This window comes from Pongo abelii, chromosome 11, assembly GCF_028885655.2.
Source record: "Pongo abelii isolate AG06213 chromosome 11, NHGRI_mPonAbe1-v2.0_pri, whole genome shotgun sequence".
Taxonomy (NCBI): Eukaryota; Metazoa; Chordata; class Mammalia; order Primates; family Hominidae; genus Pongo; species Pongo abelii.
The window spans coordinates 96470074-96542162 of NC_071996.2; the positions used below are offsets into that span (position 1 = coordinate 96470074).

Consider the following 72089-nt stretch of genomic DNA (forward strand, 5'->3'; position numbering starts at 1 on the left):
TTTGTAAGAGGTATTTTTCCTATACCTGAAAAAAGAAAAACAGCTCAGAGCAGTCTGTGTTCTGTGAGGTGTAAAAAATGCATGAGGTCCAGAGAGATAAGAGTATGGGACTTCAGCCACACCTCCCACACACAAGCCTGGGATTAACTGTTTAAAGACATTTTGTTCTTGTCTAGTTGCCTCACCCATTTTCTTCATAATCCTGGAATTTGTGATACCAAAAATATGTATAGTCAATCGTTAGCTTATGGTATTGTAATATAAATTCTTGGTAAATAACTTAGGAACTGCCTCTTCTTTTACTGTTAAAACCTACATTCAACTGCTGTAATTAGAGTGTATATTCAGGGCTACTTGAGTTTATGCTCCTGAGTTGCAATTGAGAAATAAAAATAAATTATAAGTCCCCCAACTAACTGGATGGAATGTCTCTTGGTCAAGGAGATCCCAGAAAAACCTTAAAAACAGAGTTCATGGCCATGACAGGATATATTGGTCATACTTCAGTATGCCCCTTTCTTAATAACCTTTAACCAGAGTTCTTTCTTAAGGAGTAAGCAGAAACCACCTTTGGAAAACAAGAAATGGATGACTCATTCCTTCGTCACTTTAAACCAGTCATCTAAGGCTGAGACCAGATCCCCTCTCCTTCTTTGCAGTTTGGATGTGACAGCTCACCAGTTTCACAAGACATCCCTTCCTAAAAACTGACCACCATCTCAGGACTGGCTTTGGCTGGTTCAAAGAGCAAGTACAGTGAGAAATTTTGTGTCCTCTACATCACCTTTTGATGTCAGAGGGCTGAAAATTCCACCCTTGAATTCTGCTAATGCTGCCAGTTTTTGAACATGTAATCCTCGAAGAGGCATGAAGCTCAATTGCCAGCACATGTTTCCACTTTCATAAATATTCATGACTTCTTCTATAGCTTATTGAATATGTATACTTAGCCAACCCATTCAGCATAAATTCCTGTCTTTTCCTTCCCTCTCTTGAAGTGCTTGCTCTTGGTGTCTACCAGAGGCTGTGTTTCCCAGCCAGCTGGATGGCTAGCCTGCAGGCTTCAATCCTTTATGAGAAACAAAACTCTCTTTTCCAGATTTACGGTCCTCATCATTGTTCAGCTGACACAATCTTCAAGCTTGGTCCCAATAAATTCTTTATCGTATTACTTTTGCCTCAGCATTTTTTCTTTTCTTCTCTTTTTTTTTTTTTTTTTTTTTTTTTTTTTTTTGAGACAGAGTTTTGCTCTTGTTTCCCAGGCCGGAGTGCAATGACACGATCTTGGTTCACTGCAACCTCCACCTCCCAGATTCCAGCAATTCTCCTGCCTCAGCCTCCCGAGTAGCTGGGATTACAGGCATGCACCACCACGCCCAGCTAATTTTGTATTTTTGGTAGAGACGGGTTTTCTCCATGTTGGTCAGGTTGGTCTTGAACTCCCAACTTCAGATCATCCTCCCACCTTGCCCTCCTAAAGTGCTGGGATTACAGGCATGAGCCACTGCACCCGGCCAGCTTTTTTTCTTTTAGGTCAACATATCTGATACTATATATAATAAAATTTTAGTAAAGAGAAAGGGTAAAACAACTAATAAAATGAGAATTTTAGCTTAGTTATTTATTTTATAATTGCAGGTCTTTTTTTTTTTTTTCTGAGACTAGGCAAGATCAAGTGAATTCAGGGTGGATGGTCATGGACCAGGTTTTTTTTTTTTTTTTTTTTTTTCCCATCACCATAGATGATAACCTCTCTCTCCATGTCTGATTGAACTTTTATTTATTTTCTTTTTAATAGTAAAGATTCTGTACTAGCTGCAACTAATTTTGACTTTGGTCCTCCTGATGCTGTCCACATATTCTTGAACTATATTATCTTTGAGATGTCCCCATAACTAATCTTCTTTAAAAAGTTCACACTTTATTCAAATAATCTACCAAGTGACTCTTTTATATTTTATTTCCATAGGTATAGTTTATGTCTTTGCCCTTATTATTACCTCTTAGAAACTGCCAGTTTCCAATTTTGCTATAGACTTCCTGTCAATGTGTTCTTTCTTACTACTTGTATGAGCTTGCTGATGCATAGGTTTTTAAAGTCCATTTTCTTGGTTTTTCATTCCCTTCCAAATCATGATCATTATCTCCTAAATTGCTTTCCACTATTACCTTTTCAGCATATGAAATATAGGTAATGAAAAGCATAGCTATAGCATTTGGTCATCTAGTTTGAAATTTAGGGTCTTTAGAAAAGTTTTAAAAGTTGAAAGTAGTATTCTGTTTGTAATTTGACAATTTATTTTAAAACTGTTTCAAAATATGTTCAAATGATTTAAAGGTGATCCATTTATTTGGCAACATGTTTCTCTGGGTGCCTAAACTTGCTGAAATAATCACCTTATTTAAGAATTTTTAGGAAAACTGTTCAATCTAGGTTGGATATTTCAGTATGTTTAAAAAAATGTTTCCATCTATCTGTCCCCATCTATCTGTTTGTTTTGTGTCAATGTTCCTCTTCATTTTTGTTGTTTTCCTATTAGAAATCTTACTGTGTTTATCAATCAGTTATGTCATTTTTTAGTATTTAGATATAAATGTTATTCACTATAACCTCTATGCAGTTTACAGTGTAATAATACTCTAATAAAGTTAATATCAATCTGGATATTGATAATGACAAACTAACAGGTAACAGATGGTGCTCATTTGTGATGTTTTGAAAAGTGAAACCCATTTTCTATGGGTTTGGATTTTAAACCCCCAAAATCTTTCACAAATCACCTACTTAAAAAAACCATCTGCTATACGTACGTTATTTCCTAAGTACTTATATTCTTTCTCATATCTAAAACATGCCTGCACATCAGCATACCTTTATACAGCCAATGACAGACTTTATTTTCAAAAACTGCCATATGTTTGTGAAAGCATTTTGAGTCAAAATACATAATTGCAACAAATTTAGTTTTAAAGAATCTTAATTGGCTTTTATTTGTGATTCCAGAATTGGGCAACATCTCACTTCATAAAATAGAACAAGTATTACAATGAGCTGAACAGAAGTTGGCTTTACAGGTGGAAAATAGCTGAAAAAAAGAGAGACAGAGAACAAAATGCCAATTTGTCTGTTATTGTTACTTTTCTCTTAGCATTAAAACAATGGGGATTTCCTTATTACACTGACTCAGGTTGATTGGAATCTCCTGTTTTAAAAATTGATCCATTTCAAAGTTCAGTTTGATTACTTGGCATGTAGCACAAGTGATAGTCCTCAGGTTCAGTCTAGTCTACTGAAGCCTAGTGTGAGAAGCTAGTCTAAAACAATGGCCTCCCATAAACGTTCTTTAATATGAGGTTAAGAATAGGAATCTTGAAATATGCTTTTAATTATTGTTTTAAGTTAAAAAATAATATTTGTTATGAAAAATATTACTTTGGGTAATGTTGACATAATTACTTGGGTATTTTTGGTTTAAACAAATTATTGGAACTGTGACAATGTTAAACTTAACCCAAGCCATGTGTTTCTGGAAAGTAGCAATAGTTAAGAGAGAAAACTTCTCACCCAAAACTTTTTGTCTTCCATACAATGGCTTACCACAAAGAACCAGCTCTCTTCAAATGACTTAGATAGCATTTACTCATGTCCCTTTTTTATGTATGACAAGGCCGAACACACATCCTGGAAAATACCATTCTTTGTCTTACAAATAATTAGCTGATATGTTTATACCCCTTAACTCAATCTGGACAAAATATCTGTTAACTTGACTTTGACCAAATCTTACTTAGTCTTATCTCCCCCCAGGCCCCTGAACTTGACCACTCTTAATCTAAGCCAGCATCAGAATGTAAAACAACCCCTCCGTAAAGCCCCTCCTAAGAATTGGCTGACTACAAAGACATTTTCTGGTCAATAATTTGATCACACCACCCACCCACTCCCACAGTAGCATTCTTTTTAGTCTGTTTTCTCTGTCTGAACTTTGAAACACTTACTAGTCTCACAGTTGGAGGTTGGGGGGTCCTATTGCAACAGTCCACCTCCCCTAATGCAATAGTTGCCATTCCCTTATTGCTGTAATCCTTTAGAATAAAGTCTCTCCTTACATAAGTCCAAAGTTCAGATTTGTTTTTATTTGATAAATGTAACAACAAGAGGCATAAGAAATTCTCGCTTAAATGGACTCTGAATATGTTTGAGCCCAACATGTGGACATAGATATTTGTTAACTCTCTAAACTAATTTCGTGAGCTAGAGAGACGCTATGTGCATAAGTGTGTTTGGCGGGGGTGGGGCAAGGGGGCGTGTGTGTGTGTGTGTGTGTGTGTGTGGAAAACAGGCAGTTTATTTCTAAATAAATGCTGGAAAAATACATTATATAACATACTGAAGAAAAATAGTTATATAATTACCTAAGATATTGGTTTCTGTTTATATTATTTGCTTAACTTAATTAAAATAATTATTTATGTGATTTGAAGAGAATTTGCAACTTAAGTACAAAGTAAAAAATGGTGAATATTCAATTAAGAAAGGGAAAGGAAAGAAAAAGAAAAGAAAAGCAAAAGATCCAGACTTTCAGAAGCCCATAGAATATTGGAAAGACAAATTAAATAAACAAGTGCTTATAATAACTTACAATTAAATGAGAATATATAATAATTTACTTTTCGTCCATTATAGAGTCAGAGGCTTTGATATTACATAACTCAAGGGAGAGTTAGGACAGGTGGCATTCATATATCAGAAAAGAAAACTAACAAAGTAAGAAAAGGGAAGGAGAGATTTCAGGAAAGGCATTCAAGGCTAACAGAAATCTTGTATAAGATGGCTGACACCTGTAATGCCAGCACTTTGGGAGGCTGAGGCGGGCTGATCATGAAGTCAAGAGTTTGAGACCAGCCTGACCAACATGGTGAAACCCCGTCTCTACTAAAAATACAAAAATTAGCTGGGTGTGATGGCACACACCTGTAATCCCAACTACTCATGAAGCTGAGGTGGGAGAATTGCTTGAACCCAGGAGGCGGAGGTTGCAGGGAGCCACTGCACTCCAGCCTGGGTGACAGAGTGAGACACTGTCTCAAAAAAAGAAATATATATATAATATAGTATATATATATTATATAAACATAATATATAATATATAGTATAAATTATATAAATGATATATAGTATATATAACAATTATAAAACATATTATATATCACACAAATATAAGATAATATATATTATAATATATCATATATAATAATATATGATATATCATATAATATATAATAATATATGATATATCATATAACATATATAATAATAAATATTTATTATAATATATAATATATAAAGTATAATGTATAATATATTATCGATAATATATTATAAATATATTATCGATAATATATTATAAATATATTATAGATATAAATATATATAATTATATAATTATATATAAATATAAAGAATTATATATAAGTATATATTTACATATATTTATATATAATTTATATATAATTATATAAATTATAATTATATAATTATATAAAAAATATATATAAATTATAATATATATACTTTATAGACAATTATAGTAAATATATATAATTTATATAATATATAATTATATGTATATATTATATAAATTATCTATAATTATATATGTAATTATATAAATATATAATTATATATATTTATATAATTACATATATAATTACATATATAATTATATATGTATAATTATATATTTATATATGTAATTATATATGTATAATTATATATTTGTATATATAATTATATATGTATAATTATATATTTGTATATATAATTATATATAAATATTAAATAATGTTATATAATATATATATCTATAATATATTAATTATATATTACATATTTTATATAATTTTATATAATATATAATTTATAAAATTATATAACATATTATATAATTTTATAGAATATATAATATATTATATAATTTTATATAATACATAATATATTATATTATATATATTATATTACAGATAATATATAATATATTATATATTGTACTAATATAATATATTATATATAACATATATTATATATGTTATATTATATATAACAAATATATAGTTGTGTGTATGTGTGTGTATATATATATATATATATATATATTTGTTTGAGGAAAGATAGAGAAGTTGTGCTCCTGTTATCTTCATTATAGTTTCTCTATTCAAGACTAAAATACACAGAAAGTAGTTTCAGCAATTCTAGTCCCTAGCACTATGAAAAGCACCTTTATTGTTTATAATTAAATATGTTTATAGATTACATTTTGTTTAGGTAAAATTTACATTCTGTAAGATACCAAAATCTTGAAACATTCTATTTGATTAATTTAAACAAATGCATACATCTGCACAGCGTGATTCCTATTAATATACAAAACATTCATAAAGTTCTGGAAAGCTTTCTCCTGCCCCTCCCCATTCAATTACCCCCTAGATATAGTATCTTTTTGGGAAATTTTGATCATACATTAGTTTTGTCAGTACTACAACTTCATATAAATGGAATTATACAGTATTACACAGCATGCCCCACTTCTTTTCCTCAATATGATGGTATAATACCTCTGATTTCCATCCATGCTTTTGCATATATCAGTAGTACTTTCTGTCTTCTTGTTGTTAAATAATATTTAATATAATATAGGATATTTAGTATTCTATAGAATGTTATATAATTAAATATGCTTATATATTTTCCTCCTCATGAATATTTGCTTTGTTCCAGTGTGAGGAAGCTATGAATAAATTTGCTGTGATTATGGGTGTACAAGTCATTTTGTGGACATATTTTCTTGATGAATGTCTGGAAGTACAATTGCTAGGTCATATTGAGTCTTATTTAACATTATAGTATACTGCCAGGAGTTTTTCCTAAGTGATTGTACAATTTACACTTCCATTAGCAATGTATGTGAGTGCCAGCTTGTCAGCATTATTAGGAAAATTGGTGTAAACCTGTACAATTATAGCCATTCAAGTGGGTATGAAATTCAATGTTAATAAGTTTTAAATTTTCATTTCCTTGAGAACAGATGACATTGGGCTCTTTTTCTTGTGTTTTTTGGCTTTTCTTGCATTTTTCTTCGTGTAATATCTCCTTCACAATGTTGCCAACTTTTTATTAGTCATATATCTTTTAACTTTTAAGTTGTAATGGTTGTTTATATATTTGGGTACAAGTTCTTTATCAAATGCTTGAAACTATTTTCTCAGTTTGTTGATTGACTATTTTTTAACACTGATTTTCAAAGAGCTATTTTAAAAATTTTGATAAAGCTGAACTTTTTTTTAGATTATTGTTTTCTCTGTTTTAAGAGATCTTTGCTTATTTTGAAAGATCTCATACCACCACATTTTTAAAAAAGATTCTTTTTGAGTTAGGTTTGGCAGAATGTGTCTCTTTTCTATTTCCCTTGTTTAGTTCCTTAGTACGAAAGTAGCAATAGGTAATACGTGAACACAGAGTTATGGTTTATTTCAATAAATACTTTATTTACAAAGTATTTATTTTCTCTTACTGCTTCAAAGATTTTTCTGATAATCATTCATGTTAAAAATTTTGATTATGCATATGAAAAAAGCTCAACATCACTGATCATTAGAGAAATGCAAATCAAAACTACAATGAGATACCATCTCACAACAGAATGGCTATTATTTAAAAGTCAAAAAATAACAGATGCTGGCAAGGTTATGGAGAAAAAGAAACACCTATACACCGTTGGTGGGGTGTAAATTAGTTTAGTCATTGTGGAAGACAGTGTTGTGATTGCTCGAAGATCTAAAAGCAGAAATATCATTTGACCTGGCAATCCTGTTACTGGATATATGCCTAGTGGGATATAAATCATTCTATGCCTTGAATGAGGATGTTCACTGCAGCACTATTCGTAATAGCAAAGACATGGAATCAATCTAAATGCTCAACAATGATAGACTAGAAAAAGAAAATGTGGCACATATGCACCATTAAATACTATGCAGTCCCAAGAAAGAATGAGATCATGTCATCTGCAGCAAAATGGGTGGAGCTGGAGGCCATTATCCTTAGCAGACTAACACCAGAAGAGAGAACCAAATACCACATGTTCTCATCTATAAGTGGGAGCTAAATGATGGTAACACATGGACACAGGAGAATAACACATGCTGGAGCCTTTTGGAGGGTGAAGGGTAGGAGGAGAGAGAGGATCAGGAAAAATAACTAATGGGTACTAGGCTTAATACCTGGGTGATAAGGTAACCTGTTCAACGAACCCCAATGATGCAAGTTTTCCTATGTAACAAACCTGCACTTGTGCCCCTGAACTTAATATAAGTAAAAAAAAAAAAGAAATCAATCCTGATTTCTCTAAAATAAATTGATTCTGATGTACTCCTTATGAAAGAATTTAATCTTGCCCAAAAGAGGTCTGGTCTTCACCTTATAAGAATGTGGTTATTTCCCTGTGGGTCTTGGGTCACCAGACAGTTTAACAATATGATTTAGCACTGAAGCTGGCCGCAGTGTATCTAGGAGTTGGGGAAATGATGGGGGAGGTTGGATGAGTGGGTAACCATTCCAGAAAGAACAACAATAGCTTTAGAATAGGGACAATCAGTCATATTCTATCCATTGATCTAAAGAGTGCCTAGAAACTGAGAGCAACCACGTGGGCAATCAGTCACGACTATATAATGAAGCCCCGATGAAAACTTGAGACACTGAAATTTTGATGAATTTTCCTGGTTGCCATATTCCATGCATATTGCCACACCTTGATGCCAGGAAAGTAATGTGGTTTTGACGTTGTAAGGTGAGGAAAATTGGAAGCTCCACATTTAAAACTCTTCTGGACTCTTTTCTGTGTGCTTCTTTCCCTGGCTAATTTTAGTCTGCATTATTTCCTTTTAATAAGCTATAAACATGAGTATAGCAGCTTTTAGTGAGTTCTGTGATTCCTTCTAGCAGATTATTGAAACTCAGAGTGATTTTGAGAACCCTGCTTAACTTGAAATTGATGTCATAAATGAGGGTGGTCTATAGACTGTCCCCTCTAAGCTATGCAGTTGCTTAACTCTGTTGTATTTTTTTGTGAATTTTTTTTGTATTTCATGTTGTCTGTGTTTATCTTGTTTAGATTTTGTTGAGTTTCCATGGTCTGTTGACTTAGAGATGTGTAGAGTGGCAACTTTAAATCTTTGCTAAGATAAATGTAACTACATATATACATAAGAAGACTCCATGTTTATAGGAATTTGGCTCCCCTCAAATTTTTCTATAGATTTAGCACAATCCCATTAAAACTCAAACAAGCTTCCCTTAAGAATTGACAAGTTGATTCCACAAGTTATATGGAAATGCCAAGGACCTAGAAGATTTAAAACAATATTTAAAAATACAAACTTAAAAGCCAAATAGAGACACATTAATAATGAAAGAAAAACATGGAATAGGTGTAAAGTTATCTAGGATATCAACAAATGTTTGCCAATATATGTAAAATGTCAAATACAATGAGTAAATTTGTAGGAAAATAATTTGCCAAAATTTACTTAAGCACAAATTGAAAATATCAGTCAGCCCTGAAACCATTAACCTGTTTTATTAAGCATTTAAACAGTTGCACACCAAAAAAATGTAATTGTTTTAAGGGTGCTTACTACCAAAAATTCATGAAACAGATCATTGCAATTTTACAGAGTTATTCTAGAGAAAATAAAAAGAGATTATTATTATGCAACTCATTTTATAATTCTGGTACCAAAACTGACAAGGACAATAAGAGAAAAGAAAATTATATAACAATATTATTTATTAACACAGATAAAGATCTTAAAACATTAGCAAATCAAATTTAACCATGGATTAAATAATAAAGAAATGCATCTTAACCATTTCTTCAACCCTTCCCTAACAGTGTTCACCTCTCACATCACAAGATATTGTCACCTGTAGAGAAGAACAAAGGTAGTTTTGAAACATTGATGAGTTTTCTGTTGTTGCATTTATCAATGTAGTGTCTTAGTCATTTCAGTGGATTTTAAAGCTTGATAAAGTCTCTATTACACTAAGAATAGACTGTGAGTGGCACAGACACACATTTATAGATATGTGATAAGGGCAATTTTCTCTATTGCTATTTAAATCATGATCATACATTGAAAACAGTGGTGTTACAAGGTCAACTAGAATTTTTTCTTTTTTCCAGTTGATTGAATCCAGGTCGTCTGTCACAATGTGATCAAACTAATGACTAATGCCAGTGATGGGGAAAGTCTCTGGTTGTGTTTTTTACTTGCAAAGCATGAGTCTCTGGAACCTTTGTCTTAGGAGAGTAAAGCATAGAGCATGGTTTCCTGTGAGCACTGGAAGAACAATAAACACGTGCTCCCCAGAATCTGCTGAATCTGCTATCTAGAGAAAATGAGATATTGCCTAACAATTAAGGTAAATTAAGCAGTTGTTTCTTTCTATATTGAGCTAATGGTGCTCTGAAATTGTAAATTGTTGATGGGAGATCAGAATGAGAAAGAAACAATATCATTTCCCATTTCTTTAGCAGTTCATTTTATGATTATCATAAGAAGCAAGTATTTTTGCAGCTGGTAGTGACTAGAAATAAAATATGACATTCCAAAAAAACTGCTTAAATGAATAAATAGTAAAAAGTAAAATTATTGGAACATGCCAGTTGATAATTCTTTACAGTTAAAACAAAAAGTCAGCTCACCCAAAGCTCACATAGAACTATTGGAAGAGTTAAGTAATACTAATGTTGGGCATGTCTCCTTTCCATTTGAAAGTGAAAAATGTAAAAGAATAAGCTGGAAAATACACAATTCTTTTTAATATTATAGAGACTAATGAGTACTCCAAAAGTAAAAATAAAAATGCCTGAAGAACTCAAATTTTTTTTTAAGGTATGTCAGTTCTTTTTTATTTACCCTACCAAATTCCCCTTCCCTCAATTTTACTCTCATATATACATGTATATGATTAAACTGGCTTTAAATTAACACATTTTTATCACCTATGCTTTAGCAAAAATTGTATTCTACAAGTAAGTTAATTTGGAGAACTCTCAGCTACACCAATAGGCCTCCAACACTCATAGACTCAACTGCATGCATTCATTTTGAGAGTTCTTAACTGCTAGATTCATTCAGACTTACCTCCTTTGCCTAATTTTCAAAAATTAACAGTGTATTGGAGATTATTCCATATCATCCTTTTTTGTCATACAATATCACTATTTTTATTTTTTTTAATACAAGTGCTCACATTGGTTTTAGATACTTATGCATGGTTAGAAGGAGTTGGCTTAGAGCTGATGCTTAAGAAATGGGTATACAATGGGCTGGGCATGGTAGCTCACACCTGTAATCCGAGCATTTTGGGAGGCTGAGGCGGGTGGATTGCTTGAGCTCAGGAGTTCGAGACCAGCCTGGGCAAAATAGTGAAACCCCTGTCTCTATTGAAAAAAAATTAAAAAAAGAAATGGGTATACAATGTAAAATGTCCCATACAGAAAAAAACAGACGCAATTCAGTAGTATATTTTGAGTATTGTGCCGAATCTAAGGCTCAGGCTGTATGAAAGGTAGGAAAGGAAAGAAGCAATAAGATAAAAGGCCAACATCCTGTTTCTTGATCTGACTGGTGATTACATAGTGGTTACTTTGTGATGATTCCTTGACCTATGTGCACTTTTGTGCAATTGTCTCATGCACAAAAAAAGTGATATGCCAGCATATTCTTATAAGAATGGTGCTATTTTGCACTGTCTTCTCTCTCTAGTTAGTCTTAAGGAAGTAGGAGGTGATAAGCAATGGGTGTGATGAAGGAGTCAAGGGAGTTTCAGTTTGAATTGGCCATAGTGGTTCTTATCCAGACTATCAATTTCATAGATTTGGAGAATCTCAGAACTAAAATAAATCTTTCTTTTTCTTTTTTTCTCTGATCCTTTTCCTCCCAATGCACACACATACACTAACTCAAGAACAAAACCAACAGTAAATTGAAGATGCTTCTTACAAAGAATGTATTTTTTCTTTTTTCTTTTTTTTTTTTTTTTTTTTTGAGACAGAGTCTTGCTCTGTCACCTAGGCTGGAGTGCAGTGGCATGATCTTGGCTCACTGCAACCTCCACCTCCCAAATTCAAGCAATTCTCCTGCCTCAGCCTCCCAAGTAGCTGGAATTACAGGATTACAGGTGCACGCCACCACGCCTGGCAAATTTTTGTATTTTTAATAGGGACATGTTTTCACTATGTGGACCAGGCTGGTCTCAAACTCCTGACCTCAGGTGATCCACACCCCTCAGCTTCCCAAAGTACTGGGATTACAGGTGTGAGCTACCACACCTAGCCAGAGAATTATTTACATTGTGATTTTTTTCCTCTATTTTTATTTTTTATTTATGTATTTATTTATTTTTTATTATACTTTAAGTTCTAGGGTACATGTGCACAATGTGCAGGTTTATTACATAGGTATACATGTGCCATGTTGGTTTGCTGCACCCATCAACTTGTCATTTACATTAGGCATTTCTCCTAATTCTATCCCTCCCCCAGCCCCCTACCCCCTGACAGGCCCTGGTGCGTAACGTTCCCCACCCTGTGTCTAAGTGTTCTCATTGTTCCATTCCCACCTATGAGTGAGAACATGCGGCATTTGGTTTTCTGTCCTTGTGGTAGTTTGCTTAGAATGATGGTTTCCAGCTTCATTCATTTCCCTGCAAAGGACATGAACTCATCCTTTTTTATGGCTGCATAGTATTCCATAGTATATATGTGCCACATTTTCTTAATCCAGTCTATCATTGATGGATATTTGGGTTGGTTCCAAGTCTTTGCTATTGTGAATAGTGCCGCAGTAAACATATATGTGCATGTGTCTTTATAGTAGAATGATTTATAATCCTTTGGGTATATACCCAGTAATGCAATTGCTGGGTCAAATGGTATTTCTAGTTCTAGATCCTTGAGGAATCACCACACTGTCTTCCACAATGGTTGAACTAATTTACACTCCCACCAACAGTGTAAAAGTGGTCCTATTTCTCCACATCCTCTCCAGCACCTGTTGTTTCCTGACTTTTTAATGATTGCCATTCTAACTGGTGTGAGATGGTATCTCACTGTGGTTTTGATTTGTATTTCTCTGATGACCAGCGATGATGAACATTTTTTCATGTGTTTGTTGGCTGCATAAATGGCTTCTTTTGAGAAGTATCTATTCTTATCCTTTGCCCACTTTTTGATGGGGTTTTTTTTTTTTTTTCTTGTAAATTTGTTCAAGTTCTTTGTGGATTCTGGATATTAGCCCTTTGTCAGATGGGTAGATTGTAAAAATTTTCTCCCATTCTGTAGGTTGCCTGTTCACTCTGATGGTAATTTCTTTTGCTGTGCAGAAGCTCTTTAGTTTAATTAGATCCCATTTGTCTATTTTGGCTTTTGTTGCCATTGCTTTTGGTGTTTTAGTCATGAAGTCTTTGCCCATGCCTATGTCCTGAATGTATTGCCTAGGTTTTCTTCTAGGGTTTTTATGGTTTTAGGTCTAACATTTAAGTCTTTAATCCATCTTGAATTAATTTTTGTATAAGGTGTAAGGAAGGGATCCAGCTTCAGTTTTCTGCCTATGGCTAGCCAGTTTTCCCAGCACCATTTATTAAATAGGGAATCCTTTCTCCATTTCTTGTTTTTGTTTGTCAAAGATCAGATGGTTGTAGATGTGTGGTGTTATTTCTGAGGACTGTGTTCTGTTCCATTGGTCTATATCTCTGTTTTGGTACCATTACCATGCTGTTTTGGTTACTGTAGCCTTGTAGTATTGTTTGAAGTCAGGTAGCGTGATGCCTCCAGCTTTGTTATTTTTGCTTAGGATTATCTTGGCTATGCAGGCTCTTTTTTGGTTCCATATTTAAAGTAGTTTTTTCCAATTCTGTGAAGAAAGTCATTGGTAGCTTGATGGGGATGGCATTGAACCTATAAATTACCTTGGGCAGTATGGCCAATACTTTAATTGAACAGATATTTTGTTATTACTCCATTAAGCTAGCTTGATTTTTTTTCACATTACTTAAATGCATTTAGAGTTTCTGAAATATTTAAAAACTTTAGAAATTAAGAGAACAAAAATGCTTTGTAGAAAACAAATGTGTTTTCTCACCATTGGCCTACCTCAAATGATCCCTATGTCTTATACCTATGCAATTTATCATTTTCTTTTATTCTGCATTTTTAAAGAAACATATATAAACATGATGTAGACACAATAAAACAAAATTCCATGTTTTCGTTTATGTAAATACTCCTTTGAAAAATTTTTATTTGTGTTTAGGGATAGTAATGAAATTTTATTATACAACATGAATATTTCAGGCATATCATTTTCCACTGTATGGACAATCAATAAACACTAAGTAACAAATCCCATTCATAAAACTTATCACAGTCCATTTTGGAAATTTTTTTAAAACTTGGTAAGAATTTAAAAGTTTTGGTTTACCTTTACTGTCTTTCCTTTACTAAAGTTTTTAAGTGATATTATTTTAGGTGATCACACTTTATTGTGGTTCACACCATCATTCTTTTAAGGAAGTTCTGTGATATGAAGGTATCTGTGTGGTAAATGATACATTACCTTTGCAAAGGGGTATAATTAAGAAAGAAGAAGATGGAAAATTCTTTTTCTTTAGGTTGCAAGGTAACCCATGGACAGAACTCAATATAAATTCTCAAAACTTTGACTTTTATTTCTATGCTAGGCTGCATCCCTTATATTTACTAATTTGGTAGTGGTCATTTTATTTTATTTACTTAGTATTTGTCAAATGCCTTCTAGTCCTTTAGTTATTTTTCCTTTTAATGGATGACCCTTCTGATCTAAAGGTGATGGGTAAGAAAATTGAAACTGCGAAGTCTGGTTGAATGAATTTACCTGACTAAATAAATCTGTATCCATTCATTTTGATAAATGTATTCACAACATCAATAAAAACTCACCAACTTACTGTTTAACCTATTTCAAATTATTACAACCACAATCATTAATTTATAATTTATGGTATTACAGAGATTTTTTAGGAGGGTTTTGTTTTCATTATAGTGCAGCTTTTATTATTTGTATGGTTTTTTAGAACGTAAAACAATTTTAAAAGGCACTTTTGTACTTTAGTCTCACTTCAGTATCGCAGAGTGACGTAACTAGTGTTAATAAAATTTGCCAGTTGACAGATTAGGAGAATTAAGCTTTGAAGGAGTGACTTAATTATGTTTCTCCAGAAGTAAAGTATATAGTTCAATTTTTATCAAGAGAGCTAAATGAGCTTACCTTTTTGGGTATGTTTAGTGCATACCAGAGCATAAAGAAGTACTGCAAATATACACAGAAAACACAAATCAAAAGGGCCTGGAGTTATTTAATTGGCAGTTGGTTTGATTAGAACTGTTAGGTAATGCTGGGTTAAGAAGCATCAGGGATGAAGAGGAAAAAGTAGAAGTCAGGAGTTAGCTCATGTATATTAGTTGGCAAAAGTTAAGAAACAGTTGGAAGACTTGAGAAGGGGCTATTTCTGTGTTCTTTAAAAATATCCTTTATCATTATTTTTTAAGTCAAATATTAACCGTGGTGATTGCAGAATATAGTTTACCTGGAAAACCCTACATACGAATATCAAATTATTAAAACAAAATAAACAAATTTAATACTAAGAAGTATCTAGTGTTTATCACATTTGTACTCCCAAATCATCAATTTTGGATAGAAAGGACAGATGTTATGAATTAAATTTAACACATGACAAAGATAGAACAGATGTTATACTTTGCCCCTTTCCTTTTTAGCAAAAATAATTAGTCTTTATGAAATGTGAGGCACATCCTTTACCCATTGTGCTATAAATATTTTATTCCATTATTTTCAAGAAATACATGCCTCCTAAATTTGTGATTTTCTTGAGTATATAATTATGCTGATGTGTGCTAGATTCAGCTGATCTGATCTTACATGATTTTAGTAATGCCAGTGGGTTGGCTAGAGGCAGCTGTTGGGGTGAGGATGGCTTTATTTCAGACAGCTCTCTTTCCTCTGTATGTCTCTCATATCTTCCCATCAGGGTTGTCTGAACATGTTCTCATGATGGTGGCTCATTGTTCATGAGATGAAGTAGAAATACACAAACATTTTTTCAAGCCTCTTCTCACATCAGGTTTGCTCCTTTTCCATTGAACAAGGCAAGACACAAGACTTGCTACAAAGTGTGGAGAAACATACTTTCCCTTTTTGTTGAATCACAATGCAAAAACCTGACTTCAGAAGGCCTGAAAAATTCAACCCATATACTCAAATGATGTACACAATAATGTTTCTTCTGTAGATAACTATTAAAAATCTGTAGAGTCTCAGGTAAAGGTTATAGAAACGGTTCCTATGGTGCAAGGAAATGGAAGAGAATTTTAGGCTGCTATAGGCTGCAAGACAGAACAGAATAATATTCTGAAGAGTGTAGTCTTGGTTGATTAGGATTATGGAAGATTCTTGAAATTAAATTATATGAATAAATTTACGAGGAAAAAGGGTCTTGATGTTTTCACTCTAATGACAATGTAAAGATAATGTTTGATGTAAAGATAATAAGGTGGAAATTATAAGCTAAAATGTTATCTACTTTGGTGTTTGCCAAAGTTTAAAAGAGATGAACAGTGAGATACAGGAAAGACAACTTGATTTAAGATATTTCTCATTATGGTAATACTTTAACTTTCTATAGTTCAATATTTAGTCTCCTGTTTTAATTGTGCCAGATGTAAATTTACATTTTTTTTCCATTTTGGATTAGAACCAAAGAAATATGTTCAGATAAGGCAAACTTCTATCTATGGAACTGACTTACAAAAAACAGAATGTCACACAATAAAATTACTTATTTCCAGAGTTATAAAGGTTTTTAAATATTTTCCAGGACACTTTTTCTTTATAGAATGGAGAAAACAAAGAAAAAAATATACATACACACACATATAATTTGAGCGTATATAACCTCATCCATTAAATGTTGATTTCAGATACGGAAACATCATTTTGTCTCTCCTGGCTCTTGGTTACTAGCTAATAGCCAATCAGGATCATGTGATAAATATTAAGGTAGTGTAATTTTGGAGTAAAGCAAAGAAGAGTAAAAGTGTGCCTGAATTTTACTCACCCACATCTCACTCTGTGGGGCAGGCCAGCAAGAAAGGAAAAGCTAGAAAAATAAAATATTATTGGACCCCAGAGAGTTCTTGTGGAAATGTAGACAATACAAATTGGTTTTATTTGGCTGCATTTTATTGGTCATTCTTGGGAGAAATAATGCTAAGAAGAAGAAATCCTGTGTGATTTTTTGTGTGTGCTTTTAAAAGCAAATTCAATTTTACTAAGGAACATTACCCTTTGCCCACACATGGAAGCCTCCTGCCCAGACCTCTCATAACAAGCGGTAATAGGAAGTCACCTAAAAACTTTATTTTCCAGTCTTTTTTTCTGATTCTTGTTCTGCCTCCACCTGATCCTTAAAATTCAGCCCTGTTATAGTCCTCAAAACTTACTTACTCATAGAAGCAATTTAAGTGAGCAATGCAGACTTTACCATAGATTCTAATGGGGGTAATCCATTATAGCATATGACTTTAAAAATGCACCTTCAATATTTTGATCTCACTCTCTATTTTTTTTTCTGTCAATGTCATACTGTTGGGTTTTCTTTCTGAAATTTTTCTCACAGAGTTTTCAGTTCACTCACTTTTTTGATCTCTCTTGGATTTCTCCCAACCTGGAAAATAAAAATTCCTCACAACTTTAATATACACTTTAATTTTTGTCTTTATTGCAGCTTCAGCCCTCAACCTTTTATCATATTCTGCTTTATCAGGATGGTCAGGTAAACTAACAGGTCTTTCAATTATTGAGACTCACACTTTTGAAATCCCTTGTCAGCAAACTAAAGCCCTCTCAGCCAAATCTGGCCCTTCATTTGTTTTTGTAAGTAAAGTTTTATTAGAATACAGGTATGGTCATCCATTTACATATAACTAATGGCTGCTTTCGTGTTACATGACAGATTTGAAGAGTAGCAACAGAGATCATACAGACTGCAGAGCTGAAAATATTTACTAACTTGTCCTTCACAAAAAGTGTTTACCAATATCCAAGTAAGAAGATTAAGATTGTAATTAATAATTATTTGTTGTTTTCAGTCAACACTGATACACTATGCAGTTCTATCTTCAATGGACAATGAAAAATACACATACACACTTACATACACACCCTTCTCTCTCTCTCTCTCTTTCATATTTTGGTCTAAGAAGAGTTGATTAAGGTCACTAATGCAAAGGCCCTTCCTATCTATAATAATATAACTTAGTTATCAAACAGACGTACAAACCCAACTTTGAATATTAGTTTGTTTTAAATAACAAAGATATTTTTTCAAAATGAAATTTTATAATAGAGTTTCAAAGTTTAGTACTGTAGGTACAATTCTAAGCATGATATATTAGTTTAATTCATAAAGAGTTCATTGCTTTATCTGTGTATTTTTGGAAGATTTTAATGCCAAACAGAAGTGCTATGGTCAAAATTAAAGTGCTAGCCTAAAATCAGATATCAGATACCAGAGAGGAATCTTTATTTCTATTTTAAGCAATTAGCTGAAATTTATAATTTTTATGTGAGTGAGCATTCATTTATCAGACAAAAACATTTAGCTTATTTAATTACACTTGGTTCTGTATTTTTAGAATAGCGAGGAATAATTTTCCTCTCATGGTTTATGGAAAAAATAATTTTAAAAAGCTAGAAAATGCAAAACTGCTGAACATCATTATTAACGACTCCTGAAATTTTATAATGAAGTGGTAATTGCCCTGATCATTGATTCTTTGATTCTACCTTGCATTGTTAGAGGAAAACTGATAAACATTGAATTAATTGAAACACAGCAGATTAGAATCATTAATGTGTTCACAACTAGACTATTACATGCAGGGACTTGGTATCCAAAAAATAAATACTTCATCATAGAGGCCAAAGATACATTTTTTAATTAGAATGCTGTATTGTAGTTTAACCCTTTGAGAATTGCAATCTATATGTAAAGGATTTCTCCTTTGTATAAAATTTAAATATATATCAAATATACAAATAAGAGAGTAGGTTCATTAACATAGAACATAAAGAACCCACTAAATTTAAATCAGTGATTGGAAAGTTTTATTTTAACGACAACCACTTCATGGCTGCCATGATATACATTGTTAATCATTATTTTCATGAAACTATGGTATTTGTTAATAATACTATTAATATTGTGATTAATACTATTATCTATTGCATAACAATATTACCACAAACTTCACACATTTAGACAAGACACAGTTATGATCTCAGTTTTTATGTGTTTTGGGGCTCCAGCATGGCTTCTCTCTCCTCGGAGCAGTTTCCAGTGACAGAAATTGCAAGGAAGATAAAGACAACCATTTCTGGAAATGAATAATAATAATTATTACAGTGCTCAACCCAAAATGGGATTTAGTAGAAGCCAAGTGATATTTTAAAAATATCACTGGCAGAGTTTTCCTCAAATGGTGACATGATATACAATTTTGGTTACAAAACATTTTTCAAAGTCTTTGAGTCTTCAGAAATATTAGTTGGAGCTTGAAGTTTGCTTTTTCTTGGCTCACATTTATTAATGGCATTTTTCCTAATCTGAGAGCAGTTTCTTATTTGTTTAACAAGGCTTAGTGAATACAAGAAACAGTCGCAAGTATATCCCAATCGATTAAAATTCCTCCATTGATAGTGCAACAAGGAAATGCTCTGAACAGGATTTCCAGATTATTGATAATTTTGATCAATTTTATTCACAAACTGCGATTATCATTTAAATACCCAATCAAACATAGTACCAATGATTGAATAAGAATTACTACAATCATTATGTAGTGAGTCGTAATTGAAGAAAAGATAAATATTTACAGATAGGCTGGTGTGCTCCTTTCTGCCCATTTTTCTGTACTCTGATATTTGCCATGTGACCCCATTAGCTTGGTCACAGCTGATAGAACATAGCAGAACTTTACCCACAGTGGCCCAAATCCATTCATTTTCATGAATTAAGTTGCTAAGAATGCGAGTCACTATGACCAAGTTGTTGCCTAAAACAAAAATGGCAACTGATTTATTTCTGATAAGGCTGTCACAGTTACAGAGACTGAAATCTTATTCTCATAACTGGCAAATTCTCCTTCTCTGGTAAATATAGAAGGTAATCCAAATTATAAACACACTTGTGAAATCTGAGTCAGCATTAGTTAAGTAATTTAAAATATTTATTTTTTTAATTTTTATTTTTATTTGTATAAATTTATGGTGCGCATGTGAGATTTTGTTACATGTATATAATGTATAGTGAGCAAGTGAGGGATTTAGCGTGTCCATCACCCAACAAAAATACATTTTTTTTTAAGCATAGTCACCCTATTCTGCTATCAAACGTTGAATTTATTTCTTCTGTCTTACTGTGTTTTTACCCACTTTTCCTCATCTTCTCTTTTTCATCTCAACTCACCCTTCCCATTTTCTTTTATCTATTTTTCCTCTCTCAACTCTCCATATGTTCAGAGTTTTAGCTTCCAAATGTAAGTGAGAGCATGGAATATTCTTCTATTTGTGCCTGGCTTATTTCACACAAGATAATGACCTCCAGTTCCACCTATGTTGCTTCAAATGACATGATTTCATTTCTTTTTATTACTAAATAATATATAGCATTATATCACATTACTCTATCCATTAATCCATTGATGGACACTTGATTCACATCTTTGCTATTGTGAGTAATGCTGCAATAAACATGTTAGTGCAGGTATCCCTTTGATGTATTATTTTCTTTTCCTTTGGGAAGATAACCCAGTAGTGGGATTTCTAGATGAAATGGTAATTCTAATTTTAGTTTTCTGAGAAATCTCCACACTGTTTTCCATAGCAGCTATACTAGTTTACATTCTCACCAATGGTGTTATTTAGAAAACCTTGAGACACCCTTCCTGGTTAAAGAAGATACAGATTTTTCAGTGGAGCCAAAATCCCCAAAGTGTCATTACTATTACTTGATTTTTAACATTGGTAGAAGAGTTGGACATTCATCTTGCCTTGCTGATGCTATTCCTATATCAACTGAAGAAAAGTGGAATTCCATAATCCTTTTCATTAGTAAAAGAACTATTATTTTGGATGCAAATTTTTTTACCATTATTATTACCATTATTTTATAGCATAGAATCTGGGCATATTAGGTATTCAGAAATATTTATTAACATTATTAGCTACTTATAGAAATATAATTGTAGAAAGTTTCTTTTTTAATATTTGAATTTTGGAAGATTTTAGATATCTAGTAAGAAATATCTATTGTTATATTACAACTCTAATATCATAGTGTTTCAGTCAGATATAAATTGAGGTAAATGACATTGAGACCTTAAGGAGCAAAAAGGCAGGTAGAGACTGTAGGCAGGGCCAGAATAGAGAGTTTTCTTATGGAAGATAGATTACAAGACAAGTTAAACCTACTTCATGTAATGAATTGAAAGTTAACCTGCTTGAAGAACCAACCTGAAGTAATGTTTCTTTTCATTTTTGGGCCATGTTCAAAGGCACATGTACTTTTATTATTTAGACATTTTTAAGAGTGTGACCTAAGTGAGGAAAATCCCAATGAACAATTGTGGTAAAATGTCAGTGCTCAAATCGTGAAAAATATATTAGTATTTTTCATTACATCATAGTAATAGTGCCTGAAAGAAGGCACTTCTGTCTTAGCAAAATTTTGAAATAAAGAATGATTTCAGCAGATAAACATGGCTTTTAGCAGAATACTTCTGAAGCAAGTGGATGTATGCTCTGGCAATGTAAATAGAGATCAAAAGGACATTTGAATTCAGAGAATTGAAACCTACAGTTAAAGTCAAAATGAAACAAAGCTTAAAAAGCTTTTAAAAAGATGATATATTAAGTATACATGAGGCATATGTGGTGATGCATGAAACAAATTTAAACAGACTCCAAGGATGGTTGTATTCAAAAGTTATATACATTATTTAAATAAGCAATTAAAATTTAATTTTTATGTAATTTTTATTTGACTTTGTATGTTATATACTTTTTTTTTTTTCTGAGATGGAGTCTTGGTCTGTCACCTAGGATGGAGTGCAGTGGCGCAATCTCGGCTCACTGCAACCTCCATCTCCTGGGTCCAAGTGATTCTCCTGCCTCAGCCTCCTAAGTAGCTGGGATTACAGGCATACACCACCACACCCAGCTAATTTTTGTGTTTTTAATAGAGACAGGGTTTTCGTATTTTTGATAAAGATGGGATTTCACCATGTTGGATAGGCTGGTCTCAAACTTGACCTCAGGTGGTGATCCACCTGCCTTCGCCTCCCACAGTGCTGGGATTTTAGGTGGGAGTTAGCCACCACTCCCGGCCTGTGTTGTTATACAATTTAAAGTATGTTTTAATAGAGATAGAAACATTCATAAAGAGTTGCTGAAATCATATTCAAAAAATATCTGATGAACAGAGAAGAAAAACATTTAATAAGTGAAGAAAAATAATGAGCTATGAGAAATTACTATTGGAATTCCACCAGATTAGAAATAATTATATAATTTTCCGTGTATATCTATATAAATTTTAAATTATGATAGAAATGTTCAATGCTTATATTATTTGTGTTGTGGTCTGGCATTTTTAGAAAAAGGCAGTGTGGAAAGGACACACTGACTTACATCTGCCTAAGGCCCTAGGAATGCCTCTTCTCACTACTATTCACATTTCATTGGCAAAGATCAATCTCATGGCCTCCCTAGATGTTGGGGATAAGAGACTGGGATTTGTAGTATATCCACATGTTTACCAAGAGTTGGAGAATAATTGTGAATAGTTGCAGTCTCTATCATGGAGTCTAACTCTCAGAGGCTGACTCATGACAACCAAACTCATGAGAGACATATAAAGAAGGACATTAATTAATTGGCACTAAAAATATATTGCCACAGGTACTGAATATATTTTCCCCATAATCACAATTTGAATATAGAATGAGACTATCTTTATCTTAGCCTGGTGAGACTTCATGATCTATCTCACACTGGAAATTATAACTACCCTCAATGCCTTAAGTTTTATGTTCTTAGGCAAAGACACAAGTGACTGACAAAGATATCTTTTGAATGAGAGTTTATTTCTCTTGATAGATTTGAACATTCACTCAGGTGGCAATGAAGTCTGGCTGACCTAATAACTATTCTGGATCTTAAGACAACTTTAATTTTTTTCTACTTTGATCAATTATGTTTTGATTTTAAAAACCCAAACATTTATTGTTTTGTTATTTTCACTTTCAAGGGATAGATGGTCTACTCTGAAGGCTGTCATAAAGAGTTTATTAAAATAGTTAGTGCTTAAAAACTCAGGACTATTTCTTCCTTCAGGTAATTACTTTCAGAACTATCATATTTTTCAGTTATACTATATAATAACTTTGAATAGTATTCTCACTTTTTAAAATAAAATATCAACAAGTGTAGTTTTCCATATAAAATTAACGATAGTATCTTCTTCAATTTTCGTTTAAATAGGATAATCACACACATCTTTAACATTAGTATTATTCATTTAAAACCTCAAAAAGTTAAATTTCACTTCATATATAAATTTTGGTGCCAGTAAAATACACTAAGCATATATCTTTTTCAAAGCGAAGGCAAATATTACATTTTCTATTTCAATTTAGAATAACTCAAAAAGAAAATGAAATAGATTTCAAAGGATCAATGATATAAAATAATACATCAAATACTTTCCAGTTGGTTGATTTTAATAATTCACAGCTTTTTCCTAAGCTATCATTCAAGTAATATAGCACCACTTTCTATATAAAACTTTTTTACTGCCTATTCATAGTTACCATTTAATAATACTTTTAAAATTAATTTAAGCAGGTATATGTGAATAAACATAAAGTGCCCTCTCACTCTCCATGTATATATATATATATAAAGTTGCTTTTGGAGGGGATCATGGCAGACAGGAAGCAGGACTAGATTGCAGCTCCCATTCAGACAGAGCAGTGTGTAGAGACTCACATTATGAACTTTTGCTCCAGAACTACACAGGAATAAACTAAGTAAGCCAAGAGAACCCACTGACCCTCTGAAGGAAGCGAATTGCTCCTGCAGGACCTAAGAGACACCCCAAATACTGTGAGTGCCCAAGTTGTGGAAGTGGGAAAGAGATTGTCCACCCTGAACACACACCTTCACTGGGGGACCAGAAGGTCTAGATCATGGGAGAAAATTCTGACCTTACGTGGCACAGAGTCAATTTAGACAGCTGAGCGAAATACAGGGATAGAGGAAGGAGTGGGAAAAACTCCCTGGGCTTGCTGGGTCCCCTAGCAAGCCATTTCTGCTCTGCCTCACAGGAGCCCTTGGGGAGGATGGCCAGAGGCACTGGGAAGAGACCACAGGGAGAATGAAACCTCCAACTGAACGTTGTAACAATTCCAACCAAACGCAAAGTATTCTGGCCAGAAATCGAGAAAGGCATGAAACCAGTGTGCTGATTCCACAGGTGGGGATTCATGAAGGCCATCCTTACTTTTGCAGCTGGGAGGCTGGTAGCCTGAGGCAAGTTCTCAGCCCTGCTCACCCACTGCCTGGAAACAGGCTCAGTGCTATTGAGGGGGCTTGGTGGGAGTGAGACCAGCCTTTTGCATTACATGGGAGCTGGGTGAGGCCTGTGACTGCTGGCTTTCCTCCACTTCCCTGACAACCTGCATGACACATCACAGGCAGCCATAATCATTCTGGGAACATACTCCATTGACCTGGGAACCACACCCTATGCTGCACAGCAACCTCAGCAAGACTGAACCAAGGAAAGTCTGAGCTCAAATATGCCTAGCCCTGCCCCCACCTGATGGTTCTTCCCTACCCACCTTGGTAGCTGAAGACAAAGGGCATATCCTCTTGGGAGTTCTAGGGCCCTGCCTACCACCTGATCCTGCCTATACTACCACAGCTGTTGCTCTCTTGAAAAAGCCACCTCCTGGCAGGAGGCCAACCAGCATAAAAATAGTGCATTAAACAACCAAAACTAAGGATCCTCACAGAGTTCATTCATTTCACACCCCTTCCCACCTCCACTGGAGCAGGTGCTGTATACAAAGCTGAGAGACCTGCAGATGGTTCACATCACATCACAAGACTCTGTGCAGACACCCAATAGTACTAGCCCAGCACCTGGTAGACCTGCTGGGTGGCTAGATCCAGAAGAGATAACAATCACCACAGCTCAGCTCTCAGGAAGCCACATCCCTAGGAAAAATAGGAGAGTACTATGTATAGGGAATACCCCTTGGGACAAAAGAATCTGAACAGCAGCCTTGAACCCTAGACCTTCCCTTTGACATAGCCTATCCAAATGAGAAGGAACCAGAAAAAACAGTTCTGGTAATATGAAAAAACAAGGTTCTTTAACATTCCCTCAAAAAAAATCACACTAGCTCACCAGCAATGGATCCAAACCAAGAAGAAATTCCTGATTTACATGAAAAAGAATTCAAAAGGTCAGTTATTAAGCTAATCAAGGAAGTACCAGAGAAAGTTAAAGTCCAATTTAAGGAAATAAACAAAAAGTGATACTAGAATAAAAAGTCTTCAGTGAAAGACATAGCATAAATAAAAAAAAAATCAAAACTTCAGGAAATAATGGACACACTTAGAGAAATGCAAAATGCTCTGGAAAGTCTCAGCAATAGAATCAAATAAGCAGAAGAAAGAACTTCAGAGCTCAAAGACAAGGTTTTCGAATTAATCCAACAAAGACAAAGAAAAAAGAATTAGAAAAAATGAACAAAGCCTACAGGAAGTCTGGGATTATGTTAAACAACTAAACCTAAAAATAACTGGCGTTCCTGAGGAATAAGAAAAATCTGAAAGTTTGGAAAACATATTTGGGGAATAATCAAGGAAAACTTCCCTGGCTTTGCTAAAGACATAGACATCCAATTACAAGAAGATCAAGGAACACCTGGGAAATTCATCACAAAAAGATCATTGCCTATGCACATTGTCATCAGGTTATCTAAAATTAAGATGAAAGAAAGAATCTTAAGAGCTTTAAGGCAAAAGCACCAGATAAGCTATAAAGAAAGGAACTTCAGAGCTATCATATTAACAGCAGATTTCTCAGCAGAAACCATACAAGCTGAAGGGATTGGGGCACTATATTCAGCCTCCTTAAACAAAACAATTATCATCCAAGAATTGTGTATCCAGTGAAACTAAACTTCATAAATGAAGAAAAGATAGAGCCTTTTTCAGACAAACAAATGCTGAGAGAATTTGCCACTATCAACCCAGCTCTACAAGAAATGTTAAAGGAGTTCTAAATCTTGAAACAAATACTGGAAACACATCAAAACAGAACCTCTTTAGAGCATATATCTTACAGGACTTATAAAATAAAAATACAATTAAAAAAGAATATATACCGGCAACAAATAACATGATGAATGGAATAGTACCTCATATTTCAATACTAACGTTGAATGTAAATGGTTTAAATGCTCCACTTACAACATACAGAATTGCAGAATGGATGAGAATTCATCAACCAACTATCCTGCCTTCAATAGACCCACTTAACATAAGGACTCATATAAACTTAAGGTAAAGGGGTGGAAAAAGACATTCCATGCAAATCAACACCAAAAGCGAACAGGGGTAGCTATTCTTATATCAGACAAAACAAACCTTAAGGCAACAACAGTTAAAAACGACAAAGATGGACATTATATAATGATAAAAGGTCTTGTCCAACAGAAAAATATCACAATTCAAAATATATATGAACCTAACGCTGGAGCTCCCAAATGTATAAAACAATTACTGTTAGACCTAAGAAATGAGATAGAGAGCTACACAATAATAGTGGGGGACTTCAAAACTCCACTGACAGTTTAGACAGGTCATCAAGACAGAAAGTCAAGAAAGAAACAACAGATTTAAACTACACTCTGGAACAAATGGACTTAACAGATATTTACAGAACATTCTACCCAACAACCACAGAATATACATTCTGTTCCACAGTGCATAGAACTTTCTCCAACTTAGACCATATGATAGGCCATAAAATAAGTCTCAATAAATTTAAGAAAATTGAAATTATACCAAGTACTGTCTCAGATCGAAGTGGAATAAAACTGGAAATAACTCCAAAAGGAACCTTCAAAACTATGCAAATACGTAGAAATAAAATAACCTGCTCCTGAATAATCACTGGGTCAACAATTAAATCAAGATGGAAATTTAAAAATTCTTCTAACTGAATGACAATAGTAACACAACCTATTAACACCTGTGAGATACATCAAAGGTGGTGCTAAGAGTAAAGTTCATAGCCCTAAATGCCTACATCAAAAAGTCTGAAAGAGCACAAATAGACAATCTATGGCCACACCTCAAGGAACTGGAGAAACAAGAACAAACCAAACCCAATCCCAGCAGAAGAAAGGAAATAACCAAGATCAGAGCAGAACTAAATGAAATTGAAACAACAACAACAACAACAACAACAAAACAATACAAAAGATAAATGAAACAAAGTCTGATTCTTTGAAAAGATAAATAAAATTGAGAGACCATTAGCAAGATTAACCAAGAAAAGAAGAGAGAAAATCCAAATAAGCTCAATGAGAAACAAAATGGGAAATATTACAACTGACACCACAGAAATACAAGATTATTCAAGGCTACTATGAACACCTTTACATGCATAAACTAGAAAACTAGAGAAGATGGACACATTCCTGGAAAGATAAAACCCTCCTAGCTTAAATCAGGAAGAATTAGATACCCTGAACAGACCAATAACAAGCAGTGAAATTGAAATGTTAATTAAAAAATTACCAACAACAAAAAAAGTACAGGACCAGATGGATTCACAGCTGAATTCTACCAGACATTCAATGAAGAATTGGTGCCAATCCTATTGACACCACTCCACAAGATAGAGAAAGAGGGACTCATTCCTAAATAATTACATGAAGCCAGTATTACCCTAATACTGAAACCAGGAAAGGACATAACAAAAAAAGAAACCTACAGATGAATATCCCTGATGAACACAGATGCAAAAATCCTTAACAAAATACTAGCTAACCAAATGCAACAAGATATTGAAAAGATAATCCACCATGATCAAGTGCATTTCATACCAGGGATGAATAAAGTCAATAAATGTGATACACCACATAAACAGAATTAAAAACAAAAAAATCACGTGATCATCTCAACAGATGCATTTGACAAAATCCAGCATCCATTTTTGATGAAAAAACATTAGAGAAAATCTCGCATGCATTCTTGATGAAAACTCTCAGCAAAATCGGCATAAAAGGGCCATACCTCAATGTGATAAAAGCCATCTATGACAAACCCACAGCCAACATAATACTGAATGGGGAAAAGTTGAAATAATTCCCTCTAAGAATCAGCACAAGAGAAGGATACCCACTCTCACCTCTTCTATTTGACATAGTACTGGAAGTCCTAGCCAGAGCAATCAGACAAGAGAAAGAAATAAAGGGCATCCAAGTCAGTAAAGAGGAAGTCAAACTGTTGCTGCTTGCTTATGATATAATTGTATACCTAGAAAATCCTAAAGACTTCTCCAAAATGCTCCTAGAACTGATAAAATAATTCATCAAAATTTCCGGATACTAAATTAATGCACGCAAAGCAGTAGCTCTCCTATACAGCCACAGCAACCAAACTGAGAATTAAATAAAAAACTCGACTCCTTTTACAATAGCTGTCAAAAAAAAAAAAAAACCCTTAGGGATATACCTTACTAAGGAGGTGAAGGAGATCCTCTACAAGAAAAACTACAAAGCACTGCTGAAAGAAATCATAGGTGACACAAACAAATGGAAACACATCCCATGCTCAGGGATGGATAGAATCAATATTGTGAAAATGACCATATTGCCAAAAGTAATCTACAAATTCAATGCAATTCTCATCAAAATACCATCATCATTCTTCACAGAACTAGAAAAAACATCCTAAAATTCATATGGAACCACCAAAGAGCCCACATAGCCAAAGCAAGACTAAGCAAAAAGTACTAATCTGGAGGTACAAACAGTTTTGGTGACTATGGCCTTATAGTATAGTTGGAAATCAGATAATGTAATTTGTACAAATTACAAATCACAATTACATGATTTCCAACTATACTATAAGGTCATACTCACCAAAACAGCATGGTACTGGTATAAAAATAGGCACATAGACCAATGGAACAGAATAGAGAACCCAGAAATAAACCTAAATATTTACAGTCAACTGCTCTTCAACAAGGTAAACAAAAACATAAAGTAGGGAAAGGACACCCTATTCAACAAATTCTGTTGGCATCATTGGCAAACCACATGAAGGAAAATGAATCTGGATTTTCCTCTCTCACCTTATACAAAAATCAGCTCAAGATGGATCAAGGACTTAAATATGCAGTGGGAAACTATAAAAATTCTGCAAGATAAAATTGAAAAAACTCTTCTGGACATTGGCTTACGCAAAGATTTCATGACCAAGAACCCAAAAAACAGATGCAATAAAAACAAAGATAAATAGCTGGGACTTAATTAAACTAAAAACCTTTTGCATGGCATAAGGAACAGTCAACAGAGTAAACAGAAAACCCACAGAGTGGGAGAAAATCTTCACCATCTATGCATCTGACAAAGGACTAATGTCTAGAATCTACAATGAACTCAAACAAATTAGCAAGGAAAAAAACAAACAATCCCATCAAAAGTGGGCTAAGGACATGAATAGACAATTCTCAAAAGAAGATATACAAATGGCCAACAAACATATGAAAAAATGCTCAACATCACTAATTATCAGGGAAATGCAAATCAAAACCACAATGCAATACAACCTTACTCCTGCAAGAATGGCCGTAATCGAAAAATAGATGTTAGCGTGGACGTGGTGAACAGGGAACACTTCTACACCACTGGTGGGAATGTAAACTAGTACAACCACAAAGCAGTGTGGAGATTCATTAAGTAACTAAAAGTAGAACTAGTAATCCCACTGTTAGGTATCTACCCAGAGGAAAAGAAGTCATTATACAAAAAAGATATTTGCTGATACATGTTTATAGTAGCACAATTTGCAATTGCAAAAATGTGGAACCAGCCCTAATACCCATCAATCAACAAGTGGATAAATAAACTGTAGTGTATATACACAATGAAATACTACTCAGCCCTAAAAAAGAATGAATTAATAGCATTCACAGCAGCTTGGATGGGATTGGAGACTATTATTCTAAGTGAAGTAACTCAGGAATGGAAAACCAAACATCGTATGTTCTCACTCATCAGTGGGAACTAAGCTATAAGGATGCAAAGGCATAAGAATGAAACAATGGGCCTTGGAGACTCAGGGGGAAAGGGTGAGAAAGAGGAGTGAGGGATAAAAGACTACAAATTTGGTTTCAGTGTATAATGCTTGGGAGATACATGCAGCAAAATCTCACAAATCACCACTAACTAAAGAACCCGCTCATGTAACCAAATCCCACTTGTTCCCCCAAAACCTGTGGAATAACAAAATTTTTAAAAGGTTGCTTTGAAAGACAAAACAATTTCCTATCGAAATAATATTGTTTAAATAGGAAATCCCTGAAATGTGGGATTTAGTATGTCAGTATTAACAAGCTGATAATCTTAAATGGTAACCTACATATCCTCCAAATTTATTACCCAATCCGAAATGATAGCCATTAAACAAGAAAATTATTTAAGATTAATAGACTAGATACTGTTTCTCAGGAGATATGTATGTTAACCTATCTCAAGTTCACAATTCTAATCAAGAAATAAAGATATTCCTCACCTCTGTGAGAAGCATCTATCTACCACGTGTTCACAAATTTAGTTTGTTCTCTATTAATGAATGAGAGTGTTCAGCTCAAAGCTCTAAATTTTGGGGGATTGTGTGTGTGTGAATTATATGTCATCATCATTTTTTCCTAGAAAAAATGATTTAGTAAGCAATATTATGTCTATGACATTTGTTAAAAATGCACCTTATATAGAAAATCAAAGTTGATAATGCTTAGCAAAGTTTAAAGTTTAAAAAAAAAGAAAGTTTAGTGGGAAAGGTTGTGAAAACATTCCTAAGTACTAAAGTAATACACATAATTTTGCAATCATCTATCAATATATTTTTATCAATACCAAAAAAATTAATAGAAGCCAAAGAGCTTGCTCCCCAAGTCAATATATGGCCTATACTTATGTTTAAAATATGCAAATATTATTAGAAATCCATGTAAATGTAACCAATATTTCAGTTTCCCCCTAAATGCTTGTCATGTAAGTTAAAAGAATTTGGCACTGGAAAAAGAGCAAAAATATTCACTGTAATTAATACAATTACTTTATGAATTTTTCTCTTTCAGAGTATATAAAGTGTATTCAAATGGTACTGAAAGGACTTCAATAATTTTGCTGCATTCTTAATTTCAGAATACTTTTAGAAATTGCCAATCTAACAACTAATTACAAGGTATTTTCTAATCGTTAATTTAATCTGTCCTACTTCAAATTCATGTAAAAATACATATCTCCCAAGGCTGGTACAAAGTTTCATGTCCTTATTTTAAAGTATTTTCATTATATTGTCTGTTAGGCTATTAAAGAAAAAAATAGGTGGTCTGTATCCTTTCTCACAATTAGCTCTAAGCTTTGATGGAGAGTAAAAGTATGACTCTTCCTAAAACTGATTTGCTTAATATACAGTTTCTAGTATATTGGAAATTAAGCATAGTTCAAAATTAAAATAGCACATCTTGTTTCAAGAGGTTGAAGAGGAATATCTTCTTTAAATCATATTTTTCAAGTTAAATCACAAGCATCTTACTTATAGAAGGCTTAACAACAATTTCATAATCTTCACTTCCTCTTGCATCATTATGCTTATGTCTTTTACCTCCATATCCTTCATACTAAAACTTTCTCATTCTTTAACACTTAGTACGCTATTATTTACATAATTGTTTTTCTTCTATCCCCCAGAAGAAATGAAATGTTCATATTTCATATTGTCAAAATGCTTTCAACATAATTCTACAAATCATCTTTTTAAATTTTTATTGTGTCTGTAGCAATGGAGGTTCAGTTTGAAACTAGGGAATACTGGCCAGGCACAGCGGCTCACGCCTGTAATCCCAGCACTTTTGGAGGCTAAGTGGTGGGTGGATCACCTGAGGTTAGGAGTTCGAGACCAGCCTGACCAACATGGTGAAACCTTATCTCTACTCAAAATACAAAAAATAGCCAGGTGTGGTGGCACATGCCTATAATCCAAGCTACTCTGGAGGCTGAGGCAGGAGAATTGTTTGACCCTGGGAAGTGGACATTGCAGTGAGCTGAGACTGTGCCATTGCACTCAGCCTGGGCAACAAGAGCAAAACTCTGGAAAGAAAGAAAGAAAGAGAGAGAGGGAGGGAGGGAGGGAGGGAAGGAGAGAGAGAGAGAGAGAGAGAAAGAAAGAAAACTAAGGAATGCCACATTGTCCAAGGTCTTTGATGAAATGATTACCAAGAGAGAAAAGAAGAATATTAATACATAGAAATTAATTATACTTTTGTTAGCTTTAGGAAGATAAGACTAAGAAAAGAATTACAAGGATGAGAAAACTATGATTCTGTTACACAGCTGTGCATATTCACAAAAAGGAAGGTAATGCCAGTTTGATTTTCATTTCAGCTTCTCAGCTTCTCATTTTAAGGAAGTAAGCTAAAAATCTCAAATGAAAGTGTTTTGGAAAATTAGTGTTCTACATTCACTTGATTTGCACTGTTGTCCTTTTTATTTAAGAATTTCACTACCTACCCAAAACAGAAAAATAGAAATGTGAAAGGCAACATATGATTCATGATCATAAGAGGAAATCATGAGATGGGACTTCAGAACAGTGGAGTGATGATATCTGTAATTTTGCTGCTCCATAAGGGCAACAGAAACACTAGGAAAATTTTTCAAAGTCAGTGTTTATAGAACTTTGAAAACTAACCTAAGACTTGAAAAAATAAAGGAGTATTTATTCAATAAAAACTGCTGAACCTCCAAAATAATAGTAGAATTTGTCACACTACAACTAGTATTTTATCTTCCATTCCCACATCCAGCTTCATAGTGCCCTTGAAAACCAGTAGACTTGCAACCAAGGTAGTTGTAAAAAACACCTGTCTTCCAACTTGCACAGGGAGAAGACAGGGTTGGGATGTCCTCTACAGAACATTGTGACTTTTTGACATGTATTTCAGCTTCTATAAGAATCTTCATAAACAGAGCATTGCTTTTATTTGATCTGACTCTGAGCCCAATTCCCTTAGGACATTTGTTGAAAACAATTAATGGCAACTGCTTAACTTCACAGTTGCTTGAGATTGCAATATCAGTAGTGAAAAATACAGCCTTGTCAAAAATTTAAAAGAAAAATCTGGAGTACAGGATGTCCATAGTTGGCTTTAAAAAGCTCTAACATAATTCTTGAGATCCAGAAGGATTTGCACATGTACAGGCCTGTGTGAATGTCCAAGAAATTCATGAGGCGGCCCCAATCTCTAAACTCTGGCTGATTTTAAGGACCTGAGCAAGTAGAAAATAAATGATAAGATAGATTTATAGACTGCTGGAGTGTTGAAGCTGTGTCCAAATACACAGTCCCACATCCCCCTATGAAGGATGGAAGACATGCTCGTTAAAGGTATTTAAGGAACTCTCTGGTAAGCATTAGCTGACCATTTCACTACCTGAGCAGAAACCCTCAGGATATATAGACCTTAGAAAATTAGAACAGGAAAGTTATTAAACAAACAGTGACACCACAAATTAATCCTTAAAACAGCAACACCAGCAAATCTTGAGGTGAAGCGTATATTTGTTTTATTTTTATGGTTGTTACAATATATTATCTAAAATATCCAATTTTTAACAGAAAATTACAAGACATAAAAATAAACAGAAAAATATGGCTTATATACAGGAAAAGAGTAGTCAATTGAAACTGTATTTTAGGAGCTTAGATGTTGGATTTATTATAGAAAGACTTTAAAATGGCTATTATAAATATGTTCCAAGACTAAAAGAAAAAATATCTAAAGAATTTAAAAACTGGATGACACCAATGTCTCACTGAAAAAGAATATTAAAGAATATTAATAAAGGGATAGATATTATAAAAAAGAGCTAAATGGAAATTCTGAAGTTTAAAGGTATAAAAACTGAAATGAAAATTTCACTAGATGGTCTCAAAAGTAGATTTGAACTGTCAGAGAAAATATCGGTTAGCTATTTTGCAATAGGTCAATTAAAATTATTCATTCTTAGGAACAGAAATTTTTTAAAAGAATAAAAAAAAAACAGATTTTGATGTTCATTCTCTTCAGGGAATGGCAGGGCACCATTTAACATAACGACATACTCATAGTGCAATCCCAGAAGGAGAGAGAAGAGAGAGAAAATCACAAGGAACACTTGAAAAAATCATGACCAATACTTTCTAAATTTTGAGTAGTTAAAAAATTGTGGTGCACACACGCACACATACCCACACACACAAACACTGTAATACTATTCAGCCATACAAAATAGTTAAATCTTGTCTTTTGCAGCAACATGGATGGAACTGCATTTTAAGTGAAACAACTTAGAATTAGAAAGTCAAATACCACATGTTCTCACTTTACAATGGGAGCCAAATAAAGTGGACACATGGATATAGAGTGCGGAATCATAGTATTAGAGACTGGGAAATGCAGGAGAGTGAGAGGGGGTGAGGGATGAGATATAACTTAATGGATACAATATATACTATTCCACTGATGATTATACTGAAAGCCTAGATTTCACCACCACAAAATGTATCCATGTAACAAAACTGCACTTGTACCTTCTAAATTTATACAAATAAAAACATTTAAAAATAAGCAAATAATTTGGATAAACATATCATCAGAGATGGTAAACAAATGGCCAATAATCACATGTAAATATGTTCAACATCTTTAGTCATTAAAGAAAGAAAAGCAACACCACAGAGCAATTCACCTGACACTCACTAAAATAGCCAAAATCAAAAAAAGATGGTAACTTTCACACATTGCCAATGGAAATGTAATATAGTGCAATCTATTTCAAAAACTGTGTGGCAATCCTCAAAATGTTAAACATAGAGTTACCTTACAACCCAGCAATTCCACATACAGATATGTGCTCCCCCAAAATAAAGAAGATATATATCCACATAAATATTTGTTCAGAAATACTGTTAGCAGCATTGTTGGTAGTAGCCAAAAATGGAAACAACCACAAATTTGTATCAGCTGAATAAACAAAGATGAGTTGTATCACATATGAAATATTGGTTATCAAAATTAAAGTAATTATATGTCCCTCAAAATTGAAAATTGTATACGAAGTGAAATAATACAGTCACAAAAGAGTATATATTGTTTGATTATATTTATTTATTTGAAATGTGAAGACTTGGAAATCCCATAGAGACATAAAGTAGATTGATATTTGCCTAGAATTGTGGTTGGGAATAATGAGTGTACTACTCATGGTTCCAGGGGTTTCACTTAGAGGTAATAAAAATGTTCTAAAATTAAATTGTGTTGATGGTTATGTAACTTTGTAAACACAATAAAGTCGGTGTATTGTAAACTTTGAAAGGTTAATTTTCTGTTATGTGAATTATATCTTAATAAAGCTATTTTTAAAAAGTATCAAGCTGGGGGCGGTGGTTCATGCTTGTAATCCCAACACTTTGGGAGGTCATGGCAGGAGGATTGCTTGAGGGCTGGAAAATATAGCGAGACCCCATCTCTACAAAAATTAAAAAAGATAATTATCCAGGTGTGGTGCTGCATGCCTGTATTGCAGCTACTTGGGAGGCTGAGGCGGAAGGATCACTTGAGCCCAGGAGTTGAATGCTGCAGTGAGCTATGATCACACTACTGCACTCCAGCCTGGGTGACAGAGTGAGACCCTGTCTTCCAAAAAAAAAAAAAATGTCAAATGTACTTGGTAATTAAAATAGTTACATAATAATGGTTACACAAATAGTAATTATAGTTTTGAAGAAAAATAATTCTAGTTTATAAACTTTGATTTTTTTTTTTTTGAGACAGGATCTCTCTGTTACCCAGCCTTGAGTGCAGTGCCCTGATCACAGCTCAGCTCACTGCAGTCTCGATCTCCTGTGCTCAAATGATCCTTCCACCTCTGCCTCCTGAGTATCTGGGACCACAGGTGTGCGCCACCACATCCAGTTATTCTATTTTTTTATATTTTGTAGAGACGGGGTTTCACCATGTTGCCCAGGTTGGTCTTGAACTCCTGAGCTAAAGCAACCTGCCTGCCTCAGCCTCCCAAAATGCTGGAATTACAGGCATGAGCCACTGTGGCCTGCCTGAATTATCTTTTTTTACAAAACTTATTTTGGCATATACTCAAAATCTGGAAAAAATATATTATTTAGCAGACATATTTTAGAATTAGCTTATCCTCGAGCATTCATTGCTTTTTGCCAATATGTTGATGAGTACTCCCATTAGGGAATAAGAACCTTAGATCACATTAATGATTTATTTTCTAAAAAAATTAGTAAGAATTTTTTTGAAATATATATGCAATTTAAAACACTTATCAAATGTGCTTATATGCCATAATTTTTTTCTTAAGGGGCACCAATATTGATTATAGAGAAATGAAATTCTGACTGGTACTAAAATAGATTGATCATATGGTAAATTATAATTTTATAACTCTTATTGTTGATATATAATAATAATGTATAAATCCCACATCAATTTAGCACATGTTTATTATAGTAAATTTACATTTTTGAAGCTGTTTTTTATAAAATCTTCTGGATAATATTTTACAAATGAAAATTAAATATTTAAAACATGTCAAAAAGCATTTTTGTGCCAATGATTTAATGTCATTATATTTTTGTCTGTCCATGAAATATATGATTTTAAACAAAATGTATGGCACTTTTTAACATCTAAGAAAACTTAATTTGGATTTTTATTTATAGAACATTTACTTTTTTTCAAAAACAAAGATGTGAGATAAGAAATATTTCTTATTCCAAATGCCTTTCTCATTTGACAATGTATCTATAGCAGAGATATCTAACTCATGTGAAGGTTTGTAAGTGTGTCCCTAAGATGGCATGTTCTCTGCCCTTTAGGTAAATAGTGGGACTGAGTGGGTGTTGAGTTTTTCATGGGGTTCCACCAAAAGCAACCCTCGGTTTTTATCCATTGAACTATTTAAATATTATCATTTTTAATGAATGATATAGAAAATATTAGGATGGTGATACATTAAGATAGGCTATTAACATATAAATCATCATATCCGAAATATCAGGATATAATGATAACATATAAACACGCACAAACACACACAATTTGCATTTTAAGACAAAACTCTTGGTCGTCTATGGTATACAATCTTTGTATTGAAACTGACATTCACATTTTTACTAAATATTTTATATTTTCTTGTGTGGTACAAAAAACTATATTCTATACATCTACTAGAAGTAAAAACATAAGGGTATATTTATAGAAAAATAAAGATCATATTTTTTAACAAAGGACTATATACAACATGCATTTGTACTATTATATATTTCAGAAATATATATTCATATCCAATTTATACACTGGGGTCACATTTCATAAATTATGATTATAATGCTTTTAAACATTAACAAAATATTTCAAAATATCAAATTATACTCAGTATTTGAAATAATGAAAAAACATTTTCTGAAGAATAGTTCATTTCAAAACTGTTAATCCAAATGAAATATAATCTATACTCATGTTCTTCACACATATATTTAAACTATAAAAAGAAATACCTGTTAGCCTTTGTTAGGGTTAATCCTGAATTGAACACATGTTGAACAATATGGTAGCAACAGGAAATGATCCTTTACAAAAAACAATATGATTTTCTTGAACAAGCTATATACAATTAGCAATAAGCAATGTGTGTATATATATATGTGTGTGTGTGTGTATACACTAACACATACACATATATGTATATATACTTATATATATACTTACATATATAAGTATATACATACACACATATACACATATATGTATAAGTATATATACATATATGTGTATGTGTTTGTGTATGTATATACACATATATACACACACATATATATACACACATTGCTTATTGCTAATTGTACATAGCTTGTTCAAGAAAATCATGTTGCTTTTACATGATTTTCTATATATATATGTATATATACACGTTGTTCATATATATATATATTTTACCATTTTCCCTTAAATTCCCTTTTTTCTTACTCTTTTCCAGGCCCTACCTCCTTCCAAAAATACATTTCTTAAGTACTGTACTATGAAGCAAATACTACATGAAGACTAAACAACGGTTATATTAATATGATTCTGAAATCAGGGGAAGTAACTAACCAAGAATGAAATAAACCTACCAGAAATAAAAAATAGTGCAAAAAATCTTTTAAGAAATTTGGTTAAATAATATTATTTTAAAGAAAACAGGCACAGTTGTAAAGCTTCAGCAATGTTTTAAAAAAGTGTTGACATTTCTTTATTGTCTCTTTATTATTTCTTCCACTGTTCGCCCCTCAACCTCCTTAAATGTAGCAATTCTATCTAGGCTTTAATTTGCTGTATACAGATAAATATATATATGATTAACAACAATATTATTGGGCTAGAATAACCCCTGTTTTCTTTTTAAATCTAAAAATCCACTGACTGACATGAACAATAGCAACAGAGAAAAATCAATTGGCCTATGAACCTTTGCAACCAGGATCTGCATTGTGAATGCTGTGTAGTGTGTGTCATTTCAAATGAAGTCTGTCTGATTAGATGATTCATGACCCCCATTTGTAAATCAGACTGCAGTGGCTGGAATATGTGAAAGGTTATTCTTGGTCTCTAATTTGTAGCTGTGTAAAGTGAAAGCCATTGTTTTATTTTTCTTCCAAGCAAAAGAGTTTATTAGAGAAAGTACAATTATTACAATGCCTATAATTAGGGGTATAAGTAATACACATATTAGAATGATTCACAATGCATTAGCTTTGTTTAATTCTGATTTTGTGGGAAGAAATTTTAAGTAGAACCCAACAAGTTGGAAAACTGACAGGTATGGGGGAGTTAGGAGCTGATTAGCTTTTAGATCATTGTGTCAGGAATATGATTCATATGGGAAAAATGGAAATTTGCTTTAGTTACATAGAGGAAGGCCAATGCAAAAATTTAGGTGAAATACATCATTTTATAAGATGTTGATCATTGATATACCACTCCAAAAAAAGTTTCATAAGTTTTGACATTGTTCATTTAAAAATACATATTTATTATATTTTATGTAACTGATATAATGTATAGCTCATGATAATATGACAAATTTTGTCTACATGTATCAAAAGATTAAATATAAATAATAAAATTTAGTCTTAGTATAATTAAATTAAATGTTATTTATGTGTATATATACACATAAACTCATATACTGCTATACCCATTTTGGTCTATGAATTATATATACATATATAATACATTATATATAATATATGCATTACATATTATATATAATATATAGTATATATATACTGTGCTAAGCATGTGTTGAATGGTTTATATATATATGTAATGGTTTATATATATATATATGTATATATACAGAGAGAGCTATTTATTTTTTCCAAGTTCCAAACAGGGATGCAAGGCTGGTTCAATATACGCAAATCAATAAATGTAATCCAGCATATAAACAGAACCAAAGACAAAAACCACATGATTATCTCAATAGATGCAGAAAAGGCCTTTGACAAAATTCAACAACGCTTCATGCTAAAACCTCTCAATAAATTAGGTATTGATGGGACGTATCTCAAAATAATAAGAGCTATGTATGACAAACCCACAGCCAATATCATACTGAATGGGCAAAAACTGGAAGCATTCCCTTTGAAAACTGGCACAAGACAGGGATGCCCTATCTCACCACTCCTATTCAAAATAGTGTTGGAAGTTCTGGCCAGAGCAATTGGGCAGGAGAAGGAAATAAAGGGTATTCAATTAGGAAAAGAGGAAGTCAAATTGTCCCTGTTTGCAGACGACATGATTGTATATCTAGAAAACCCCATTGTCTCAGCCCAAAATCTCCTTAAGCTGATAAGCAACTTCAGCAAAGTCTCAGGATACATAATCAATGTACAAAAATCACAAGCATTCTTATACACCAACAGCAGACAAACAGAGAGCCAAATCATGAGTGAACTCCCATTCACAATTGCTTCAAAGAGAATAAAATACCTAGGAATCCAACTTACAAGGGACATGAAGGACCTCTTCAAGGAGAGCTACAAACCACTGCTCAAGGAAATAAAAGAGGATACAAACAAATGGAAGAACATTCCATGCTCATGGGTAGGAAGAATCAATATCGTCAAAATGGCCATACTGCCCAAGGTAATTTATAGATTCAATGCCATCCCCATCAAGCTACCAATGACTTTCTTCACAGAATTGGAAAAAACTACTTTAAAGTTCATATGGAACCAAAAAACAGCCTGCATCGCCAAGTCAATCCTAAACCAAAAGAACAAAGCTGGAGGCATAACACTACCTGACTTCAAACTATACTACAAGGCTACAGTAACCAAAACAGCATGGTACTGGTACCAAAACAGAGATATAGATCAATGGAACAGAACAGAGCCCTCAGAAATAACGCCGCATATCTACAACTATCTGATCTTTGACAAACCTGAGAAAAACAAGCAATGGGGAAAGGATTCCCTATTTAATGAATAGTGCTGGGTAAACTGGCTAGCCATATGTAGAAAGCTGAAACTGGATCCCTTCCTTACACCTTATACAAAAATCAATTCAAGATGGATTAAAGACTTAAACGTTAGACCTAAAACCATAAAAACCCTAGAAGAAAACCTAGGCATTACCATTCAGGACATAGGCATGGGCAAGGACTTCATGTCTAAAACACCAAAAACAATGGCAACAAAAGCCAAAATTGACAAATGGGATCTAATTAAACTAAAGAGCTTCTGCACAGCAAAAGAAACTACTATCAGAGTGAACAGGCAACCTACAAAATGGGAGAAAATTTTCGCAACCTACTCATCTGACAAAGGGCTAATATCCAGAATCTACAATGAACTCAAACAAATTTACAAGAAAAAAACAACCCCATCAAAAAGTGGGTGAAGGACATGAACAGACACTTCTCAAAAGAAGACATTTATGCAGCCAAAAAACACATGAAAAAATGCTCTCCATCACTGGCCATCAGAGAAATGCAAATCAAAACCACAATGAGATACCATCTCACACCAGTTAGAATGGCAATCATTAAAAAGTCAGGAAACAACAGGTGCTGGAGAGGATGTGGAGAAATAGGAACACTTTTACACTGTTGGTGGGACTGTAAACTAGTTCAATCATTGTGGAAGTCAGTGTGGTGATTCCTCAGGCATCTAGAACTAGAAATTCCATTTGACCCAGCCATCCCATTACTGTGTATATACCCAAAGGACTATAAATCATGCTGCTATAAAGACACATGCACACATATGTTTATTGTGGCATTATTCACAATAGCAAAGACTTGGAACCAACCCAAATGTCCAACAATGATAGACTGGATTAAGAAAAGGTGGCACATATACACCATGGAATACTATGCAGCCATAAAAAATGATGAGTTCATGTCCTTTGTAGGGACATGGATGAAACTGGAAATCATCATTCTCAGTAAACTATTGCAAGAACAAAAAACCAAACACCGCATATTCTCACTCATAGGTGGGAATTGAACAATGAGAACACATGGACACAGGAAGGGGATCATCACACTCTGGGGACTGTTGTGGGGTGGGGGAGGGGGGAGGGATAGCACTGGGGATATACCTAATGCTAGATGACGAGTTAGTGGGTGCAGTGCACCAGCATGGCACATGTTTACATATGTAACTAACCTGCACGTTGTGCACATGTACCCTAAAACCTAAAGTATAATAATAATAAATAAATAAATAAATAAATAAAAGAAAAAAAAAAGATTTGTTGGAAGACCAGATTGCGTTTGAGTAAGAAAGATAGAATTGAATACTAAGACCTAAAGAACTTCAAATAAAAACCATTAGATATTCTGTCTTAGTTTAGTTTGGAGGGCCAATAAGACATTGTGGATTAAGGAAAGTTTAATTTTGGAGTTAAATCTCCTCGAATATGAATTCGAATACCACACGTTGTATAACAATAGTAAAATTAACCTTTCTGAGTCTAAATTTATTCATCGATTAAGTGAATACTAGAATTACACTGTCATAAAGTTATTCTGAGGAATAAACAATAGAAAGTTTGTAAATGCATACCAAAGTTCAAGGTACTAAATAAATACTAAGCACTAATAAATATTTAAGCACTGCATAAATCTTTACTGCCATTATTATAAACTTTTATGTTTTTAATTTTCTAATTAGAGTTAAATCAAGCAAGTATGCAGCGATAAAGTGACCAAATACTTATCGGGCTAAAGTTATGAACTGTGCTAAGCATGTTTTGAATGGTTTAGAATTTTTTTCATATAAGTAAAGCATATTTCTAATAACATTTTAAGTGCAAGAGACAGATTAATTTATTTAACAAGATTTTTAGCATCTTTTATATACTAGGCATAGTGTGAAATACTGAGGATAAAATAGTCATAAAAATAGTTCTTACCTTAATGGAGCTTATAATCTGGAATATCAGATATTAATCAAATAATTACAGAGTAAATGCAAATTTTTACATGATGGAAATGTACGTGATATTTTCTTAATGATTAAGAATTTGACCAAGTCAGAGAGGTCAGCTAGGTTTACAGGAAGATAATAATTACATTGCCATTTTTTTTACTTCTGGTTACAATAATTAATACTTAACATACGAAAAACTTTAAAATAAAGAATGTACAGAAAATTTCTCCTTAATAGGTGAGGCTATTTCAGTTTACTTTGAAAAGCAAAATAAACTGTAATTTGTAAATAAAAATTAATATATACAGATAAACAGTGTTGTAGGAAATATACTTGGATATGACTTTTAAATGACAAAAACTCAATTTTTCCTTCCGTATGTGACAGGGTTTTCTGTGACGAATTTTCAATAAGTTCATTTATCATACAATTTAATCATTTTTAAATTGAAGTATTGCTTGGGCGCTCCATGAAATAAACCTGAATGTTTATATCTTATCCAGATTTTTAAAGAAATGGTTGATATGAACATGATTTCATTTAAGGGAAGTGAGGTGATTATAAAAGTAACTTACATGAGAAATGTTACCTATGTAATTATTTGCCTTCCCAATATATAAATTTGTAGCTATATACTGGACTATAATGAAATAAATCATAAAACCAAATGGCATGCTGAGTTGCATACTACAGTGTATTGGTAGGCAGGGATGTGTTGTGTTTAAGTATTTCTGTCCAGTGAAGATAAGCAAGCACTTTCTCTATCTCTGAAAGCCAACTATTCTCTTTCTCTGCAGAGAGAGAGGGCATGGATTTTGAATTCAAGACTTAAAGGAATATGATGCATTATTTTCTTTCTAAATTTCCTTCATAAGTAAACTTTAAAAATTAATAATGCTTCCTAATCTTTTTTAATAACTTCACTGGATTTGTATTAAGGAAATTAACCCCGATAAATGCTTACATTCCTCATGAGTATGTGCAGCAAATATATATTTTAAAAGGACACATGTAAAGATGGGATAAAAACATAGTTATTATTATTCTCACTCCTTAAAGTCAAGGCTACCTAAAATGGGCAGTTTATGTGATTCGCCAGCATACAGCCTGAAAGAGAAAGTGTATTTTGTTACTTGGGATTGAGAGTCATTGGTCAAAATGATAAACGTTGAAATGTGATAATAAACGTTCTTTTCCTCCTGCCCAATCCTTGTGACCAACTGTGGCAACATCTGTATTCACTCTCAGTCAGTATGTAGCCAGTGAAAACATACGAATAAAACTGAACTAAATGAAAAAAATGGACTCCCTTATTTTTCTCCTTTATTAAAACTTCTTCTGGGGTGTTGGTGGAAGTAAAGGATAACATTTTTTTTTTCTCGGTAATTTGGAAGCACCTAAGAGTATTGTTTCAGCAAGATTTACAATTTAAATCCTCCTCAAACTTTATTAAAATGATGGACTCTAGTTCTGGGAGTTGAGGTGTAGACAGGTATGAAACAATAGAAATTGAATTCTTTAAAAAATATGCCTTCCCTATTTGTTTTCTGCTTTGGTTTGGATTTAAAGGAGCTAGTACCTGATGCCTCTATTTCACAGCAGAGTTTGGGATTAGGCAGATGAAAATGTATCACCATTTTATTGATAAACACCAGATTGGAGAATATGGTTTCAGGCTGTTAATGAAGTAGACTTGGGACAAGGCTACCAGGGAAGAAATTTTAGTTTCAGGGCAAATACAATGGGATATGTGCCTCAAATTTGTCCAAAGTGAGAAAAACAGAGACTAAATCCCTATTCTTAAATTAGATTCCATCAAGCTATAAATATGAATCAATGGTTATAATTCACCAATTGTGTTATTCAGTACTTTTATTCTGTGGAGGTGTGTGAGAAATGGGCAATAGAAAAAGAATGCTGACATCAAACGCATCCTTAAGGACACCAACCTAATGACACCTCTCTCCTTTTGTTACAGACCCTAACTAGTACTTCCACATCCACTCTTACTTTCTTTATGTGTAAATTTTTTTTTAATAAAAATTTAATCTAGGGATAATTTTAGATATACAGAAAAGTTGCAAAGAAAGTGCAGAGAGTTCCTGAAGACACTTTAGTCACATTTACCTATTATTAACAGTTTATAGAATGGTGTATTTGTCAAAGCAAGGAGATTAACACTGGCATCATACTATTAACTAAACAAATGTTAGTCAATTTTCACTGTTTTTCACTAACATCCTTGTGTTGTTCCAGCATCAAATACTTTTATATATTTGCTTAAAAAACAATTTTAAAATGTAGATTTTGTTATTATTTAGGTATGATGAGGCCAACGTATCAGGAGACAATTGCCACTGAGAAGATAGTTCCTTACTCACACTTCCCAAGAGGAGTGTCCATTCCACAGCATGCAAGATCACAAGGAGAGGCACCAGGGTCAGTCAGGAAGCAGATGGAGCCAGGGAAAGCATTGCAAGATCCCTCATTGTTTAGAGGAAGAAATAAACAAGGCAGGATAAGCAGACTAAGCAGGTTTAGGTTAATTTGAATAATATCAGCAGGCTCTGGGGTGTGGAGTATCCCTCTAATTGTCTGGTACCTGGTCCTGGGGAATTAGGAAAATAAAATAGTGACCCAAATGTGAAAGCCCTGTAAGAGCCTGATAAGAGATGTTTGGGCTATGAGCTTCAGATTTGTTGGTTTGCATATGGAAGGTGAACTCCTGAGTGAGTAAGCTAACCACAGAAGGGCAGTCCCTCTGACGTCAACAAGGCCCCAAGATGTCAGAATAAAAAGCATCGGGATAAAAAGGCATTCTTAATACAAATACAGACACCACATTCTATTTAGCCCTCTTGTCTTTTTCACATTACAGCTAGAGTGCTATGAAACATAGTTTAAAAGGCATTCTTTGATCTATGTATACTCTGTCCCCTGCCTTCCTCATGAAACTTACCTTGCACATTTCCCCATATGCTTTTATTTGGACTTCAGCCATGCTGGCTGTCTTTTCCTCCCTTGAAAATACTTGTTTTCTTTCTAATTTTGGATATTTATAAATAAGGTGATGTCTACTCCTGTGCACATGTACACAACACAATCTCGCTCTTTCATACACAAACACACACACACACAGACACACACCAAAGAACACACACATTGGGCTAACTTCTACACTCCTTCAGCTACTAACTTAAATGTCGATTCTACGAAGAGACCTCCCCTGGTCACTTGAGAAAGCCTTACCCTCCATTCATGTTGCCTTCGCACTCTGCACATCTCCTATTGCCCTTACTGCAACTCTAATTGAAAAGACAAAGATGAATTTCAAGTTACCCCCATTCAATTTGCAAAAATTAAGAAGCCTGACAACAGCAAGTATCGGAGAGAATGTGGGTCAACCATTCTACCGTACATTGTTGGTGGGAGTGTAATTTGACAGAACCGTTCTGAAAAAAAAAAGTATTGTCTTGTAAAGTTGAATTTTCACATACTCTACAACCCAGAAATTTCACTTCAAAATATGTGTGTACGTGTGTGTGTGTGTGTGTGTGTATGTACAAAAAGACATGCACCAGGAGACATGTACAACAATATTTTCAGTAGTACTATTTGTAGTAGCAAAATAATGGCAACAACTCCAATGCTCATTGACAGGAAACTTGACAAATAAATTGTAATATATTTGCACAAAAGAATATTTTGTATATACCAGCAAAACTGAATGAACTGTAGCGTGTATAACAACTTGAACAAATCTTGGTAACATTTTGTTGAAAGAAAAAAAGCAAGCCTCAGAAGATTGTGTACAGCATGATACCCTTTGTCATAAATTTTAATAAAAACTAAAACTAAAAATATAAAAAAAAGAAAAAACAATATGTGTAATTAGTAGTCTACAGCATGTTTCTTCTAAGATATTGCAAACTATGTCAAGGGCTACCTGTCTGGTTCTGCACTTTGTTCTCAGTATGCTGCATGGCTGTGTACAGAGAACAGACACATAACAATTTGTTCTTAAAGTGAATAAAGTTATATTAACATTAAAATTATTATCCTCACTAGGTTTCTTCTTAAATACAAATTTTCTTATATAATTTGTTGATGGTTGTGTTAAATATTCTTAGCAATCTGCCATCTGTCCTAAATTTATCTATATCTCGTGTGTGTGTGTGTGTGTGTGTGTGTGTGTGTATCTCAATGTATTTATTTAATTATTGTGGAACCAGGGGAAACTGAGTTGCAGATATCATGACATGCTCTCTCCCAATATACTGCTTACCATGTTTTTAACCAGATTCCAAATAACATTTATGCACTTGTTTGTTAAATTTCTGGATTCAATTTTCATCGAGAAGAAGCCCCTGTCTTAGCTTGGGCTCCCCCAGAAATAGAACAGAAGATGATTCAAGCATAAGTAATTACTAGGAAAGTGAAGAAAACATAGGTAGGGAGTGAGGAAGTGAGAGAGGGAAGAAAAAGACAGCCAATAAAGGGTAGATTGGCTTTGGGAGGCTGAGGTGGGTGGATCACCTGAGGTCAGGAGTTCAAGACCAGCCTGGCCAACATGGTGAAACCCAGTCTCTACTAAAAATACAAAAATTAGCTGGGCATAGTGGCGGGCTCCTGTAATCCCAGCTACTCGAAAGGCTGAGATAGGAAAATTCCTCGAACCTGGGATGCAGAGGTTGCAGTGAGCCAAGATTGCGCCACTGCACTCCAGCCTGGCAGCAAAGAGCGAGACTCCGTCTCAAAAACAAAGAAACAAACAAAAAACAACAACAAAAGGGGTACATTGGCATAACCCAGCCAGCTACTCTTTACTAAAAATTTACTCTTTAAATTTTTAAAGAGTAGTTTAAAGGCACTGTGCGTGTCTGAACCTAATCTTTCCAGGGAAACTCTGGAAGCCACAGAAGAGAAAGCAAACACCTCTGAGTATCCTCTGCCTATTACCCAGATGGTAAGTAGGAGAGAATATTTTAATCTATCTCTAGTCAATTGTCGTTTGAGGACTTCTTCCCCAAACATTATTTCCCTGATACATCTTGTCACTCTCATGAAAAACAGCAAGTTGTGCCTTGGTGGCAAGAAAAAACTCTCAGGGAGCCAAATTGATGCTCACAATTGGCATACTGTACAGACTGACACACACAAAAGGTGTAAAGGCAAGAGGGTAGAGAAGTACACGGACGACGGCTATTTCCCCCCACACCTTTTTACTTTCTAATGGTACTGTCTTTTGGAGGGGACTAGGCTAATTGTACTGAAACAAAATGTCACGTAGTATGAATTTGTCTAACTGTTGTCATATAACTTGTTCCTGTATTTCCTGTATTTCTAGTAAATTAGAAATTACTGCTAAAGGCTTGAAAATTCAGATTGAAATTTTTGCAAGGATCTTCCGTAGAGGATGGTGTAGTTCTTCATGTTGTATCATATTATATTGTACAGAAGATCAAATTATTTCCCATTTTATGATGTACTTTTTACTCACCCAGTTGTGGTTGTAACCACTGGATTTTTCCATTGCAAATGTAAAATTTTTCCTTCTTCATAATTAGCAAGTAAACTTTGATTTAATACTCTGAGACTATGCAATTAACCAGTTCTCATTAGCTCTTCAAATTCTAGTGTTCAGCATCCAATGACAATCTTGCTTGAATCAATTATTTCAGAGTTATGAGGGTGATTTATAACTATTGTTTCTTTTACAATTATTACCTGGCATTCTCTTGGTTTTGAAAGAAAAAGGAGAAGGAAAGGAAAACAAAAAAAGGACTTTTTTATCAAGTGAGAATGAATTGTAATTTCTTCTAACAAGGCAAGCCAAATGTTTATATGCATATCTATTTCCCTTTAGTTAAAAAATTTCACTGTAAGAATTTGGTATAATAATGATTTTCAGTAGTGGTGAGTTGATTCTCTCTTGCACACACACAAAACATTCATAGATTTTGTTTATTCAATATTTTGCATTCAATTATCATCAGTGTAACACTATTGCATATATTATCATAGTGTGTCAAATTTATCAGAAAATATATCCTTCTTTATAATGCCTACCTTTTGTCTCATAGTGGCTTATGAAATGTAAATAATGTATTTGTCAACATATATCTTTAATGTATTTGTAGTATTTGGAATAGCAAGTCCTTGGTTTATATGTTGTAACTTCTAAATTCATTTTCCCACAATAAGCTTTTTTAAAAGGGCATATTTTCTTTGTTACCTTAAGAAATAATGAGTCCATTCATTTTGTTCGTAGACCCATAAATAAAGATTAAATTTACTGATGATCTCTTACTTTTAAAGACTTATAACCTATGTGCAATTAAAAATTATTTTTAGCTCAAAGATTCATTCTAATCTTTAGGAACACAAGAACCATTCTTAATTTGATAACACTAAATTAGCATTAGTTTTGTATGTTGTAGCTTTGCAATTGAAGTGTATCAACATATAATTAAGTTTCTAATGTATGCTTTCTAAGTGATTGATTTTTAAAGAGTAATTTATGTACATATGGTCTTTTCTAGAAAACACAAAAGGTTTTTCCTTGAGGGTTGTAGAAGCAGAAAATATGGCAGTGTACAATTTTCACAAATGAACTTTTAATAAGAGTACCCTGCCAAATAACACCAATTTATATGCAATTGTAAAAGACAAATACTTAATGTGATTTTTAAGGCACTGACTTGCATTAAATCCGTCACCTCCGTGAGTCATAGGTGTTGATTTTTTAAAACATTATTGATTTGTTAAAGCAAAAGGTATCTTGGGTTCATAATTTTTCTCATTATGAAACACTAAGTAGCTAGATGCTTTTAAAGTAGTGATTCAGATAAGAGAATCTAATTTTAAAAGACTAGCTAGTTTTAAACTTCTCTTCTAGTGCATCTCTTAACAATTTCTAGGGCCATTTGGAATATAATTGAAAATAGGTTTTTTATTTAGTCAGCCTTTATTAAGTTCTTGTTATTTGATGATGGTTGGCAAAGATGCATTGTTCTGGACACTAAATGTGAACATATTAGTGCCACATAAAGTACATTTTTGTAGCCATAAATAAAGAACATTTAGTAAAATATGCTTCCTCATAAATGCTGCATTACCATCACATTGTGGCGTACTTTATTTCTTTCTCATTCACCATTGATTCTTACTGTTACTCTCTATGCCTTACCACTATTCCATCAATTACTTAATATTATTAAAAGCACTATAATCATCATAGCAAAAGCATGAAGACTTGTAACATTCGTGAATACAGGAGATCTGTGTCTATCACTGGTAATGTATGATCTCATTGTGATCCTTTATATTAAGATGCTGCAACAGATGGTTTGTTATGAGCTGAATTGTATTCTCCTTCTTCCCAGAATTCATATGTTGAATTTAACCAGAAGAACCTCAGAATGTGATCTTATTTTGAAATAGGGTCATTGCAGGTCTAATTAGTTAAGAAGAGGTCATACTGGAGTAGAGTGAAAACTTCATCCCATGTAACTAGTATCCTTATAAAAGGGGGTAATTTGGACACAGCCACATATCAGGGAAAATTCCATGTTAACATGGAAACAGCCATCTAAAAGCCAAGGAGAGAAACTTGGAACAGATCCTTCCCTCACAGCCCTCAGAAAAAACTGCCAAATTAAAGGGGAAAAAAATCAAGCTTTTAAATAATTAACATTAGTTTTTTTCAGAAGTCTTATTGAAGACCCTAGACCAAGGCCTACAGCCTGGGAGCAATCCTTCAGAGAGGTCTGATCTGACTGCTCCAATGCAGTGTTTCAGTTCACTTTATATACAGGTGGTGAAGATTTAGTATGTGCACAATTACATCTAAGCTTGGGTGCAGGAATACATCTGGTCATAGTTTACAGAAGCATAATCACTAACTCAGTCACATGTTATCTTATGTGTAGGAAAATACAAGGACTGGGGTTATTTATCTTTTAAGGAATATAGTGACTCAGGCAAGAGACATGGAGGGACTTGTTTTCTATCCTGTTTTGTCTTCAAAGCATCTTTCCAGAGAGCTGCATGTCATCACAGAGTCAAAGGTTTTGGGAAATTATGCTGGCAAGCAGAAATAACCAAACATGGCTTCTTACATTTGCTCATTTGTCTCAGGACCAAATCCTACCATTACCTTGATTTTGAACTTCTAGCTTCCAGAATTTTCAGATGACAAATTTCAGTTTATTAAGCCATCCAGATTGTGGCACCTTTTAATGGCATCCCTAGGAAACTAATACACAGTATGGCTGTATTCTTACAAGGGTGGCTTAAAACAGAATCCATATACTATAATAAATTTTAAAGAAGTATACAGGTAACTAATATATTATTATCTATTATATATCAGGGTTGAACATAATTAACTTGTTTGTAACACGATGACTCCAGTCTGGATTGGCGCTTGCTGGCATAACTTGTCTATTTTCATTTTATTATAGACTATATATTCACATCATTGAGTATGATTGTACATTAAAGTGCCTGAAGCTAAATTGGCTGACATTTTCCCAGGCTGAGAGAAAGTGTAAGAATTACGTCCAGAAAGCTCTCTCTGTGATGCTCAGGAGCATTACATGCAGATGAGATAGAGGACTGCCAACTCAATGGATCATCCCAGAAAAGCTTTCTTTTCCTTGTGTCCATGACTGTCCAAACAGCTTGAAAGATAGTAGATATTTATCTTCTTTAAGTAATTGGCCAGTGTAATTAAATAGATTTAATGACAGTTCCATTGTATTAGATAGAATGTTAAATCGATATTACACTGTCACTTCACTTTATTCTGAAACTGACAAAATAGTTAGTTTTACAAAACTTTTTGTGGTTTTGTTTCTTTTTGAACTACATAACTATATTAGAAGTGTATAACACACATTTTTATCCCAAATACTGAAACTTCACCTTATAAATACACTAGTAAAAGATGTTGGCTATATGCCAGTATCATATTTTGAAGTAAAATTGTGGATAACAATCTCACTACCCAAATTAAAAGTCTATATTTCAAACTGTGAGTTTTTATATTTCTATCAACAGAAGACGTGTAAAATAAAACAGTTATATTGCCAACATTTTAGGCTCTAATGTTTAGAGCTATTGTTGAAGAAGCACATAAATTATATTTGCTAATTTTTTAACTTTAATTTTAGTTTCAGGGGTACATGTGCAGGTTTGTTAAATAGGTAAACTTATGTCAGGAGGTTTGTTGGACAGATTATTTCATCGCTAAGTCTAGAACCCAATAGTTATTTTTTCTGCTCCTATCCTTCCTCCCACCCTCCACCCTCAAGTAGAACAGTGTCTGTTTTTCCCTTCCTTGTATTCATCAGTTCTCAACATTTAGCTCCCACTTACAAGTGAGAACATGCAGTATTTGGTTTTCTGCTCCTGCTTTAGTTTATTAAGGATGATGGCTCCAGCTCCATCCATGTTTCTGCTAAGGACATGATCTTATTCTTTCTTATGGCTGCATAGTATTCCATGGTATATATGTACCACATTTTCCTTATTCAATCTACCATTGATGGGCATTTAGGTTGATTTCAATGTCTTTGCTATTGTGAATAGTGCTGCAACGAACATTTGTGTGCATGGGTTTTTATGGCAGAATGATTTATATTCCTCTGGATTTGTATCCAGTAATGGGATTAATAGGTTTAATGCTAATTCTGTTTTTAGTTCTTTGACAAATTGCCACACTGCTTTCTACAATAGTTGACCTAATTTACAATCCCATCAACAGTGTATAAGTATTCCCTTTTTTTCTTCAACCTCGTCAGCACCTGTTATTTTTTGACTTTTTAGTAATAGCCATTCTGACTGATGCGAGATGGTATCTCATCATGGTTTTGCTTTGCATTTATCTAATGATCAATGATGTTGAGCTTTTAAAAATATGCTTGTTGGCTCTATATTTGTCTTCCTTTGAAAAGTATCAGTTCACATTCTTTGCCCATTTTTTAATAGGGTTTTTTCCTTGTAAATTTGATTAAGTTTCTTATAGATGCTGGAAATTAGACCTTTGTTAGGCGCATAGTTTGCAAATATTTTATCTCATTCTGTAGGTTGTCTATTTACTCCATTGATAGTTTCTCTTTCTGTGCAGAAGCTCTTTAGTTTAATTAGATTCCAATTGTTAATTTTTTTGATTGCAATTTCTTTGGCATCTTTCTTATGAAATCTTTGCCAGTTCCTACATCCAGATCAGTGTTGACTAGGTTGTCTTCCATGGTTTTTATGGTTTTATATTATGTCTTAACCATCTTGAGTTGATTTTTATATATGGTGTAAGGAAGGGGTCCAGTTTCAGTCTCTTGCATATGGCTAGCCAGTTATTACAGCACCATTTATTGAATAGGTAATCCTTTCCCCATTGCTTGTTTTTGTCAAGTTCGTTGAAGATCAGATGGTTTTGGGTGTGCAGCCTTATTTTTGGGCTCTCTGTTCAGTTTCATTGGTCTATGTGTCTTTTTGTGTACCAGTACCATGCTGTTTTAGTTACTATAGCCCTCTACAATAGTTTGAAGTCAGGTAATGTAATGCCTCCAGCTTTGTTCTTTCTGCATAGGAATGCCTTGGCTATTTGGGTACTTTTTCATTTCTGTATGAATTTTAAAAAAGTTTTTTTTTTTAGGTCTGTGAGGAATGTCATTGGTACTTTTTTTTTTTACCACTTAAATTTTATCTATTATTTTTATTTTATTATTATTATTATTATTATTATACTTTAGGTTTTATGGTACATGTGTGCAATGTGCAGGTAAGTTACATATGTATACATGTGCCATGCTGGTGCGCTGCACCCACTAACTCCTCATCTAGCATTAGGTATATCTCCCAATGCTATCCCTCCCCCCTCCCCCTACCCCACAACAGTCCCCGAAGTGTCATGTTCCCCTTCCTGTGTCCATGTGTTCTCATTGTTCAATTCCCACCTATGAGTGAGAATATGCGGTGTTTGGTTTTTTGTTCTTGCAATAGTTTACTGAGAATGATGATTTCCAATTTCATCCATGTCCCTACAAAGGACATGAACTCATCATTTTTTATGGCTGCATAGTATTCCATGGTGTATATGTGCCACATTTTCTTAATCCAGTCTATCATTGTTGGACATTTGGGTTGGTTCCAAGTCTTTGCTATTGTGAATAATGCCCCAATAAACATACGTGTGCATGTGTCTTTATAGCAGCATGATTTATAGTCCTTTGGGTATATACCCAGTAATGGGATGGCTGGGTCAAATGGAATTTCTAGTTCTAGATCCCTGAGGAATCGCCACACTGACTTCCACAAGGGTTGAACTAGTTTACAGTCCCACCAACAGTGTCAAAGTGTTCCTATTTCTCCACATCCACTCCAGCACCTGTTGTTTCCTGACTTTTTAATGATTGCCATTCTAACTGGTGTGAGATGGTATCTCATTGTGGTTTTGATTTGCATTTCTCTGATGGCCAGTGATGGAGAGCATTTTTTCATGTGTTTTTTGGCTGCATAAATGTCTTCTTTTGAGAAGTGTCTGTTCATGTCCTTCACCCACTTTTTGATGGGGTTGTTTTTTTCTTGTAAATTTGTTTGAGTTCATTGTAGATTCTGGATATTAGCCCTTTGTCAGATGAGTAGGTTGCGAAAATTTTCTCCCATTTTGTAGGTTGCCTGTTCACTCTGATGGTAGTTTCCTTTGCTGTGCAGAAGCTCTTTAGTTTAATTAGATCCCATTTGTCAATTTTGGCTTTTGTTGCCATTGCTTTTGGTGTTTTAGACATGAAGTCCTTGCCCATGCCTATATCCTGAATGGTAATGCCTAGGTTTTCTTCTAGGGTTTTTATGGTTTTAGGTCTAACATTTAAGTCTTTAATCCATCTTGAATTGATTTTTGTATAAGGTGTAAGGAAGGGATCCAGTTTCAGCTTTCTACATATGGCTAGCCAGTTTTCCCAGCATCATTTATTAAATAGGGAATCCTTTCACCATTGCTTGTTTTTGTCAGGTTTGTGAAAGATCAGATAGTTGTAGATATGTGGTATTATTTCTGAGGGCTCTGTTCTGTTCCATTGGTCTATATCTCTGTTTTGGTACCAGTACCATGCTGTTTTGGTTACTGTAGCCTTGTAGTATAGTTTGAAGTCAGGTAGTGTGATGCCTCCAGCTTTGTTCTTTTGGCTTAGGATTGACTTGGCGATGCGGGCTCTTTTTTGGTTCCATATGAACTTTAAAGTAGTTTTTTCCAATTCTGTGAAAAAAGTCATTGGTAGCTTGATGGGGATGGCATTGAATCTGTAAATTACCTTGGGCAGTATGGCCATTTTGACGATATTGATTCTTCCTACCAATGAGCATGGAATGTTCTTCCATTTGTTTGTATCCTCTTTTATTTCCTTGAGCAGTGGTTTGTCGTTCTCCTTGAAGAGGTCCTTCACATCCCTTGTAATTTGGATTCCTAGGTATTTTATTCTCTTTGAAGCAATTGTGAATGGGAGTTCACTCATGATTTGGCTCTCTGTTTGTCTGTTATTGATGTATAAGAATGCTTGTGATTTTTGTACATTGATTTTGTATCCTGAGACTTTGCTGAAGTTGCTTATCAGCTTAAGGAGATTTTGGGCTGAGACAATGGGGTTTTCTAGATATACAATCATGTCATCTGCAAACAGGGACAATTTGACTTCCTCTTTTCCTAATTGAATACCCTTTATTTCCTTCTCCTGCCTAATTGCCCTGGCCAGAACTTCCAACACTGTGTTGAATAGAAGTGGTGAGAGAGGGCATCCCTGTCTTGTGCCAGTTTTCAAAGGGAATGCTTCCAGTTTTTGCCCATTCAGTATGATATTGGCTGTGGGTTTGTCATAGATAGCTCTTATTATTTTGAGATACGTCGCATCAATACCTAATTTACTGAGAGTTTTTAGCATGAAGGGTTATTGAATTTTGTCAAAGGCCTTTTCTGCATCTATTGAGATAATCATGTGGTTTTTGTCTTTGGTTCTGTTTATATGCTGGATTACATTTATTGATTTGCGTATATTGAACCAGCCTTGCATCCCAGAGATGAAGCCCACTTGATCATGGTGGATAAGCTTTTTGATGTGCTGCTGGATTCGGTTTGCCAGTATTTTATTGAGGATTTTTGCATCAATGTTCATCAAGGATATTGGTCTAAAATTCTCTTTTTTTGTTGTGTCTCTGCCAGGCTTTGGTATCAGGATGATGCTGGCCTCATAAAATGAGTTAGGGAGGATTCCCTCTTTTTCTATTGATTGGAATAGTTTCAGAAGGAATGGTACCAGCTCCTCCTTGTATCTCTGGTAGAATTCGGCTGTGAACCCATCTGGTCCTGGACTTTTTTTGCTTGGTAAGCTATTGATTATTGCCACAATTTCACCTCCTGTTATTGGTCTATTCAGAGACTCAACTTCTTCCTGGTTTAGTCTTGGGAGGGTGTATGTGTTGAGGAATTTATCCATTTCTTCTAGATTTTCTAGTTTATTTGCGTAGAGGTGTTTGTAATATTCTCTGATGGTAGTTTGTATTTCTGTGGGATCGGTGGTGATATCCCCTTTATCATTTTTTATTGCATCTATTTGATTCTTCTCTCTTTTTTTCTTTATTCATCTTGCTAGCGGTCTATCAATTTTGTTGATCCTTTCAAAAAACCAGCTCCTGGATTCATTAATTTTTTGAAGGGTTTTTTGTGTCTCTATTTCCTTCAGTTCTGCTCTGATTTTAGTTATTTCTTGCCTTCTGCTAGCTTTTGAATGTGTTTGCTCTTGCTTTTCTAGTTCTTTTAATTGTGATGTTAGGGTGTCAATTTTGGATCTTTCCTGCTTTCTCTTGTGGGCATTTAGTGCTATAAATTTCCCTCTCCACACTGCTTTGAATGCATCCCAGAGATTCTGGTATGTTGTGTCTTGGTTCTCATTGGTTTCAAAGAACATCTTTATTTCTGCCTTCATTTCGTTATGTACCCAGTAGTCATTCAGGAGCAGGTTGTTCGGTTTCCATGTAGTTGGGCGGTTTTGAGTGAGATTCTTAATCCTGAGTTCTAGCTTGATTGCACTGTGATCTGAGAGATAGTTTGTTATAATTTCTGTTCTTTTACATTTATTGAGGAGAGCTTTACTTCCAAGTATGTGGTCAATTTTGGAATAGGTGTGTTGTGGTGCTGAAAAAAATGTATATTCTGTTGATTTGGGGTAGAGAGTTCTGTAGATGTCTATTAGGTCCGTTTGGTGCAGAGCTGAGTTCAATTCCTGGGTGTCCTTGTTGACTTTCTGTCTCGTTGATCTGTCTAATGTTGACAGTGGGGTGTTAAAGTCTCCCATTATTAATGTGTGGGAGTCTAAGTCTCTTTGTAGGTCACTCAGGACTTGCTTTATGAATCTGGGTGCTCCTGTATTGGGTGCATATATATTTAGGATAGTTAGCTCTTCTTGTTGAATTAATCCCTTTACCATTATGTAATGGCCTTCTTTGTCTCTTTTGATCTTTGTTGGTTTAAAGTCTGTTTTATCAGAGACTAGGATTGCAACCCCTGCCTTTTTTTGTTTTCCATTTGCTTGGTAGATCTTCCTCCATCCTTTTATTTTGAGCCTATGTGTGTCTCTGCACGTGAGATGGGTTTCCTGAATACAGCACACTGATGGGTCTTGAGTCTTTATCCAATTTGCCAGTCTGTGTCTTTTAATTGGAGCATTTAGTCCATTTACATTTAAAGTTAATATTGTTATGTGTGAATTTGATCCTGTCATTATGATGTTAGCTGGTTATTTTGCTCGTTAGTTGATGCAGTCTCTTCCTAGTCTCGATGGTCTTTACATTTTGGCATGATTTTGCAGCGGCTGGTACCGATTGTGCCTTTCCATGTTTAGCCCTTCCTTCAGGAGCTCTTTTAGGGCAGGCCTGGTGGTGACAAAATCTCTCAGCATTTGCTTGTCTGTAAAGTATTTTATTTCTCCTTCACTTATGAAGCTTAGTTTGGTTGGATATGAAATTCTGGGTTGAAAATTCTTTTCTTTAAGAATGTTGAATATTGGCCCCCACTCTCTTCTGTCTTGTAGGGTTTCTGCCGGGATATCCGCTGTTAGTCTGATGGGCTTCCCTTTGACGGTAACCCGACATTTCTCTCTGGCTGCCCTTAACATTTTTTCCTTCATTTCAATTTTGGTGAATCTGACAATTATGTGTCTTGGAGTTGCTCTTCTCGAGGAATATCTTTGTGGTGTTCTCTGTATTTCCTGAATCTGAATGTTGGCCTGCCTTGCTAGATTGGGGAAGTTCTCCTGGATAATATCCTGCAGAGTGTTTTCCAACTTGGTTCCATTCTCCCCGTCACTTTCAGGTACACCAATCAGACGTAGATTTGGTCTTTTCACATAGTCCCACATTTCTTGGAGGCTTTGCTCGTTTCTTTTTATTCTTTTTTCTCTAAACTTCCCTTCTCGCTTCATTTCATTCATTTCATCTTCCAGGGCTGACACCCTTTCTTCCATTTGATCGCATCGGCTCCTGAGGCTTCTGCATTCTTCACATAGTTCTCGAGCCTTGGTTTTCAGCTCCATCAGCTCCTTTAAGCACTTCTCTATATTGGTTATTCTAGTTATACATTCTTCTAAATTTTTTTCAAAGTTTTCAACTTCTTTACCTTTGGTTTGAATATCCTCTCGTAGCTCGGAGTAATTTGATTGTCTGAAGCCTTCTTCTCTCAGCTTGTCAAAGTCATTCTCCGTCCAGCTTTGTTCCGTTGCTGGTGAGGAACTGCGTTCCTTTGGAGGAGGAGAGGTACTCTGCTTTTTAGAGTTTCCAGTTTTTCTGCTCTGTTTTTTCCCCATCTTTGTGGTTTTATCTACTTTTGGTCTTTGATGATGGTGATGTACAGATGGGTTTTTGGTGTGGATGTCCTTTCTGTTAGTTTTCCTTCTAACAAACAGGACCTTCAGCTGCAGGTCTGTTGGAGTACCTGGCCGGCCATGTGAGGTGTCAGTCTGCCCCTGCTGGGGGGTGCCTCCCAGTTAGGCTGCTCGGGGGTCAGGGGTCAGGGACCCACTTGAGGAGGCAGTCTGCCCGTTCTCAGATCTCCAGCTGTGTGCTGGGAGAACCACTGCTCTCCTCAAAGCTGTCAGACAGGGACATTTAAGTCTGCAGAGGTTACTGCTGTCTTTTTGTTTGTCTGTGCCCTGCCCCCAGAGGTGGAGCCTACAGAGGCAGGCAGGCCTCCTTGAGCTGTGGTGGGCTCCACCCAGTTCAATCTTCCTGGCTGCTTTGTTTACCTAAGGGAGCCTGGGCAATGACAGGCGCCCCTCCCCCCAGCCTCACTGCCGACTTGCTGTTTGATCTCAGACTGCTGTGCTAGCAATCAGTGAGATTCCGTGGGTGTAGGACCCTTTGAGCCAGGTGCGGGCTATAATCTCCTGGTGCACCGTTTCCTAAGCCCGTCGGAAAAGCACAGTATTCGGGTGGGAGTGGCCCAATTTTCCAGGTGCCGTCTGTCACCCCTGGAAAGGGAACTCCCTGACCCCTTGTGCTTCCAGAGTGAGGCAATGCCTCGCCCCTGCTTCGGCTGGCGCACGGTGCACTCACCCACTGACCTGTGCCCACTGTCTGGCACTCCCTAGTGAGATGAACACGGTACCTCAGATGGAAATGCAGAAATCACCCATCTTCTGCGTCGCTCACGCTGGGAGCTGTAGACCAGAGCTGTTCCTATTCGGCCATCTTGGCTCCTCCCTCCTCATTGGTACTTTGATAGGGATAGCGTTGAATGTATAAATTATTTTGGCCATTATGGCCATTTTGATGATATTGATTGTTCTTATCCATAAGTATGAAATATGTTTTCATTTGTTTGTGTCCTCTCTGATTTATCTGAGCAGTGTTTTGTAATTCTTATTGTAGAAATCTTTCATCTCCCTGGTTAGCTGTATTCCTAGGTATTTTATTCTTTTTGTGGCAATTGTGAATGGGATTGTGTTCCTGATTTGTCTCTCAGCTTGGTTATTGTTGGTGTACAGGAATGCTAATTATTTTTGTACATTGATTTTGTACCCTGAAATTTTGCTAAAGATTTTTCTTTTTTCAGCTTAAGAAGCCTTTTGGTAGAAACTATGGGGCTTTCTAGATATAGGATCATATCATCTGCAAACAGGGATCGTTTGACTTCCTCTCTTCCTATTTGGATGCGCTTTAATTCTTTCTCTTGCCTGAATGCTCTGGCCAGGACTTCCAATACTATGTTGAATAGGAGCGGTGAGAGAGAGCATCCTTGTCCTTTGTCAGTTTTTAAGGAGAATGCTTTCAGCTTTTACCGATTCAGTATGATGTTGGCTGTGGATTTGTCATACATGGCTCTTATTATTTTGAGTTATGTTCCTTCAATGCCTAGTTTATTGAGAGTTTTTAACATGAAGGGATGTTAAATTTTATTGAAAGCCTTTTCTGCATCTATTGAGATAATCATGTGTTTTTTGCTTTAGTTCTATTTATGTGATAAATCACTTTTATTGGTTTGTCTATATTGAATCAATCTTGAATCCCAGGGATAAAGCCTACTTGATTGTCGTGAATTAGCTTTTTGATGTGCTGCTGGATTCAGTTTTCAAGTATTTTCTTGAGGATTTTTGCATCAATCCTTATCAAGGCTATTGGCCTCATGTCTTTGTTGTTGTTGTTGTGTCTGCCAGGTTTGGTATCAGGATGATGCTAGCCTCACAGAATGAGTTAGAAAGGAGTACCTATTCCTTGATTTTTTTGAAATATTTTCAGTAGGAATGGTACCAGCTCTTCTTTGTACATCTGGTAAAATTTGGCTGTGAATCTGTTTGGTCCTGGGCTTCTTTTTTGGTGGGTAGTCTATTTATTACTGATACAATTTTGGAGCCCATTTATTGGTCTTTTCAGGGAATCAATTTCTTTCTGTTTCAATCATGGGAGGTTGTATATGTCCAGAAATTTATCCATCTCTTCTAGGTTTTCTAGTTTGTGTGCATAGAGGTGTTCATAGTAGTCTCTGACGGTTATTTGTGTTTCTGTGGGGTCAGTGGAAAAATTTTCCTTTTTGTTTCTAATTGTGTTTATTTAGATCTTCTCTTTTCTTTTTTATTAGTCTAGATAGTGGCCATTCTTGCTCTCCATTAATCTTAATGTAGTCTCAAACTTATACAGTGTGTCTATTGATTATTTATACCATTTTCCTCTGTAATTTTCTTTCAGAAGGCAACTCTCAGCAACCTAAGACTATAGAATGAAAATCTCATCTCATCTAGGTTTTCTTTCTCAAGTATGTGGAAATAATGGATGTCAAAGGAAACAATATATGACCTTTCTGATTTTTTTCTCTACAAGTAAAATATAAAACATTTCTATTTGCCAAGTTCTATAAGTAGTTATTTTCATTAAAGTAAGTGATTTCCTCATTTAACTTTTCACAATGGAATTCCATCTTTCTTCCTTCTTATGCCTTTCTGTTTCTCAGGATCCTAGGTGTTTTTGAGCAGATGGGTGGTAAAATTAAAGCATGTTCATCAATATTATGTTTATCAGTCAGAAAGAAAAGAAAGGAAAAAGGGAAATATAATAAAAATTAAGGTAGCACACTAATAGTAAATGAAGGTAGCAGCTACACCCTGAGGACCAGGGCAAGGATCACCAAATTATGATCTGTGGTCCAAATCCAGTCAGTCACCTCTTTTTTAGGACAAACTAAGAAGAATGTAAACATTGATTAACTTTTATATAAGCTTCTACATGCTAATATTGATTTTGCTTCAGAATCTAAAATATTTACTATATGGGCTTTTAATAAAAATATTTTTGACCCCTGAATGAGAGGAATAAATGGAAGGGGTTGGGATTATAGTATCTAGAATCTAGGAGAACACATTCCTAGGAGCTGAGTTTCCCTCCCCTCTCTTAAAATCTCTGATAGATTTGCATTCAGGTTGCTTCTAGAAATGTCAAAAGGGGTTGAAGTCCAGAATCAGCTGTGGTTGCTGTGTTGCAGGGCCATTGAAGGGGGTCAACTAGGAGGAACAGCATGCAACCAGAAGCAGTAAGTCTTACTCCTTGCCTTCTGCTTTCAGTAGCCTTTTATTCCTCTCTGTCAGTAACTGTAGAGCCGCAGCCCTAGCTTGTGATGCTGAGAGCTATGAATATTTGGAGCTGAAAGACTACTGCTTTTTAACCAATGTGGGTGGTATTCCCAGTGGCTCTGGATTATCTAACAAGTAAAAGAGATGCTTTGAGTGTAGGTAATATAACTTTCAAGACAGAAGGGATAATAAAAACTAATAATAATGATAATAAATAAAACACTGAAAAAATACCTAAATCTATTAAGCGTGCTTTGCCTGCTCTCTATTCTCATTCCAGGGTGTGTATTTCCTCCCATGGACAATTTTTTGGCACCTTAAGTATTACTTGGATTCACTACAGTCACTTTCTTTTATTCAAAATAAGACAAATTAGGTTCCCACATGGCTTCTTTTCATAAGTACGTGGTTAATTCTAACCATAGCAGGCTTAGATAAGTGTTAACTGCCCCCATGGTAGGGACAAATTATCTTCATTCCCTCCTGCTCCAACTCATTCATGTGTGGTTCATTCAAATTAAGAATTGATTATTATTATAACCTAGGCTCTTATTTTCAGAAATGTAGTGTACAAATGTAAATTAATGGAACTGATAACTAATTCTTCCCTTATACGTATACTGCTGAGTCATAAATTAGCATTGTTTCCTGGCTTTGTCCTCTGTTTGTCATTGGATTCTTATTGAGTACAATGTTCTCTGAACTGAACTCATTAACACAATTTAAATTTTACATGCATTGTAATAATTCCTTGGCAAAGATCGGGGGGAACAGACATTATGTTAATGAGTCAATAATGTGAGGGTCAGATTGGTTGAAAAATATATACTCAAAAGGTCAAGAGGCACGTATTGGTTTGTTAGGGCTGCCATAACAAAATATCACAGAATGGGTGGTTTAAACAAACAGAAATTTATTTTCTCACAATTCTTGAGACCAGAAGTCCAAAATCAAGGGGAAAGTATAGCTGGTGTCTGGTAAAAGCTCTCTCCATGGATGGCAAATGAATATTATCTCCCTGTGTGTTCACATGACCTCTTCTTTATGCATAGAGGGAAAGTGAGCAAGCCCTGAGTTGTCTATTCTTATAAGAACACAAATCCTATGGGATCAGGGTTCCATTTGTATGACCACAGTTAACCTTCATTTTCCCCTTAAACTTTCTAACTTCATATATGGCCACACTGGAAGTTAAATCTTCAACATCTGCATTTTAGGACAACAAACATTCAGTCCATGACAAGGCAGGAAAGACACACTTTTCTTCATCTCTCTTACAATCAAAACAAGAGTTTGTTTGGTAATGGCTTTTATTTTCTTTTGTAGGTCTCTACCTAATACAAAAAATCTATTTTCAACTTTTTATTCTTTTGCAAGAATTGTAGATAGTAATTCAATTAAGTCTAAAATAATATCTTACTTAGTTCAGGCTGCCATAACAAAGTATGGTGAACTAGGTGGCTTATACACAACAGACGTTTATTCCTCTCAGTTCTGGGGGCTAGAAGTCTGATATCAGAGGACATGGCCAGCCTTATTGGGTTCTGGCAAGCACCCTCTTCCAGGTTGTCGGCTGCCAACTTCTCTTTACATTCTCACATGGGGGAAGGAGGGCTAGAGTGCTTTTTGCTGTCCCCTTTATACAGGTACTAATGCCCTCCATGAGTGCTGCACCTTCATGACCTAAGTACCTCACAAAGGCTACAACTCCTAATACCAACTCATGGGGTTTAGGATATCAAAATGTGAATCTGGGAAAGTCACAAGCATTCAGTTCATAACAAATAACATGATTACACCAGACCAGAAATGATCCACATTGGTAACAGAAACAAGAGCTGACTGAAAGAGAGCATTTTTACTTTGAGGAAAATATTGTTTGTCTTGTGTTTGCACTTGTGACATTCATCCTTGTACTAGACCAACAGGAAGGACATTTTCTACATAAAGTATTTTTACATGTAACTTATGGAGTAATGTGTGTAAGGTTAGCAGTTTGGCAGTTGAATGTTGAAGAACACTAAAGGAAATATCCTTTAGTAAAATGCAACAATTAAAGAAACAGGTTCATTTGTATGTGAAGCAATTGCTGAGAAGTACAAGGTTATTTTGCTTAAAAAAATAGCAAAATACCGAAATATATCAAGGTAGTGTAAACTTTCTCTCTTTTTCACATTTACCCATGGTAACACACATGCAAAAATCCTGAACTTTTAAAAAGAAATCCCCTGTAAAGGTGTATTTAAAAATAGGTTATAGAATCACCAGGGATCTTACCGTAAATCTAAATTTGGTAAATAAGATATGAATATATAAGCCAGAATTATAACAATGAAATTACATAGGAGAGGATGAATATGAAATACATTTAGAAAACCCATTATAGGCATAAGATTCAATGACTACTTTATGTACTACTGAGCCAACCAGTTAAATGCTGTAAGTTTTAGTTTTCTTTACATATAGTTTTTTTAAAAAGCTCCCTCAAGTTTATAGTGAAGAATGAATGAGATAATGCATGCAACAATGCCTTCAACCATTGTAAAGTACACACATTTTTTATTTTTATTTATTTATTTTTTTTTTTGAAAATGAGCCTTATAGAGCCACAAGGGAGGGAGATATTAAATGAATAACTTCATAATTATTTTATTATAGTTGTAATATGTGTCTCAAAGTAAAATGATATACTGTTGTAGCAGTTTATAAATAGGGTACTTGGTTTAGCTGAGGGAATTTATTCTTAAGTAGTTAATATAAACACAGAATTTTGCTACAATTATAATTAAAATAACTGGCAGTACAATTCATTTTTTCTTCTTGATTCTCCTTACAGTGTAAAGAGAATACAGGCATGTTTTCATGTTTCTCAAGATTTCTGGTGTAAAACTTTCCAAAACATCTTTACTGACAAAAATACAATCTTTTAAAGATAATATTCACATATAAAAATACCGTGGAGTAAAAGAGATTGTTTAATTTTGAGCTCCAATACTCCGATAAACCTCAATTTCTACCATATATTTAGTTATTAACCTCAATTTCTACCATATATTTAGTTATTTTACTTATTTTACCATGAGTTTTTATTATACAAATGATGAAAAAATGTGCATTTGTTTGCTTATTTGTGATATAGAAAAAAAGTCTGATGTATAGTCGCATCTCCAGATTCATTAAAAATTCAAGCTCCTCACTTCCCTCAGTGTAGGCTGCTTCTCATACAGAAGTCTGTAGTAGGGTGAAGAAGCATGATCACTTTTCTTCTGCACACCAGTGTTGCTTTTCTTCTAGGCCTCAGCTCACTCCTAGTACTTCAGCCTCATTTTCTTTTTCTCCCATGGTTGAAGTGTGGAGGAACAGAAAGGAGATAAATCAGGAAATGATTTATTTTATTGACATTAATATGTTTCTGTTTTTTTAATAGACAATGAAGATGTTTGGAGCTCAATTCTACTAGGGTTGAATTTGTGAGGTTTTTGGAGACTCTCCCTTAACATAGATAATTCGTCTGTAGATTTCTTAACACTTCTATTCTCCATCTGGGGTCTTAGCTCTTTGTTCTCAGTTTCTGGTTTGCAACAATAGACCCAACACAGATGCTCTCTTCTGGTGCCTCATCAGCTAACTGTCTTAGACAAAGTCCCTTTAAAATAGCTCCAGGTAAATTCTCTTTGCTACGTAGATCTAAAGGGAATATATTCTAACATTATTTGCCCAGAAATCTCTGAAGTGAAGCTTGTTTCCTAGATAGCCATCTCCCCTCAGTCAATCAGAGGGTTAGCCAATCATCTTCGCAGGCTTTCAGGTTTCTGAGCCATGAGTATGGAACCAGCCATTGTGCTCCCTTTCCCCTAAGATGTCAAAGAAAACAGTCCAAGATCCCTTTATGATCTTCTGAACCTTTTCTTACTGTGTTAAAAACAAGACTGAAGCATCATCCTCTATTATGACTGCTAGGAAAAGGGTCAGACTCACACTGTACCAGCAATGTCTTCCAAAAAAAATCCTCCCCATCTTGATTTTTCAAAACTACTGCCTTTATACACTCAAAGGAGATAACCTAAATAATTGACAATTAATTTTTGACCACCTCTTTTCTCATCCCTTTCCAAGTCATCTGACAACTCATAGATGTTGGGGATCATAACATGAGACATCTGATATTGAGTCAGTAACAATCCCATTTGGTGTCCTCGTACAAAATACAAAAAATCATAAGCAAAATGACAGAGTACCTTAGACAATGCTGACAAAGTCTTTAAATCATTTGCAGTACTTTCTTAAATTAGCTCATTGTTAATTTCCTGCCAGGAAATCATTGCCCTAAACAATGTATATAATTCTGATATATGTCATTATTAACTCTATTTTGCTGACAGCTGAATGAATGGGTGATTTTTTTTTCTTATTTCAGGACATAGGGAACTGTTTTAAACATTTATTTTGAAATAAAATGCACTGTATAATTATGTATAAAATACATCATTCATTTCAGAATTAGTTTATCTTTTCAAGAGTTTTCTTGGGCTGCACAATTGATCATACATTTTTCATACTATTTTAGATTTGTACATTTTTGAATTTTGGTATAATTTAGTTCCAACTGTGTTAGAAAATGAATACCAAATACTATCTGGAGGCAAACTGAGGGGAAAAGTGCTGTATCTGATAAACTGAAATGTTAGGTCATTAATCATATTCTTCCTCATCATGTATTTTATCCCCAAGACAGATTATTTGCATTCAAGTCATACAAGGAGGCTTATAAGTCACAGCCATATCTAAAGTGAGAAACCTGGGGATATTTAATATTCTTTAAGTCTTCATTCTAACCTTCTAGTTTTCTTTTATATATTCAAGAGGCTATAAAATTAGAAACAAACAAATAAACAAAATAACACTTTCTCAACTCCTTTGAAGCTAAGATTCTTCAGGTAGATGTACTCACATAAAACTTGCAGGCAGAAGAAAGAAATATGATCAAACGGATCAGTGAAGAAGTTTTGGTCTTTTGGCTCTTTCTCTTCTGAAACCTCTGATAGATGTTTTATACAGAATTATACAGTGCATTATATTTCAAAATGAATGTCCTAAATAGTTCTCTGTGTCCTGGAATAAGAAAAAAATTTCCATTCATTTAGCTGTCAGTGAAATAGAGTTAATAATGACTTATATACCATAATGACTTATCAGAGGTGACTACTTCCAGGTGGCTGCAAAACAAGTTTTATAACGATGGCATCAGTGTTTCTTCTGGCCATTTTCTGCCACACATAATCCAAGTCTTATTCTCTTGTCTATGTATTTTAGTAAATTATTATTTTCTTAAACTAGCAGGAATGTATTCTGTATTGTCCAGCTAAGATAGCAGGCAGCAATGACGACATTAGAGGCCTAGTACGATACAAATAAAGAAGTGATGGTTTCTGACTTGAATGGGCTTGAGGACTGTGCAATTCTAGTTAGAAGTTGAGGAAGAAAAATCATGTCAGAAGATTTGGTAACGATTTTTTTTTTTTATATCAGCCGGGCACGGTGGCTCACGCCTGTAATCCCAGAACTTTGGGAAGCCTAGGCAGACGGATTGCTGAACTCAGGAGCTCGAGATCAGCCTGGGCAACACGGTGAAACCCCATCTCTACTAAAATACAAAAAATTACCCGGGTGTGACAGCATGCACCTGTAGTCCCAGCTGCTCGGGAGGCTGAGGCAGGAGAATTGCTTGAACCCGGGAGGCGGAAGTTGCAGTGAGACGAGATGCTGCCACTGCACTTCAGCCTGGGTGACAGAGTGAGACTCCGTCTCCAAAAAGAAAGGGAAAGAAAAAAATGTTGCCACATGCAACAACATGGAGCATTCTAGAGGACATTATGCTAAGTGAAATGAGCCAGACACAGAAGGACAAATACCACAATCTAAAATAGTGAAACTCAGAAACAGAGTGGAATGGTGATTGCCAGGGGATAGCGGGGGAATGTCAGAATGGAAAGTACTGGTCAAATGCTACATAGTTTCGGTTATGCAAGACGAACAAATTCTAAAGCTGTAATGTACAGCATAGTGCCTATAGTTTACAGTCCTGAATTCTATACCTAAAAATTTCTGAGAGGACAGATCTGATGCTATGTTCTTATCACAAAAAAAGAGTAACTTTTGCAGGCAATGGATATGTTTATGGCATTGATTGTGATGGTTTCATGGGTATATATTATCTGCAAACTAATCAAGTTATATACATTAAATATGCACAGCTTTTAAATGTCAATCATACCTATATGAAGCAATTTAATTAAAAAAATCAGAGAAGGTCATTTTCACAATTCCACTATGGAGTTTCCAGGACCACAACTATAAAAATATCTTGAATAGATGTGAAGAGGCCTGATCTTATCAATTTGAATTACCTCCACTTCATTTCCACCTTAGTTTATATTTATACTCAAGGGTAGTTGTCATTGTGTGAGGGTCGAGGGAAAGGAAAAAGAAAAAGAAAAATACACTCCTGAAGGGTTTCCATTTAAAGGAATGCCATTTCTCCTGATGACTCTCTTCTTTCTTCCTCCAGAGCTTCTAGATCAACGCTTAGCATCAGATTTCCACAGCTCCACTGCATCAATAACTTGAAAAACAAAGATCATAAAATAAAGAAATTCAACACTGCTAATTTAAAGCAATAAGACTCTGAGAAACGTCTATGAAACCCTATACTGTTTGTGTTAGATAAATACAGGGAGGTAATTTTAAATTATACTAAATATATTGATGTAAATGAACTGAAGAGAGATTTTTTTTCAGTCAATATGCTAGTTCAAGCAACTATAAATGGTGTAACTGGGTTTTTTTTAGATTTATGTTTTGATTAGTGTGCCTATAACCTTCATTCAATAATGCCTATGGTAAATGAAGTTAAGATCTCAGAAATCCTTCAGTTTGATATAGCAAAATAATCTAAATATTTATGAAAATGGTGTAAAATTAAACAGGTTCCTTAGACCGGCTCAGTTACTATCTAAATGCATTCCAGAAGAACACATAGAACATGGCTTATTTATCCAAGGTATTTTGGAAAAAAAAATCTTTTGAAGAGAGATTCAGCATATTTGAAAAATGCTATAGTGTTTTTCTCTCTGCAGTTTGAGAATGACAGCTGCCTTTGAAGTGAAATTATTGATTTTCTTGGTGGTGTTGACACTCTAGTGTGACAAAAGCCAGGTAGCAACATGTCAACTGCAAAGGACAGTTGTCATTAAGGGTAAGGTAAGTAATGAGAGTGATGTGATCAGCAGGGATGTTTTTGTCATGACTAATTGAAACTATGGGCTTTAAAAATCAAAAGCGATGAACAACCCATTAAGTCCTGTTCCGTCTATATAGCAGAAAAACAAACAAGAAAATCAACTATAAAACTGGTGAATGAAGGCCAGACATGAGACACAATGAGAGTCATGCTCTTTCACCTAATTCTAAGACCTGCTAGCATTAGACACATAGACACTATGCCTCTATTGGCATCATGTTTACCTTGTGTAAGAATTCTCTGGGTAAAAAAAAAAAGTGGAAGCCATAAGATGTTTCTTCGAAAAGGGCGTCACATTGTCATAAGAATATAATTTCTAGAAAAAAATCAGATGCATTTAGGCATTCTCTGTTTTTCCATCTCCCGTTAAATTGGTTGTTGCCATTGCTGTCTTAATTTTCCTTCTCTCTACTACTCTACTGTGGATTTATAACACCTCCCTTGTTGGCTCCTGATATCTAGTAGCATCTATTTCATTTGCTTGCCAAATGTGACCCTAACTCTGTGGTCACAAACTGAATGTACCACCTATCCTCTGCCTTCTGGTAAAATGTCTGCTTGTTCCAAGTTTTCATATTTCTAAAATATATATGCACTTGTTTTATTCCCAGTGAAATTTTTGAAGGCTTTCATTACATGACTTGAGAAGTATTTTCATGGGAAATATTGTTTAAAATATTGATGAAAAATGTGGTATAGAAGACATTAAATATACACCTTTCATGTCACTTTGCTTGGAATTTGACATATATAAATATATCCAAAAACAGAGATACTTGTTTTTCTCTGTTGTTTCTCATGATCTTCTCTTTGTTCAAATTTATAAAATGTGTTTTTTTAACTGTAAAAGTCATATAAGTAAAATTTGGAAGATATGGAAAAGTACAAAGCCAAAATCTATATATATTTTAAAAGAGTATGGAAACTGTTTATTTCCCTAATGTAATTATTACATGCATATATAATATAAAGGTATATATATACATATATACAAATATATATATATTATGTAAGCAAGTAAAAATTACACTTTACATGTAGTATTATATGTGTTATTGGCCTTTTAAACTTAATATTTTCATTTTATTATATATTCTTTGAAAACCAAATTATTAGTGAGCGCCTTGTTTCTCCCAAGACCTGGAGCGAACCTGGGGAGAAGCCAGGAGACAATGGAGGGAAAACACCCCAAGAAAATCTGCAGGATTTTTTCGCAAATGTGGGACTGAAGAAAGGATGCCATTTTCAATTCAGGCTCATGACAAAGTCAGTCAGTGTTTGACAACCCAGCTGTAGTGGTCACCGTAGATATTTTAATCTCTGCCCAGAAATTGGAGTGCTTGTTCTGTAGTGGGGGAAAAGCCCCCCACAGCCAGAACTGAGTGGCTGTTGCAGTGCACCCCCAGAGTAAGTGCTAAAATTGTGCTATCTCCTGTCACTGGACTGGAGTGGGAGGACAGTTGCTGAAGCCATGGTTTATCCTGGGCAGGGTGATTTGTGGCCAGGAGAAACAGCTTTGTGGCCTAGGGACCATCTGCATATGTCATTGCTGGATGCCCCAGCCTGTTATCCTAGTTAGTCTGAAGAGTGTTCACCACCAATACTGACGAGGGAGGGGGATCCCATTTGTGCTCACCTAGATTGGGAGCGTGAGCCACATCTTTATTCCCTTGCAAATAACTTAATCTAGTGTCACCCCTGCTGCTTGATGCCTGGGCATATTTCCAGGCATTCAGAGCACTTGCTTCCATGAAATAGGGGCCTGAGCTGCCCTTCCATTCCCCTGCAAAGACCTAGTTGTAGCAGCAGTTCCTCTGCTCTGCAGCAATTACTCTACTTCTTGCCTGGTGACATATTTCCAGGCAACTGGCATACCTGCTCACCTGGATTAGGTGCCTGAATTGCCCTTTCCTTCCTGCGAAGAGATCTTAGTGCAGTGGCACCCTGTCTGCTCTATGCCCCGGCATAATTCCAACCATTCAGTCCACTATCTTGGCTGGATTAGAACCGTGTCATCCCTCTCTCCAGGTCAGAAATCTTGGTGCAGTGGCGCCCTCTTCCATCCACACTCAGGCATAATTCCAGGCATTCAGCAGAGACGCTTGCTTGGATTAGAATCTGAGTCTCTCCTCCCTTTCTGTGCATAGATTTTGGTGCTGCAGTACCATCTCTGCTCCACACCCAGGCATACTTCCAAGCATTTAATGTACTCACTTGCCTGGAGGAAAAGCCTGGGCTGACTCTCCCTTTTCATCTGGAGATCTGGATACATTGGAACCCCCTCTGCTTCGTGCCCAGACATATATCTGGGCATTTGGAACACTCACTCTTCTAGATTATGAATTCAGGTTGCCCCTCCCTTCCTGGAGAGCCAACTTGGGACAGTGGAGTTATCTCCACTCTACACCTTGGCACTTGTCTGGGCATTTGGCAGCTGCTCATCAGATACCCACCCCTTGGAGCTGGTGTTTACACCTGCCATTGGGTGACATGTAGGCGAGCCTGCTTGGCATAGCCCCATTCAGCTTGGTTCCCCACTCCAGGGCTAAGCTGGGAACTGAGACTACTATCCATTTCACAGGACACACCATTGGCTGAGGCAACAGTGAGCTTCTCAAGGTAAACAAAGA

General features: G+C 34.8%; 1 long non-coding RNA gene across 2 annotated transcripts; it reads left to right on the plus strand.

Moving 5' to 3' along the window:
• The first annotated feature begins 8667 nt into the window (after window positions 1–8667).
• Window positions 8668–38773, plus strand: LOC129058076 (uncharacterized). 2 transcript variants are annotated; one of them, XR_008522922.1, is made up of 8 exons: window positions 8668–8849; window positions 10245–10483; window positions 18140–18230; window positions 24255–24351; window positions 24573–24721; window positions 31637–31743; window positions 36377–36497; window positions 38607–38773. It is a non-coding gene; the product is annotated as an uncharacterized LOC129058076 (long non-coding RNA). The 2 variants fall into 2 exon arrangements; XR_008522921.1 differs by lacking the exons at window positions 18140–18230; window positions 24255–24351; window positions 24573–24721 and having other exon boundaries at window positions 8691–8849; window positions 38607–38761.
• The last annotated feature ends 33316 nt before the right edge of the window (window positions 38774–72089 follow it).